This window comes from Patella vulgata, chromosome 3 (genome assembly GCF_932274485.2).
Source record: "Patella vulgata chromosome 3, xgPatVulg1.2, whole genome shotgun sequence".
Taxonomy (NCBI): domain Eukaryota; kingdom Metazoa; phylum Mollusca; class Gastropoda; family Patellidae; genus Patella; species Patella vulgata.
The window spans coordinates 12,443,478-12,515,566 of record NC_065881.2 but is presented as its reverse complement, the minus strand read 5'-3'; the positions used below and the strand labels follow the sequence as shown (position 1 = coordinate 12,515,566).

General features: G+C 37.4%; 3 protein-coding genes and 3 long non-coding RNA genes across 7 annotated transcripts; 2 read left to right on the top strand and 4 right to left on the bottom strand.

The window, feature by feature from the left end:
• Nucleotides 1-17,892: 17,892 nt before the first annotated feature.
• Nucleotides 17,893-26,172, bottom strand: LOC126816203 (uncharacterized). The gene is made up of 4 exons (XM_050542480.2): nt 26,024-26,172; nt 19,879-20,367; nt 18,903-18,984; nt 17,893-18,443 (listed from the first exon to the last, which is right to left on the bottom strand). Exons 1-4 carry the CDS (start codon nt 26,103-26,105, stop codon nt 18,083-18,085), a joined length of 1,014 nt encoding a protein of 337 aa, XP_050398437.1. The 5' UTR covers nt 26,106-26,172; the 3' UTR covers nt 17,893-18,082.
• Nucleotides 26,173-29,557: 3,385 nt separating this feature from the next.
• LOC126816168 (uncharacterized) lies at nt 29,558-36,935 on the top strand. The gene is made up of 4 exons (XM_050542418.2): nt 29,558-29,647; nt 32,062-32,349; nt 34,289-34,370; nt 34,855-36,935. Exons 1-4 carry the CDS (start codon nt 29,593-29,595, stop codon nt 36,188-36,190), a joined length of 1,761 nt encoding a protein of 586 aa, XP_050398375.1. The 5' UTR covers nt 29,558-29,592; the 3' UTR covers nt 36,191-36,935.
• Nucleotides 36,936-50,103: 13,168 nt separating this feature from the next.
• Nucleotides 50,104-61,354, top strand: LOC126816198 (uncharacterized). Its single transcript, XM_050542467.2, has 2 exons — nt 50,104-50,278; nt 58,547-61,354. The coding sequence occupies exons 1-2, from the start codon at nt 50,207-50,209 to the stop codon at nt 59,549-59,551; spliced, it is 1,077 nt and encodes a 358-aa protein (XP_050398424.1). The 5' UTR covers nt 50,104-50,206; the 3' UTR covers nt 59,552-61,354.
• Nucleotides 61,355-61,762: 408 nt separating this feature from the next.
• On the bottom strand, nt 61,763-69,500 carry LOC126816232 (uncharacterized). 2 transcript variants are annotated; one of them, XR_007678259.2, is made up of 5 exons: nt 69,272-69,500; nt 65,097-65,187; nt 63,695-63,819; nt 63,347-63,434; nt 61,763-62,202 (listed from the first exon to the last, which is right to left on the bottom strand). It is a non-coding gene; the product is annotated as an uncharacterized LOC126816232 (long non-coding RNA). The 2 variants fall into 2 exon arrangements; XR_008787422.1 differs by lacking the exon at nt 61,763-62,202 and having other exon boundaries at nt 63,293-63,434.
• A 15-nt stretch (nt 69,501-69,515) lies between these two features.
• LOC126816241 (uncharacterized) lies at nt 69,516-70,116 on the bottom strand. The gene is made up of 3 exons (XR_007678277.2): nt 70,057-70,116; nt 69,749-69,937; nt 69,516-69,624 (listed from the first exon to the last, which is right to left on the bottom strand). It is a non-coding gene; the product is annotated as an uncharacterized LOC126816241 (long non-coding RNA).
• A 66-nt stretch (nt 70,117-70,182) lies between these two features.
• Nucleotides 70,183-71,475, bottom strand: LOC130012131 (uncharacterized). The gene is made up of 4 exons (XR_008787423.1): nt 71,143-71,475; nt 70,834-70,879; nt 70,348-70,605; nt 70,183-70,218 (listed from the first exon to the last, which is right to left on the bottom strand). It is a non-coding gene; the product is annotated as an uncharacterized LOC130012131 (long non-coding RNA).
• Between the last annotated feature and the right edge of the window lie 614 nt (nt 71,476-72,089).

The window sequence follows — 72,089 nt, the reverse complement described above, 5'->3', positions numbered from 1 at the left end:
TAAAGTCTTTGACTATATTGCAAATAATTTTATCATTATTTATTTCAGAATACGAAGAGACAAAGCCAATGCCCAACAACAGGATCCTGATGTCCATGAGAACATTAACAATTCTACTCCACATTATTTCGTACTGGATGTTCCTGTCTTAAATACACAAGACCCAGATGATAAACAGGATATTAGTACCAATCCATCTCCCATGACAACCAGAGATATACCAGAATATGCTGTTGTTAATAAAAATGGAAAACGATTTAATGTGGCTGGTGGGAAACAGGGTGATATTAGTACCAATCCATCTCCCATGACAACCGGAGATATACCAGAATATGCTATTGTTAATAAAAATGGAAAAAGATTTAATATTGCGGGTGGGAATCCACCTAATCAAGTAACCAAGAGGGAGGACACGGATGTATCAGATATGGAAATACTAGAGAATGATCTGTACATTCCATATGAGTCATCCAACAATCCAGATCATCCTGGTGCTTCTTCAGCGAATGTGGCACCAACAGATCGGACATCTGGAGAAATGGAGATCATGGAAAATGATTTATATGTTCCTTTTGAGTCATCCAGCAATTTATACCATCCTGGTGCTGCTTCAACCAATATGACACCAACAGATCGGGCATCCGGAGAAATGGAAATCATGGAAAATGATTTATATATTCCTTTTGAGGACTCGGCTATTAACATTTCGACATCATTGAAAAATGAAATAAAATAAAAAGGGGTTTAACATCCTACTGTTCTTCTCCTACTGTGCTAATGAAAATGGACCTTTGAAAAGTACTGTGTATGATAGTGCATCTGAAATTGGGACTAATCAAGACTTTGCTACACCTGCAAATCCTAGAAAACTATTTATATTTTCCTTTAAAAGACACATATAACGGTGTATAAGACAAAGAATTTTCTGTGTTTTCGTTTATATCATTTTTTTTTATTTTATGCCATAGTTTTAAGATGTTGATTAATCAATCGTTAAAGATAAATTATGTAAGATTTAGATAAAGGCTCGCAATAATTCCTGCTTTAAATATGTATTATGTAAGATTTAGCTAAACAGTTGACAGTTCTTGCTATAATAGTTCCCAAAATAGATAATAAAAAAAATGATATTTTTTGTGCGAAGGAATGAGTGTTTGATGTTTTAACAAAATTTAGCATAGATTGTTTATTATCAGAGCCATCAGATGGCCCAGAGTAGATTATGGGATTATTATGTTAATGTTAATAATAATTTATATAAGATTTGAAGCTAGAAAAATACCTGCAATAGGCCGATTCAGCTCTTACATAATACATCTTTAATCAACAAACAAAAGTTTTGATCTACGAATCGTGTTATTATAACCAGTTTTGACTTTGTTCGCAAAATGTTTTTTTTTTTCCTATAGATTTATTGTATTGAATATGCGAAGAATTCTTTGTAAAAAGGACAGATAACATATATTCCCTGTATATTTAATCGCTATATTAATTGTATATTTTATCAATGTATATTATTGTATATAACATGTCAATTTAATAAGAAAACTCTGTAAAAAGGGGAGGTAATTGTTATAAGTTTCGGGCTAGCAGGGCTCTCACAGTACATTCATCATGTTCAATAGTATAGGTGTCGGGGGGGGGGGGGGGTATAAATATTATAATGATTAATTAGTACATTTAATAAGAAAACTCTGTAAAAAGGGGAGGTAATCTTTATAAGTTTCGGTCTAGCAGGGCTCTCACAGTAATTCAATGTCAATGTCAATTTCTTTGCCAATATTTTTTTTTTTTTTTTTTTTTTAAATTCCGGTGATCTTAATCTGTAGTCGTTATGCCCAAGTGCCATGGCTGAGTCGTCTGCAGTCGTTATGCCAAGTCGTCCAGCAGTAAAAGCTGTAAATGCTAATATTAGCATCGGGAGATCTGGAACTGCTATTGATAGGAAAACAGGATACACTTAGGGTATAAAATATTTTATTATCAGGAACCAAACTTTATAAAGAATAATATTATACAGACATTATATGGCAGATAACTCCCCTTCCCAGGCAGCTCTCACTCTCCAACAGCTCGCCCCCTCTCTCTCTCTCTCTCTCTCTCTCTCTCTGATGTTACCAGTCATCTAATAGTATGTCAATACTAACGATAGCACACTAACTTATAATATTTATCAATTATTAATTCGTATATGTTAACTATTATTTTATTAAAGCTTATTATAATTATCAATTAGTATACAAATTATATTATTTTTTATATTTATGATGTTCATGAGTGGGGGGGGGGGGGATTATAATATTTACCAATTATGAATTCGTATGTTTGTTAAGTATTATTTCCTTAAAGCTTATTATAATTATCAATTATTATACATATTATACTATTAATTATATTTATTATTATAATTATCAATTATTATACATACTATATTATTAATTATCAATTAGTACATTCATCATGTTCAGTAGTATAGGTGTCGGGGGTGTGGGGGGGGTATAAATATTATAATGATTAATTAGTACATTTAATTTGTTCATGAGTATAAGGAGAGGATGGTGAGGGGGGGGGGGGGGTATAATTATTAATTATATGTATGATGTTCATTAATAAAGGTGGGGGTGTTAGTGTTGAGTTTTTTTCAATATTGTTATGGTTAATTAGTATAGGGGGAGAGTGTTATAAATATCATAATGATTCAGCAATATAGGGGTGAGTGTTATAAATATTATGATGGTTCAGTAGTATAGGGATGCGTGTTATAAATATTATAACGATTCAGTAGTATAGGGGGAGAGTGTTATAAATATTATAATGATTCATTAGTATAGGGGGAGAGGGTTATAAATATTATAATGATTCAATAGTATAGAGGGTGAGTGTTATAAATATTATAATGATTCATTAGTATAGGGGGAGAGTGTTATCAATATTATAATGATTCACTAGTATAGGGAGAGGGTGTTATAAATATTATAATGATTCAATAGTATAGGGGGAGAGTGTTATAAATATTATAATGATTCATTAGTATAGGGGAGAGTGTTATCAATATTATAATGATTCACTAGTATAGGGAGAGAGTGTTATCAATATTATAATGATTCACTAGTTTATGGGGAGATGGTTATAAATATTATAAGTATTATAATGGTTAATTAGCATTTTATTATACTAATAAATTAGTATAGGAGGAGAGTGTTTTAAATATACTCTTGAACAAAATGAAACGCACAGCCCATTTTTCATCATTTTTTTTTTATTTGAACTTGATCGTTGTTTCTATAAATCTTAATGTCATTATGTAAGGATAAAAGAACTTCATTATTGGTTTTAAATGTTGGGTCACTAATTGTGACTGGTCATACTTTTTTCCGAAATTTGTTTTCGCTTGATTACACCAAGACACATGAGTTTAACAACTTCGCAAGCTTTTCGAATGAAACCCAAATCTAAGGCCTTTAAAATCCATGGGTTCTCAGTTTCAAAATCAGTTGCGCATGGAAACACTCAAAGAACCAAGTGATGCTACATCTGAATGAAAACCAACTCAACAACTCTATCGGTCGGTTACAAGCAGGTGAATACTAGACAGATGTAGCCAGGTTGCTGAATGTTTCCCAGAGTACGATTTCTCGCCTTTGGGATAGGTACCGACAGCGAAGTTCAACACGTGACCGCCCAAGCCCAGGCCAAACAAGAGTGACCCCACCCGCCCTGGATCGTCATATTCGGGTACGTTATTTGCGGAAACGGTTCGCAACAGCGACCACTTCTGCAGCAGCAATTCCTGGACGGCGTAGGATCTCAGACCAGACAGTCCATAGACACCTACGTGAAACCGTATTACGAGACAGACGTCCCGTTAGAGCTGTTGTTTTGAAATCCGACTTCAATGGGTTCAGACACACAGGGTATGGCTACAGCAACGCTGGAGAACAGTTTGGTTCAGCGACGAGTCGCGGTTCCTGTTGCAATGAGACGATGGTAGAGGGAGGGTATAACGACGACGAAATGGCACCATGCTTTTCTTTTTGGAAGAGTATATTAAAATGATAAATTAGTATATGTATTATGTTCACTAGCATAGGGGAGATTGCTATAAGGTGACGTGGGGGTTCTTGTTTGCAGTTCTTGGTAACCATGGTTATCTGTATCAAATTTAATTGTTACCATCAGATAGTTCTAGGTAATCATGATTATCTGTATCACGTCTGTTAACATCAGATGGACTGCTGTAGTTAGTACCTGTTTCCATCTCACTGCTACTGGAATTTGAGTTCCTGGTTTGTAATTCCATGTAAGTAGTATCTGTTATATTTCTGGTCACTCCAGACAGAATACTGTAATTAGTACCTGGTTCCACGTGAGTTATCGTTCTTGGATTCTCAGCAGCCGGATTATCAGGTTATTTCATACACTTTAGTTTGCCCTTTCTGTGATAAAAACAAAATAGAATACGACAAGCACATTAGAAAAGAGATACATGGAACAGAAAATCTGGAAGTTTTTAGACATAAATACTCAAATTAAAGGACAATATTGGTGTCAGTCATTATAAAATATGTGATAGAGCTCGTTAAATACAGCCCAAATATAATTTTAACACAGAGATCATTGCTACGATAGCTGAGTAACAAGCACGTGAAGAAACGGGAAGTGACGTCAAACATGACAAACACGAGTTGTCCTTCTATATAACAGACTGAAGTAACGAGCGGTAACAGACAAACGATCGAATTTCATTTCACTCATAATTCAGTTGAAGATGAAAAGTTGTTATATGAGACGATGAGAGGATATCTGACAATTCAAAAAATATATATCATATATCGAATTCCAACTGCCAGGGGATCTTTTACGTGCATTCCAATGTATACACGGAACCTCGGTTTTTCGTATCATCCGAGGGACTAGACAGCTGTCCTTGTCAGGCCCTCCGTTCTGCACCACTGACAAGGGGAAACCACGTCGGAAAATCGGGATGAACTTTCTCGGCCAATGCAGGGATCGATCACCCGACCTCCAGGCTAGCGAGCCAGCGTCTTAACCACCTAGCCACCGTGGCTCCCTCCGGAAATGGGCAGATTGGCGCCTTATATTTTTGACACTGTCATAAGGCTTTCTTACACACACTTTCATCTTCCTCTAGTCGTGAGTATGCGACATTTCAAGGGGCCCACAAGTGGAATAACCTATGGCCGCTCTTTTTCAAACAATCAGGTTACTAGGTAGTATATTCCAAGTTATATAAATATTCATTCAATGTGAAGAAAGTTGTCTTTTAAGGAGTGTCGTGGAAGGAATAAAGAACGGAAAGACACCATTCCCCTTCCCCATTACTCTGTATATTAACGTGTAAACAGTATCGTTAAGCCACAGGAGTCTGGCCTTCTATCCGTATATAATATGCATACACCATGTCGTACCAGATAATATATTTTTATTATATATTGTCTGGTACGACATGGTGTATGCATATTATATACGGATAGAAATGAAAATGAAATGAAATGGAGTTTAACGTCCTACTGTTCTGCTCCTAACCTGGGCTAATGAAGACGGGCATACGCCATACAGTGTGCTATGAGGGAAATTGTACCCGGACAGCGGCACTACGGCCTACTCTTATATCGAATTCCAACTGCCAAGGGATCTTTTACGTGCACGTCAATGTGTACACGGGACCTCGGTTTTTCGTCCCATCCGAACGACTATGCAGCTTTCCTTGTCAGCCCCTCCGTCCTGCATCACTAACAAGGGAAAACCACGCCGGAAAATATACGGATAGAAGGCCAGACTCCTGTGGTTAGGCATTTGCTCAGTTTCGATATGAATTCAAGAAATAAGAAAGAGAGAAATGGTGTTTAACGTCTACTCGACGTAAACTATGTCATTTTGGAACCAACACTTTATGGTTCAATTCAATTTCAATAATTCGCTTGTGCATAGGAGTCTTTAGCAGTGGGGGCGGGAACAAGCATGGAATCGAAGTCACTTGACCAAATGACAGATTGTATGATCCAAAGTGCACGCTGGGATGTTCGAAACTTTCTGTGATTATATATGACTTATAAATATTATATGAAATATAGGCTACATAATATATACCTTATTTTACATAGTATCGTGTAATCCTTATACTATATTATATATAAAGAGTATTTATCTGTGTTAGCACAAGCGTAAAGCTGCACTACTCTGTTTCACGGTATAAACGATGAAAAGATAAAAAGAATGCCGACACAAACTGATTTCAACACGGGTTTAATAACATTTTAAAGTACTTTTCGTGCGTCTTAGGACAATTCCTAAATAATGCCATTGTGTGGCGATGGACACCATACTATATTTATACATGTTTACATAGTAACAAGGTTGTTTTAATTGACTATGTATATACAGTGACTATTGTCTATGGTTACATACTGGAGTATATGGGGGGGGGGGATGGCTGAATGGTTAGCTTGCGCGCGCTGTATCATAAAGTCTGTCATTAAGTCGACTGGCGTGGTTTCGAATCCCCGGTTGTACGTGACAAGGAGTAGGGTCGCCTGTCCAACCTCGTGGGTTTTCTCCGGGTCCTCCGGTTTCCTCCCACTGCTAAAGACCCCTGTGCGCAAGCGAATTATTGAAATAAAATTAAACCATATGTTAGTCCCGAAATGACCTAGTTTGTGTCGAGTGGATGTTAAACCCCATTTCTCTCTCTCTCTCTCACACTGTAGTATAAAGTACACGTGTGTTAATCTGTTGTATATGGGTACAATTTAGGAACAATGAGTGGAAGATAATACTGGGAAAGATTTAATGGCCAATTGTTACTTATTGACTATTAAGTCGAGGAACGTATATTTTTTTAATAAAATGGTTTTCCATTAATTTTCTTTTCGTGAAATTTTACTTGTAGGTGTTGTGCATATCTAAAGATATGTCTTTTTAAAACTATTAATATTCAGAAATTAGAAATAAGGTTGTTTTAGGAAAGAAAACGAGCAAAAACCTATGGCTCGTTCAGACGCTTAAGTTGAACAGGTTTAAAAAGCCCGGGGATCGTTAAACCAGTTTAACTATGGCGACTGAACGCAAATGTGGGGCAAATAAACCAGTTAAAAACCCTCAGCTCTCGACCTGTCTTCGAGAAGGCTTTTCATTTTAAACTGGTTCATCTTAGTCGCCTGAACGGCTTGGCTTAAAAACCCCGGCTCCAGCTTGCTTTGAGCATGCGCAGTACGCAGCAAGTTACATTCCTGCGAAAATATCGGGGTCAGACGGTGCCAATGTTATGGAAAGCGTGCGAGAACCGAATAAAGAATATGAAGCTACCCAAGCGTAGTTAAATCTAACCTCCGACCGAAGAGGTCAGAATAGTTAAACTGGTTTGGCTTATAGTACGTGTGAACGCAACACGATGCTGTCTTAAAAACCCCAGCGATTATGAACTGGTTTAAAAATAAGCGTCTGAACGGGTTACTAGTTTTCTTTCCTAAAAAAAAACTTTATTTCTAATATCTAACACCTGAGAGTAGCTTTAACTAAAACCTTATATCCCAAATAATATTATCACAACCGTACAACTGCAATACTTTATATACACACCTGCTCCATATCCTACTATATACATCTGTATATACATATCCAGAAATATTAGCACAACCTTAAAGCTCCACTAAACGATGAAAAGATAAAATGTATACCGACACAAACTGATTTCAACACCGGTTTAATAACATTTTAACATTTAAAAGTACTTTTCGTCCGTCTTGGAACTATTCATAAATAATATCATTGCATATATACATATACCCCCAGAGAAATTTATAAAAAAAATTACGTTGAAAAAATTAAACAAAAACATACCTTTTGTATATCCTACTATAAATATATACTATTCAAAAAAAGTAGGGGATATTTGATTTTTAAGTGTTATTAAAGTCACCTAATGAAACTGACGAAGAAACAAATGACAAAATGAAATGAAGTTCACATTCATCGATTTATTCCAAATGATCGTTAGACTGAGTAAGGCACAGACTGACCATTATAAGGGTAAAATGATACCCGGGGTCAAACAGCAAAGTTACCACAGCATCACAACCAAGTCAGTAACGGGTAAATCCTCCTCTGTTTGCCAAACAAGCATTGATCCGACGTGGCATACTCCTAATGAGACGTCTAAGGTCATTTTGGTCCAGATTGTCCCATTCCTGTTGCAACGCAGCAGCAAGTTCTTGGACATTGGCAGGACGTTGTTGACGTTGACGTAACCTCTGTCCAAGCATGTCCCACACATGCTCGATGGGGGAGAGGTCGGGACTCAGTGCTGGCCAAGGTAATGTGGTGATGTTCTGTTGTTGCAGGTAACCTGTAACGATCCTGGCCCTGTGACATCTTGCGTTGTCATCCTGGAAGATGAAACGGCGGCCATGACGTCGTGCGAACGGCACAACGTGGACTGCCAAGATGTTGTCCCGGTAGTACTGGCCTGTAACACGCCCTGCAACAACATGTAAAGCCGTTCTTCCAGCAACAGTGATGCCTCCCCACACCATAACAGAACCACCCCCAAATCGATCATGTCTGATGACGTTAACGTCTTGGAAGCGCTCGTTTCGACGACGCCACACCCTCCTACGTCTGTCCAAAAAATCAACAGTGAACCTTGACTCATCTGAAAACATCACATTGCTCCAGCGTCGATTATCCCAGTGTTGACGATCCCTACACCAACGACGTCTTGCCTGAATGTGATGATCTCTCAAACAAGGGATCACGGGAGGACGTCGGGCGCGAAGGTGACCCCTATGCAGTCGATTCCGAATCGTCTGGCCACTCACTCTCACACCAGTGATGACACGATTTGCTGTGATGACACGATTTCTCAAGGCCAAGGTACGGATAAATCGATCCTGGGCTTGAGTTGTCGCCCTTGGTCGACCTGAGCGTGGTCTGTCCTGTACAGATTGTGTATCACGGTATCTGGACCATAGCCTGCTTATGACAGACTGAGAAACATTCATCGTCCGCGCCACAACCGTCTGTGTTGTGCCGATCTGTAGCATGCCAAGGGCACGTAACCTTTCATTTTGGGTAAGCCGACGCATATCAAAATTTGTTTTCTGGTCACTAAAACAATTAAACTGATGTTTCCACCCTGGAATTCAATGCCACAATGACTGTAACATTCAAAGTCAGAGTCGTGCAAATCTTGGGTTGGACCCCCATGATCATCCCAAGCATCACATGCATTCCATGCGGTAGCTATTGGTGCGTTTGGGCGTCACATGTAACTGGAAATGTTTCTTCTGTTAGGTTCTATAGTGACTTTTTTCGTAGTCATTTGCATATTTTAGTATTATGCCCCCAAAATCAAATATCCCCTACTTTTTTTGAATAGTATATATGCTAAATTAATATAAGCCATCTTGTGAATTTCAGACGTTGGTATGTTAAAAGATGTTCCTATCCACGTTTTATAACGAAGAACTTCAATGAAATAGGATATCGGACGTTAGCGTGACGTCAAAAGATGCTCCTATTTATCTTCTATATCATTATAACAGGAAGTTAAATCAAATAGAGTGTAACACACTGCTTATTATTTCATAGAAAACGGTACAAACCATAACCGTCAATTAAAAGCTGAATTACACAGAGAGAGGGCGATATCTGGGAGATTAAAGGGCGTATGGCTCTATTCCTCGGAATACTGAATGGACCTAAAAGCACAAATCAATGTAATATGAATGTATATACAGTGATATATATTATTCAATTTATCAAAAGTATTATTGTAAGTTCTAGTCAATTAGGTTCAGTGAAATATATGAACAGACCAATTTGAACGAAAGTCCTTTGCGCCTGTTTAGTCCATTCTACACGATTTTTTTTTAATTTATTATTTTGTTGTTTGTGAATCAGCCAACCGATTACTTCCGCATTGTTTTATACGATATGTTTTTCTTTGTTGATTTCAGGTTTCATGTACTGATATTAAAATGTTCATTGTGTTTTAATGCTAGGTTCCCACTGTCGTACGATGCGTTACGGTAGGACTGTCCCTACTGAGTCCTCGATCTGCTATACGTGCAGATACTTTCGGATACAATCAAAAGGATTGCTACGACTGACAATAAGTATTGTTTAATGGTCGAGAGCGAGACATTAAGTAATATATTGTAACAACAAGAGGACCGTCAGGTCCGAGTGTTTTTACAATATATTACGCAATGTCTCAGCTCGAGACCATTAAACATCTTAAAATACAGACACTCCGCACGTGCGTTTACAGTGAAATACGTCACTCGGGTCTAATATTTGACAAGGTACGATTGGCAAGTTGCCCGTACGATTATTTGAAATAATGGTACGCCAACATCAAAGGGTGACGTCACATCTGTATTTTAATATATGATAAGACCCGATAGGATCACAATGATTACTCCACGATTAAAACCACGATTTTAATCATAGCGCGAATCGTTATAGTGGGAACCTAGCATTAATAATTGATGTTAAGATCCCATATTTTCACGGCAAGATAACAACATCAATATGGATTGAAATAGACCAATATTGAACTCTTATTAGTATTTATAATTTCTAATATCATGGATAATTTATCTCTAACATTTTCTTCTGTAATGACAATAATAAAATGAATATAATTAGTATAACATATCATGGATAATTTATCTCTAACATTTTCTTCTGTAATGACAATAATATAATGAATATAATTAGTATAACATATCATGGATAATTTATCTCTAACATTTTCTTCTGTAATGACAATAATATAATGAATATAATTAGTATAACATTTGTTGTTTCGTGTTAATAAGTACAAATAATGAGAAAGTGAAGTTAATATTATAATACTAGAACACAGTATGGATACAATCACTTGGTTTATTACACCGCAACGTTTCAACAAGATTTCACAAGTTGTTTTCAATCAAAAACCTTATAGCTACGTCTACACTAGCAGCATTCACCGTCTACACTAGCCTTTTAAATCCCGGTTTTTTCCTAAAAGCCGGCTTTTTCAATTTCTCAATCGTAAAAGCCGGCTTTTTAAAATCCGGCAATTATTGAGGGATTTTTCAAAATCAAAAAGCCGGCTTTTTCAAAAAACCGGCAATTTTATGTGTGTAGACGGTAAATCCGGGATTTATCAAGTACCCGGATGTCATTCGTCCCGAGCTTCCGTACATTCATAACATTGGCATTGCTTCCGGTTCTAAGAAATTGCGGTAAATCTCAAATCCATCTATAGCCTAGCCTATTTAATTTCAACATGCCTAACCTAAAATGGGTTAACGAGGAGTGCTTATTGCTAATTGAGATTTGGGGGCGGGGGAACATTCAAGCTTTGTTTGATGGAACTGTCAAAGACAATAAAATTTACAGGGTTATATGCGCTGAATTAGCCGAAGCTGGCTTCTCTCGGTCCACCGAACAGGTCTAAAGCAAGTTAAAACGGCTCAAGAAGGAATACGTCGGTTTTCATCGTCTTTTTCCGTTCAGTCAGTGTAGACGCTACTCTTGAAAAAGCCGGGTTTTGAAAAAACCGGGTTTTTAAAAAGCCGGCTTTTTCAAGCCTAGTGTAAACTAAGCTTATGTACAAATGAGACACACTCAAATGTTAATAATTTGTGAACTCAAAGAAAGGGAAAATGAAGACAATATCTAAATGTAAAACCATTTTACTAAAAGAAATACGTTCTTCAACTTAATAGTCAATAAGTAACAATTGGCCATTAATTTCATTAATTTTCTTAAAACCTATCCAAGTATTATCTTCCTCTCATTGTTCATTAATTGAAACCCATATACTACAGATTAACACACATGTGTAAATGTTTTCTATTAGTTAACGATATACTATGTAACCATAGACAATGGTAACTATAGCCAATTAAAACCTCAGTGTTACTATGTAAATATGTTTACATCCCACTTCTACTCGTTGCCACTGGCAACCTTTGATAAAACTGTCCTGTTTAATTGCAATACATGCTTAAAAGTATCCGTGTATCAGAAATGTACAGAGAGAGTACTGATCATTTCTGATACACGGATACTTTTATACCGTTTTAGATATCTATCAAGCAACAAGTAGCGGACGTTTAGTCCGACCCAGATCGCAATAAAATTGATAACGAGGCTCTAACCAATGTACATGAAACAACTAGTCAAATTCATAGTAACAAAACAAAATGGGGGGAACTACATGGCAGTTCAAAAACATATACAATGACATTAAATTAACACAACAACATATTACAAAAATCAATTATTATACATACCAATTGGCATCTATTTCATAATTTGGTTTGATTTATATTAATATGCAAAATATATAAATTAGAATATTGAATAATTATTTTAATTAATTGTGATGATAGAAGGCGCAGTTCTCTTGCTGGACACTTCACAGGCATTGAAAATAAGCAGGATGAAAAAAAAGCCTAGAAAGTCATAAACTTTATTACAAATAAATTTAAACGGAAGAACCATCCGCCGATGCATACTTTCACCAGGAATGACCCACGTTTCGCATTTCCTTTACACTACATTTAATAATATCGCAGTCCTCTACGCCATAGACATTGTTTTGACGATCTGGTCTAAACAAACACGTGATTGTATCATAGCAAGGCGCACGTGTAAATACTACTCAGGTCGTCTCTCCACTGCGAAATCATTCTACCATGAAATGTAACGTGAGGCTCAGAAAGGAATAAATAATGAAAGAACAGAAAGTATTTGTCACTTTTCGGTTGAAACGACTCGATAATAAATACTATTTTTCACATTTTGCTTCACAATACTCTATAGAAATGTGATGTAAGTAACTTATTAGCACACTTTCCTCGGTGTATCGGTGAATATCAGGACAGTTTTGGTCGGGAGCCGCCTCGGCTCCGCCTCGGCTGGGCCCCTCGACCAAAACTGTCCTGATATTCACCGATACACCTCGGAAAGTGTGCTAATAACTACTACATAAATATACTATGGGGCCCATCTCTATGCAATCACATCATTTGTGAATAGTCCAAAAATATAGTGGCTGTTAGCGGCCATTTAAATGAATCAAAATCGTCGCCCTGTGAAGAAGGCGACAAGTCGACAAGTCGACGGAATTGACCCGACAAGTCGACGAAATGAAGGCGGATTATTTTGTCGTGTCGGCGGGTTGATTTTGTCGACTTGTCGCCTTCGACTTATTCACAACCCGACAAGGCGACGAAATACAATTATTTCGACTTGTCGTGCGGCGACTTGTCGCCTCGGAAGTCAAACTCGAGCTTGCGCATTTGTTGATTGGATAACTTGCATGCGCACAGGTTAACTTCCGAGGCGACAAGTCGCCGCACGACAAGTCGCCGCACGACAAGTCGAAATAATTGTCGGGTTGTGAATAAGTCCAAGGCGACAAGTTATCCAATCAGCAAATGCGCAAGCTCGAGTTTGACTTCCGAGGCGTCAAGTCGCCGCACGACAAGTCGAAATAATTGTATTTCGTCGACTTGTCGCCTTGTCGGGTTGTAAATAAGTCGAAGGCGACAAGTCGACAAATCGACAAAATCAACCCGCCGACACGACAAAATAACCCGACGATCGTCGCCTTCATTTCGTCGACTTGTCGCCTTCTTCACAAGGCGACGATTTAGATTCATTTGAATGGCCGCCAACAGCCACCATAAAAAAACGAACGAAAAGTAATTTAAAAATGTTAAAATGTTATTAACCCAGTGTTAAAATCAGTTTGTGTCGACATTACTTTTATATTTTAATCGTTTACCGTGAAACAAAGTAGCACAGCTTTACGGTTGTGCTAATATTTTGGATGTATATAACATATACATATATGCATACCTGTCGTATAATTATACTAAACATACAATATACATATATACCCTTTTTTACATACCTGTCGTGCAACCCTACTACATATATATATATATATATATAATATATACATACCTGCTGCATATACTACTATACAAAACATATACATATACGTTAGATTAATATAAGACATTTTGTGAATAACAGACGTTGGCATGTTAAAAGATGTTCTTATTTACGCCCTATCATTATAACATATGACACAATTATATGAAATACAAGTTACTTGAAAGATTTATTTATGGTGACGTCTTAATCAAGCAAAGAATGGCCTTATGTTTGCATCAGAGAGTTTAAAAAGAGTTAGCACGTTAAAAGATTATCCTGTTCACGTTCTATGATTATGTTTATATAGGTAAGTTTACAAACAGGAAGTTAAATTAAATAGAGTGAAACACGCTGCATATTATTTCATACAACTATGATATTGGTACAAATCATAAACCACGTATCAAAAAGCAGCGTGAGGGGATACGATATCCGGGAGTTTAACGCCATGCGAGGTTTAACGCGTGCCAGTTAGACCGTAAGGTCAGTCAGTGAGTCAAGTGGGGTGGTGTCGATTCCCCCACTTGTACCTGACTACGAGTAGGGTGGCCTAACCTCATGGGTTTTCTCCGGGTCTGTCGATTTCCTCGTAAAATTAAAAACTCCTAAGCGCAAGAGAATTATTGAAATAAATTGAACCATAGTTAGTTTTTGTCGAGTTGAAGTTCAATCCCCTCTCTCTCTCTCTCTCTCTCTCTCTCTCCTTATGTAATTAATATAATATCATATGGTTGAGTAAGTATACATATGGCGGTATATTAGATTCAAAATTCTAACGTACTATCGTCTATTCATGTAACTTTTAACTTAAGACAATGCATAATCCAATTTCATTATTTTTTCAGTGTAAATTTTAATTCTAGTTCATCTTATTTCTATTATTTAGACGAAAAAGTCTTCTTCATTGATGCTTTATACGTTTAGCATGAACGTCAACGAATTTAGAAGTTTTACATTTCTTTCTGCCTAGCAAACATCATGATGAAGTCGTTTGGTGTCGCCACTGCGTGCTCATTTGGTGATTGTGCACCTGGTCGGGACCATTATGTTGATACTAAACGACTCACTCTTCGTCTGGTTGATGGTTGGCCGGTGTGCTGGAATTTAGAGAGAGGGAGATATGGGATTTAACAACCACTCTACACAAACTAGATCATTTCGGGACTAACATATGGTTCAATTTTATTTCAATAATTCGTTTGCGCGTAGGGGTCTAGTAGGGAGACGAAACCGGAGGACCCGGAGAAACTCACGAGGTTGGCCAGGCTTGTCACGTACAACCGGGAGAATCGATGCAGAGATTGAAAATAACATCGAACGTGATATGGTTGGCAAATACTATTTCAAATATAAGCTAAACAACATTTTTCCATTTTTCCAAAGATTTAAAATTATTTAGAAATCCCATTTTGTGGGGATGAAACGGCCTTTAAAGGAGACCGGGTTAATCCTGTTCAAGTAGATAGCGATGAAGTTGTTATTTCTGATTCCTTCATTATACCGACCTGACTAACTTTATTCAAGTTGTATAAAGTGATACGAAATTTCATAGATAGCGGTGTTCTTGACGAAATTAAACCAAAATAAAATGGGGCTTATCGTTCAACTTTTCTACACCAAATGGACTAATGAAGACTGACTTAGAACATACAGTGTGCCATGGGTGCAATTTAGCCCGGACAACAGCGCCACGGTTTACTTTTATTACGAATTACAATAACGACAGCCTCCGCAAATCACAGGGACGGAACTAATATTGTCAACAAAGCTTAGTTTTGCCAGTGTGTATACTAGCTAACGATGTTATATAACCCATATACATATATATCTATGATATAACCGTTATTGATACAGGACGGTGGACTGGCACAGACAGTGGCTAGTCGTTTAGATGATATAAAGAGATATTTTTAGAGCAGTAAAAGAATATAGACCAATAGTATATAAATATTAACTGGCTTAACTGTAAAAAAAAACATCTCCAAAACCTGCACTTGTCTTTAAAAAAATTGAATGAACAACAGCACCTTATATTTGAAATAGTATTTACAAACCATATCACGTTCGATGTTGTTTTCACTCCGCCAAACCTGACGAAGAGCGAGTCGTTTGTATCAACAGAATGGTCCGGATCAGGCGCTCAATCGCCAAATTGAGCACACGGTGGCGACACCAAACGACGTCATAATGACGGTTGTAAGTAATCAAAATTCTAAATTTTACATGTAAGGCCCCAATGAAGTAGACATTTTTCGTCTTAATAATAAAAATAAAATGAAATAGATTTAAAATTTATACTGAACAAATAAAGAAGTTGGATTATAGATTGTCTTAATTTAGAAATTACCTGAATAGAAGTAACAAATTACATGGAGAGAAGTTAGAAATTAGAAGACAGCATGTTAGAATTTTGAATCTTCTATACCGCCATGATATACGACAGGTACAGGTTATCAAGATCGTGACAGTTTCATTATAAATCGTGGGGAAATATTAAAAATAGGCTAAAAACAGTAGTAGAATATACTTCCCTGTTCACTTTTAATCTACAGACCTTCCTAGTAGAAATGATATGAAATGAAATGGGGTTTAACGTCCTACTGTTCACCTTCCTAGTAACATATCATATATTTGTTACGTGATATATTCAGTGGATGTGTGTAAATATAATGAGGGTTTTAGTGACCATCCTTGCTTCCTTCCATTATATCATATGGTCTGTAGATGGTAAGTTAATGTGTTTAAACTGTACTATATAATATAGTAATCACCGTAATCTATAGTGGGCTATAAGGGCAATTTTGCCCGGACAGCGGCGCTACGGCCCACTCTTTGAATTTCAACTGCCCGGGATCTTTTTGGTACACGCGAATGTCGACCTATTACCTAAGAATAATACGGTTATTACTAATCTTATATTTCACTGTCGGAAATTTGACCGCCATCATCTTTATCACTGAACCTTGTTGCCAAAAAATATTTCCGACATACTAATCGACTCCTAAACCATTACTCCCTTGCCTGCAGTCGTTATCCCCAAGTCGCCTGTAGGCTGTACTCGTTATGACCAAGTCGCCTGCAGTCGTTATGCCCAAGTCGCCTGTAGTCGTTAAGCCCAAGTCACCCGGCAGTAAAAGTTATGAGCAACGAGTTAGAACTGGAACTTCTATTGACAGGAAAACAGGATACAATTCGGTATAATAGTTTTAATATCAGGAACCAAAATATACAGAATAATATTATACAGGCATAGTATGGTAGATAACTCCCCAAGCAGCTCGCGCTCTCTCTCTCGCTCCCCAAACCATATGTTAGTCCCGAAATGACCTAGTATGTGTCGAGTGGAGTTAAACCCCATCTCTCTCTCTCTCTCTATCTATCTCTCTCTCTCTCTGTCAATCAGCTCGCCCTCTCTCTCTTTTGTTACCGGATTATCTAATTTTGTGTCGATGATTATATTATTAATTATATCTATGATGTTCATGAGTATGAGGCGGGGGGGGGGGGGGTATTATAAATATTAATTAGTACATTCTTCATGTTCAATAATATTATTTTATTAAAGTGTTGAGTTTATTAAATATTATTATCATTAATTGATATAGGGGAAGATTGTTATGAAAATTATATTGACTAATTAGTATATAGAGAGACTGTTATAAGTATTATAATGATTATAATAATTAAAATTATATGCACGATGTTCATTAGTTTAGATGGAGATTGTGTTATAAATATTATAATGATTCATTAGCATAGGGGGAGATTGTTATAAATATTATAATGATTCATTAGTATAGAGGGTGAGTTTTATAAATATTATAATGATTAATTAGTATAGGGGGAGATTGTTATAAATATTATAATGATTCATTAGTATAGTGGGAGAGTGTTATAAATATTGTAATGATTCATTAGTATAGAGGGTGAGTTTTATAAATATTATAATGATTCAGTAGTATAGGGGGAGAGTGTTATAAATATTATAATGATTCAGCAGTAAGGGGGGGGGGGGGGGTATAACTATTATAATTATTCAATAGTATAGCGGGGAGAGTGTTATAAAAATTATAATGATTCAGCAGTATAGGGGGGGGGGGGGAGAGTGTTATAAAAATTACAATGATAAATTAGCATATGTATTATGTTCACTAGTATAGGGGAGATTGCTATAAGGTGACGTGGGGGTTCTTGTTTGTAGTTCTTGGTAACCATGGTTATCTGTATCAAGTTTGTTACCATCAGATAGGCTGCTGTAATTAGTTCCTGTTTCAATCTCACTGCTACTAGAATATGGAAGATTAGTATATGGAGAATTTGAGTTCCTGTTTTGTAATTCCTGGTAAGTATTATCTGTATTATTTCTGGATACATCAGACAGATTACTGTAATTAGTACCTGGTTCCACGTGAGTTATCGTTCTTGGATTCTCAGCACACGGATTATCAGGTTGTTTTATACACTTTAGTTTGCCCTTTCTGTAACAAAAACCCAAAAATAGGAAAAACATTTTTATCAAAACCCTAAAAAAGCTTAGAATTTGTAGGCATAACTACCCTTTAATCAAATGATCAGATTCTTATGGACGAAAATGAATAATATCACCTGTAAAAATATCAATTAACAATAATTTTACCTGTAAAAATATCAATTAACAATAATTTTACGGTAAAAATATAAATTGATAATAATTTTACCTGTAAAAATATCATTTAGCAATAAATTTACCTGTAAAACATCAAAATGTTACGTGTAAAAGTATCAATTGAAAATACTTTTACCTGTAAAGATATCAACAACATTTTACCTGTAAATTGATAATAAATTTACGTGTAAAATTATCAGTTAACATTATTTTACCTGTAAATTGATAATAATGTTACTTGTAAATTGATAATAATTTTACCTTTAACAATATCAATTTATAATGATTTTACCTGTAAAGGACCCCTAAAACTATGACCAGTACCAATGACAGAGATAAAATTAGAGCCAATACAATGATCACGGCATCTTTATCTGAAATAAATATTAATTTATAAACAAAAGTATAAAATCACTTTCAAGTACAATAAACTTAAAATATTAAAGCCGATTGTATTTTATGTATTGTTTAATGGTCGAGAGCGTGACATTAAGTAATATATTGTAACAACATGAGGGCCGTGAGGCCCGAATGTTTTTACAATATATTACGCAATGTCTTAAGCTCGAGACCATTAAACAACTTAAAATACAGACACTTGCACGTGCTTTGCAATGAAATACGTCACTCGAGTTCAATATTTTACCAAGTGACGCTTGGCACATTGCCCGTACGGTTATTTGAAATAATGGTACTCCAACATCAAAGGATGACGTCACATCTGTATTTTATACCGACATATCGCCCAGTCTATGACATTCCTGTTTGATAGGCGGCTACAAGTTTTAATCGGGGATATCACTAGAAGGCAATGCTATGGATATAAATTATACTTGTTGCCATTTATGACATTGCGTTTTGTGCCGTGTGAGTTAATATAGCACAAGCGAGTACAGCCGTACTATGCAACTTGGAATGGTGACGCCATATCTAAACTAGAAAATTCGTCAATCGATGTTCTGTTGTCCAACGAACAATATTACCAAATGAATTGAACTATTTCCTGTTTCAAAGACAAATGAAGGGATTCATAGAGTTGATCATTATGAAAATACAAGGCGAACTTAGCGAGATTTGTAAATATTAAGACATATGATGAGTACTAGAAAGACCATTTCCACAATGTCAATATTAGAACATTATTAATCAGAAAACTGATATTGGTAATAAGAACATAGGTGAATTTTCTATCACGTGTACCGACAATAAACCGACGATTATACTGCTACTTTCATTTATAATATTTTACTTCATTCAGTTAAATTTACCGTTAGCATCTTGTTGTATTCCATTGTCTGTTGGACTGGTTGATGGCTTTGATGTTGGACCAGATGATATTTCCGGTGACTGAGTCGGTGTTGGACTAGGTGATATTTCCGGTGTCTGGGATGATGTTGGACCAGGTGATATTTCTAGTGTCTGAGTTGCTGTTGCACCAAGGGATATTTCTGGTGTCTGAGTTGATGTTGAACCAGATGATATTTCCGGTGTCTGAGTCGGTGTTGTACCAGATGATATTTCCGGTGTCTGGGTTGAACTTGGACCAAATGATATTTCTTGTATCTGGGTTGTTGTTAGAAAAGATGACGTTTCCAGTGTCCGAGTTGATGTTAGACCAGATGATGATTCTGGACCATATGAAGAAATATTGTAAACTGTTGTAAAAATAGCAATTGTACTGGTAGAACGTAGATTTGTACTTGCATCTGGTCGTGAAGAGCTTGACGATGAATCAAATGGCGTCGTCAAACCTGTACCTGAAAACGTGGAAGAGGATAAACTAACTTCCTAACTACACTCGTCGTGAATCGTTTTTCAAGGGATCCTTGGTAAAAGGGATCGCCTTTCCGTGCTGCAGCACCGACAAGGGGAAACCTGATTAGAAAAGCCTGAAGAACTTCCGGGCCAACACCGAGATGGAGCCAGAGACCCCCTGTTCCAGTGCCTTACTTGCTGCCCCATCGTAGATTCTAGGACCTCCTGTTATAGTGCCTTGTTGGTTTCTGGGACGGGATAACGTTTCTCATCTGGTGACTTTGATATCTTTTTGAGGCTAGATCGATAAAGTTTCAAACCAAACTACGACTTATGATTTACTTATAGTAATTGAACACATCAAAATAAAACACAGCAGCAATTACTGAATTTTAATCAGATCTACGTTTCCAATATAGTTCTTTTAAAGTGTAATACTGATAGTCATACAGTGAGAAAGAACTAAAACTACTGAACACATGTAATCTTGGGGTTTCCAAGTTTTCGTCGAATCCAAATTACCTGACATGCATTTTTGTCAGACATTATATTCCATATATATTGTTATAGTATTAAATGTTTACCTTGCATTTCAACCCATAGTTTTAATATTTACCTTGTATTTCAATCCATACTTGTTGTGCCACATTGCGAGGTGCCCCATAAGTGGAATAACCTATGGCCGCTCTTTATCATTCAGATTGCTAGGTAGTGTAGTGTTATATCAATATTCATCCCATAAGAAGAAAGTTATTGCGTATGTAAGAGTGTGGTGAAAGGAATAAAGAACGGAAACCCCAATTTAATACCCTCAACCCCCCACCATTAATTTGTATGGTAAGGTGTAAACAGCATCATTAGATATTAGCTCACCTTCAATGTTAATTTCAAGAAATATGAAAATTGGAGATGGGTTTAGCGTCCACTCGACATAAACTGAGTCATTTTGGGACTAACATTTGGTTCAATTTTACTTAAATAATTCGCTTGCGCGTAGGGGCCTGTAGCAGTGGGGGGAGGGGGCGGAGGACCCCGAGAAACCAATGATGTTAGACAGGCGATCCAACTCCTTGTCACGTACAAGCGGGGAATCGAGCCCACTTGACCCAATAACAGATATTATGATCTAAAGCGCATGCTGGGATGTTCGGAACTTTCTACGATTATATATGAGAGAGAGAGAAATGGGGTGTATGTAGCACCATGAGTCTTCTGTCTGACGTGGAGAGCGTCTATGGGAAACCGGTCGCCACATCCTACGTATGACCCATGCATCTTTTCTTACTACATATTTCTGTAGCCTTGTGATCGTCTAGGATTTGTCTCTAGCTGTCTTTACTTCTGCTTCACGTTGTGTATTTACTTCTCACAGTTTCTTAAGACGTCTGTCTTACCAGGAATAATAATGCATAGTTCGCTTCTACATTTTATATAGCATATAACTGAATACAGGTATACAAGCATAGCACAAATTACAATACTATATAGCTAAAACCACTTCTCCACCCTATCCAGCCTCTCGGCTGTCTAGGAACTCAGATGTACCCTCGATCTCTGGAATCTAATGCAAGTCTGACTTACAGGGTTCCCCGGTTTCTTTTAAAGGTAAGTGAATATCATGCACAATAACGCGTGATCATGGCCCTGAACTTGTGTAATTAACAAAATGATTGGTTACTTTAAATCAAATGATGCAATTAGAATAATTCCACTAACGTGTAATTCTGGTGGTAAATGAGTGACATATGTTTTCGATAAATAGCTCTTTTTTATGTGTCAACTGTCAATTACAGACTAAGTTGATTTAAGTATTTTAAGTACATATCACATATTATGCGAATATGTTATTTCTCGAGCAAAAATTCTACTAAAAGTATTACATTCTTCCTATCCTTTAAGACTTTTTGCTCGGTATTGGGTAAAAGATCCCTTGAATCCTTTACAATAACCATACCAACATCTGTAGAATTATATAACTATTCATAAATGTAGCAGAAATCTAGAAAATCAACATATATCACCTCCCCCACTTGCAAGATTTATGCTAAATGAACAGGTAGGAGACTCTTAAAACTTCTTTGTGCTAAACCCTATAATTATTCATGCAACAGGCAAATATCAATGATACTATACTATATAACAAAACTGAAAACACAAACACACATATAATCAAAAATCAAAAATCAAGAGTTGCATGCAAAAGTTCTCCAAAAAGTTCATCACTGTAAAATCCTATGAAAATTCACTAAGCCCAAACACAGACAACACAAATTGTCTTTTTAAAATCTTCAAGTGTCCTAATTTCAAAACACTATAACACATCACGTAATGTTTATAAAGTTCAGGTTTCACTTCAAATTCTGTCTCAGGAAATGTCAATTTGGTAAACTGGTAAACCATTTCTTCTTCTTGGATTTGTATTGGTCTGTTTCAGCTACCATAGTATCAAGTTGAAACTTTCTATTTTTCTCTTCTAAGTATGGGTTGTACAATTTTATCCGTCAATCAAACATGTCATTGCCATCAGACCAAGAACTAACTATTACTATTTTTTTTTTAAACTTTATTTTCATATTAATCTAACATTATTATTTCGAAAATTATTTGTAAATCTTACTCGTAATTAAAAGTAACTTTATTTAAGTATTAATAAACTTTGATGTGTCCCTTTAATTATAAATCTTCAAACTTACTTTGACCTTATGACCTGAACTCGATCAGTAATTTTATAATTTCCGTTTCTGTTTTAGAATTCCTACATTGTTATTTTATATTTCACCGTCAGTAATGTGACCTTTTTGACCTAATCATTATAATCCACCATTTTGTATGTTAGTCAAAAACCAATACATGAAACACGCCCATGGTTACTTATTCCACATTAGTATCACCTAACACGTTATTTAGAATAGAACTGTCAATCAAATATGGCCAGTATATGAATGACATTCCATTTCATCCTACAGTTCCTATTCCATTATTAGTATTACATGTATATAAACATTATTTAGAATCATGTTCAAAGCAAGTGACGTGCACTTCACTCCCTCGGAACACCAGTCTATATTCTATAAACAAAACAATTAGAACATACCTAACTATATCCTATATATTATATTAATGCAATCCGTGACTTTTACACACGTCAAATTTAACACAGTGTTAGAACCTATTGTTTATAATAATTCGACCTCATGTCAAATTACACATTCTAATCCCTGCGTACATGTCGACAGCTTAAAGCAATTAGCAGTATATATTAAACGTTAATATTACGTTTCTAAAGCAAAAATTTAATTACATAAAATTATATACGGACAAAATTTACCGTATACTCCACTTTCCTAAAAAGTGTCATATTCTTAACTTAACCTCCTTTTAAACTCGTATTAATGACTTTGCGATAATCTCACAATTTAACGAGCCTATAATTTTAGGGTTTTTTTCCCAGGAAAACTATAACCAACATCCCTAGATTAACCATATGGGATTTTTTCTTTAACCTAACTTTTTAATCAAAAGTTAAATTACAACAACTCTAAGGCCTGGACTAAGGGCCTCAAAATTATATAGTTAATTAACCACACATACGAACGACACAAAAACACAAATTAACGAATCACAGCAGAAACCACGGCCAACTAGGAAACTAGAGTTAATCACTCACAAATTTCATCCTTAGCTCTGCCTTCTTTTCTACTGCAACCCGGAGACAACATTAGTTCCTTACTTTATTCCCTATTCCGTTTCCTTATTATTCCTTAGTTATATCAAAACAGTTTTTTTAAACCTACTCCCTAAACTTTCTCTTTAACTTTAATTTTACTCAAATTTACTACAGGTCATGTTAACCTGGCAATATACACACCTAACCAGTGATATTATATTGTTTAATATACCTATCAATCAAAACTTATGAATGACTGTAATTTATTCTCTATACAGTTAAATTTTAAATACTTAGTTTCTAAACAGATTTTAACTTTAAAGTAATATTATGTGGTCTTTAAACAAATTTAACACATTTAATTTTCCAAACAAAATGTATTTACGCAATTTTTCGAATATCTCCACCAGATTTTTTTTTCCACCAGACTTTTTCTGTTGCTGGATTGTACAGGTTTTCTTCTTCTTAACGTCTTCCAAATCAAATAATATGTATTCTTCTTCTAAAGTGACTTCTTACCCCAAAGGTCGAAACTGCGTTACGGTATCAAATTAGAATATGTAAGACTATGCAGTGACTGGTTAGATGTGGAAAATATTACGAGAGAACTCCCCACATCCAACGTGTGATGCATACTCTCTTTTCTTCTAATCTTCTTCCAAATTTTCTGCTTACCCTAAAGGTCGAAACTGTCACGGCAACCAAATAGAATATGTATTCTTCTTCCAGGTTACTTGATCTCGTAGTCACGTGCACCAAATAGAATATGTAGCACCATGAGTCTTCTGTCTGACGTGGAGAGCGTCTATGGGAAACCGGTCGCAACATCCTACGTATGACCCATGCATCTTTTCTTACTACATATTTCTGTAGCCTTGTGATCGTCTAGGATTTGTCTCTAGCTGCCTTACTTCTGCTTCACGTTGTGTATTTACTTCTCACAGTTTCTTAAGACGTCTGTCTTACCAGGAATAATAATGCATAGTTCGCTTCTACATTTTATATAGCATATAACTGAATACAGGTATACAGGCATAGCACAAATTACAATACTATATAGCTAAAACCACTTCTCCACCCTATCCAGCCTCTCGGCTGTCTAGGAACTCAGATGTACCCTCGATCTCTGGAATCTAATGCAAGTCTGCCTTACAGGGTTCCCCGGTTTCTTTTAAAGGTAAGTGAATATCATGCACAATAACGCGTGATCATAGCCCTGAACTTGTGTAATTAACAAAATGATTGGTTACTTTAAATCAAATGATGCAATTAGAATAATTCCACTCACGTGTAATTCGGTGGTAAATGAGTGACATATGTTTTCGATAAATCGCTCTTTTTTATGTGTCAACTATCAATTACAGACTAAGTTGATTTAAGTATTTTAAGTACATATCACATATTATGCGAATATGTTATTTCTCGAGCAAAAATTCTACTAAAAGTATTACATGTAACGCCCATTCGACACAAACTAGGCAATTTCGGGACTAACATATGGTTCAATATTATTTCATTAATTCGCGTGCACATATGAGTCTTTAGCAGTGCGAGGAAACCGGTGGACCCGGAGAAAATCCATGAGGTTAGGCAGTCGACCCTACTCCTTGTCACGTACAACCGGGAAATGGAAACCACGCCAGTTGGCTGAATGACAGACCTTATGATATAGCGAGCACACGCTAACCAATGGGCTATCCACAAACAAACACATGTTTTTGGCTAAAGTTTTCAGTTTTCTTGAAATATTTATATATTTTACATCACATTTTACTAATATGTCCCGAAGAGGCTCAAAAGAACTGAACATGTTAGCCAAAAACATGTGTGTTTTTTTTTCTTTTCTTTTTCAACGGAATTTTTTATAACATCCACATACACCTGTTGTATATCCTACTATATGTAGCGAAATTTAGATAAAGCATTTTACATACCTGTCGTGTAACCCTACTATATATATATAATATACACATACGACCGTATATACATACCTGTTGTGTGTCCATTTATAGATAACATAAACATATAGGCTAAATTAATATAAGCCATTTTGTGAATTTCAGACGTTGGCATGTTAAAAGATGTTCCTATCCACGTTTTATAAGTAGGTTTACAAAGAAGAACTTTAATGAAATAGAATATCGGGCGGTCGCGTGTGAAATGATGCTCCTATTTATCTTCTATATCATTGTTCACAAAGAGGAAGTTAAATTAAATAGAGTGTAATGCACTGCATATTATTTCAAACCATAACCGTAAATTAAAAGCTGAATTACACAGTGAGAGAGAGAGGGTGATATCTGAGATTAAAAGGCGTATGGCTCTATTCCTCGGAATCTTGAATGGACCTAAATGCGAGAGAGAGAGAGAGAGAGAGAGAGAGAGATGGGGTTTAACGTCCACTCAACACAAACTAGGTCATTTCGGGACTAACATATGGTTTAATTTTAGTTCAATAATTCGCTTGCGCTTAGGGGTCTTTAGCAGTGGGAGGAAACCGGAGGACCCGGGGAAAACCCACAAGGTTGGACAGGCGATCCTACTCCTTGCCACGTACAACCGGCGATTCGAAACCACGCCAGTTGACTCAATGACAGGCCTTATGATACAGCTAACCATTCGAACATCCCCCCCCCCCCCCGCCCTGGACCTAAAAGCACAAATCAATGTAATATGAATGTATATACAGTGATATATATTCAATTATAAAAATATTTATTGTAAGTTCTAGTCATTTAGGTTCAGTGAAATACATGAACAGATCAATTTGAACGAAAGTCCTTTACGCCTGTTTAGTCAATTCTACACGGTTTTTTTTTCAAATTTATTATTTTGTTGTTTGTGAATCAGCCAACCGATTACTTCCGCATTGTCTTATACGATATGTTTTTCTGTGTTGATTACAGGTTTCATGTACTGATATTAAAATGTCCATTGTGTCTTAATGCTAGCAGGGGGTGCTGGGGAGGGGGCTGAATGGTTAGCACGTGCATGGGCCGTCACACATGGGGGGGGGGGGATACGGGGGCGGGGGTGTGTGAATATACTTGGACCCCCCCAAAAAAATTTACATAGTAGGCCCAAAAACTCCTATTTATTTACAACAATTATTAGGATTAGTTAAGATTCTATCTGTATAAAACCTGTACATATCCCAATATTGGTTTATACGGCTAAAATAAAACACAGAGATAATCATCCTGGAAACATGTGTGAAGTGAAAAGTACCCGTGTTCCATAAAATTGTGTCTAGTTAGCCTGTCAGTAATATTTTGTTAATTTTTTTCTGCCACTTATCGGAGTGAATCGCATGTAGGTACCCAAAAACATAACCGCCTAAACCAAATATTTATCGCCCGCTCAGACAGAAACGTAACCATAATGAAAGACACCATGGCCACATGGTGTTTGTTTATATTTTTTAGAGGTTTTAAAAAATGGGTTAGGGTTAGGGGTTAGGGTTGCGCCCCCCCCCCCCCATATATATTTCACGGCTACGCCTCTGAGCACGTGCGCGCTGTATCATAAAGTCTGTCATTGAGTCAACTGGCGTGGTTTCGAATCCCCGGATGTAAGTGACAAGGAGTAGGGTCGCCTGTCTAACCTCGTGGGTTTTCTCCGGGTCCTCCGGTCTCCCCCCCCCCCCACTACTAAAGACCCCTACGCGAATTATGGAAAACAATTGAACCACATATTAGTCCCGAAATGACCCCTAGTTTGTGTCGAGTGGACGTTAAACCCCATCTCTCTCTCTCTCTCTCTCTCTCTCTCTCTCTCTTAATGCTAGGTTCCCACTGTCGTGCGACGCGTTACGTTGGATTGTCCCTACGGAGTCCTCGATCTGGTATACGTGCAGATACGTGCGGATACAATCAACATGGTTGCTACGACTGAAAATAATATATGATAAGACCTGATAGGATCATCACGATTACTCCACGATTAAAACCACGATTTCAATCATAGCGCGAATCGTTATAGTGGGAACCTAGCATTAATAATTGATGTTAAGATCCCATATTTTCACGGCAAGATAACAACATCAATATGGATTGAAATTGATCAATATTGAATTGTAATTAGTATTTACAATTTCTAATATCATGGACAATTTTGAGTTAGGGATTGACGTGTTATTTTACCTGACTGGACTTTGTTATTCCTTACTATTTCAGGTGTGACAATGACAAGAAAGAATGCAATTTGACAATATGTTGGTAATACATAACACACCTGCGCCAGGACAGTGTTCAGTAAAAATTACCGCGCGGTCTGCGTCTGAACAATGTTCAGTTTTAAATATTACGCTCACTGTGCATATGTCGACTATCTTATGCCACACCCCAACGACTTAAAGTTAATATTAAATTAAATATACTATTCATTATTTGTAATAATATCGTCACATATCGTTGTAAATGTGATATTAAACATGCATTATGCATGAGGTAAATCTGTCTATTACAGGCCTTTCTTTAGGTCTGAAATGTCATATAAACTATTAATTAGACATTTATTAACATGACAAAACCATAACAATCTCTCGATGCCATCTTATGGGTCCGATTTTCATTGGATTGGAATCTGATCTGCTGTTCAACGTCCGTTGATGATTAAATGCAAAATTGGATAATCTACGCAAAATCACCAAACGATCACAGTATCATGACATATTAAAGTTCCTTGTTGATTACAATACAGAAGGAGGAGGGGCGATTGGTTTAACACGTGTCAGATAGACCAAAATGTCGGTCATTAAGTCAAGTGACGTGGTTCTATTTCGTACAGTGGCTAAGTGGGTAAGACGCTGGCTCGCTAGCCTGGAACTCGTGTGTTCGATCCCTGCATTGGCCGAGTAATTTCATCTAGATTTTCCGACGTGGTTCCCCCCTTGTCAGTGATGCAGGATGGAGGGCTTGACAAGGACATCTGTCTAGTCATTCGGATGGGAGGAAAAACCGAGGTCCCGTGTACACATTGGCGTGCACGTAAAAGATCCCTTGAAAGTTGGAGTTCGGTTTAAGAGTAGACCGTAGTGCCGCTGTCCGGGCAAAATTTCCCTCATAGCACGTGCACTATATGACGTATGCCCGTCTTCATTAGCCCAGTTCAATCAGAGCAGTAGGACGTTAAACCCCATTTCATTTCTATTTCCTGCAAGTACGTGGGTTTTCTCCGGGTCTTACGATTTCATTCTAAATACCACTACGGGCAATTGATTTATTGAAATAAAATTGAACGATATGTAAGTCCCGAAATGATCTAGTTGTGTCGAAATGACGCTACACTCCATTTTTTGTTCGCCCCCTTTCTCTGTAATATACAAGCAAGTCTCTATTTAATGGTGTAATATAATATCGTATTGTTGAGTAAGTATACCTGTAATACACGACAGGTAAAGGTTATCAAGATCGTGACAGTTGCATGATAAATCGTGGGGAAATATTAAATCTAACAATAGGCTAAAAACAGTAGTAGTATATACTTCCCTGTTCACTTTTAGTCTTTAAAGCATCCTAGTAAAAGATCATATATTATATGTTTATTGCGTGTGAACATAATGAGGGTTTTAGTGACCATCCTTGCTTACTTCCATTATATATTGTATTTTTATGGTAAGTTAATGTGTTTATATTGTACTGTATAATAATCAATGTGTTAAAACTGTACTGTATAATAATCAATGTGTTATACTGTACTGTATAGTAATCTATCCACTGTTAGTGGCTCAGTGGGGTCGATCCCGGTGTTGATCATGCGTGGTTTTCCATAGGCACTGGGTTTAGTGTGGAGTGCTTGAAAGTGTCTAGGCGTTCGGTTGGGACGAAAACCCGGGGTGCAGTGTACAAGTTGGTGCGCATGTAATAGAACCCTTGTCGTTCATCCGAGACGAAAATCTCAACCTCCTTTACAAGTTTATAATCACAGACTACAAACAACTACACCACCCCCAACAACCGCTGAAATTATATTTACTCATAAACAAATAAATGGACAAAAACTATGGATTGAAATACAAGGTAAATATTCAAACTATGGATTGAAATACAAGGTAAATATTAAAACTATGGATTGAAATACAAGGTAAATATTGAACCTAAAAATATATCTGACGATAAACCAAACCCCTGGAAAACGTAAGGCTACAATTATTCTGATTAATTAAGCATTTTCACTAATGTAAACAGGCATATATTTATCTTTGGCAGATAACTGCATAAAGTAGCGACCTCTCCATGAGGACTATTACATGTATTTTCATAACGCCCATGAGATACTCGAAAAACAAAGATGGCGGTCATTTGCAAAATTGTCGAATTTCGGGAAACGAAACATCACTTTCTATGATAAAATAACACCAAAAACATATATTTTAATTTTCATCTGAATCGGACAAATATTGAGGGTACTAGAGGGTCCACAGACGTTGTACACGATTCACTTCTTGCATAAAAGGCAAGGGCCATAACACTTGTAGTTGCTGTCTGATACGAACAACAATCGATATGCTCCAAAATCCTTTGATCACAAACATTTATCGTAAGTTTCAACTGAATCGGACCGACAAATATGGCCGCTGGGGGAGTGCGGGGGGGGGGGGGCACAATCCACCTAGAATTATACATAAGAAACAGGGGCAAAATCCAAGGAGTTGCAGTTCGAAGCGCACCAAAATTGAATTTATCCGAGATATGTTCGACATAAGTATCATCAAAATTGTGACTGCTAGATTGTCCACAAATAGATATGAACGGATTTCATGACGTCCTGGCGTTCAGACATCCGGACTGGTAGACATTTGCGTCAACCTTATTCGTCTACAGGGAACATTGGCATATAAAATTTCTCTCAATCGGTCTAGTAGGTAGAATTTATATGAAAGAAAACAGAAAATGAAAGCCATCTTGGAAAATGATGGCCTTTTTGAAAATTTCTTAATATATTAAACAGCCCCCCTTCCATGCTTGTATCCAACTTTGAATGTTTTTTATTTACTACTTAGCTGCTCCATTATTATGTTTGAAAGGGACAAGAATTACATTGTGCAAATGAAATGGGGTTTAACGTCCAACTGTTAAGCTCCGACTGCGCTTATATAGACTGCCAAGGGTTCTTTTACCAAGGGTATTTCGTCCCATCCGAAAACTAGAAATTATGTAGAAACATAGCTCCACTTTCCATAAAACTATTGTGATTATAATAAATAAGAAATAAATTTTAAGTCGTTGTTTGGTTAAAAAAAAACAAAAAGAAAAACACTTTATACAAATAGAGATGTATCAAAGTGACATTTTTATTCGGGGTGTCTGAATGGAATTTGGGAACTGACCTAGCCTATATAAAGTAAAATCCTTCTCTATAAATAATATATGGTTCAATTTTGTTTTAATATTTCGCTTGCGCGTAGGAGTCTTTAGCAGTGGCAGGAAACCGGAAGACCAGGAGAAAACCCACGAAATTGGACAGGCGACAATCGGAGATTAGAAACCACAGCATGTGACTCATTGACAGACCTTATGATGCAACGCGCACGCCTTAACCATTCGATCACCCAACCCTCTAATGCAAAAGAACAAATGGGACATAGTTAAAATGGCAAACACATACACATTATATAGATATAATAAAATGGATGAAAATGTACAGTATATATTATAGGTTATATCTATACAAACATACATAAACATTATACTACTAAATAACATTGGAGAACAAGCCAGAGTTATACATAAATTGAAAATGAAATACTACTTGATCGAGATTAAAATCTGTTTGACATTGAGTGCATGTAAAAGAGGCCTTGGTGTTCGACGGACAAAATTTCTCTCATGGAACACTGTCCGTCTTCATATTCCAGGTTGGTACAGAAATGTAGAACGTTAAAGTAAAGGTAAACACACGATTCATGACTTGATAGGAAACGATATCCAATTTTTCTTTGTACTAGTTGAAGCAGGTAATGCCAAAAAGTAAAAGTAGACAAACGATTCATGACTTGTGTTAAGTTTATACCCTTCCTCTTAATTAGGTGCAGGTTTGACAGGTCTTTGCAACAGAACAACTACAACAAGTACGCCTTTATCTTCTACGAATAGTGACATTACTTCCAGTAAGGCGGCTGATTCCCCTACAGAAGAAAGGACAATTACCAGTTCTGCACCCAACCATACAAGTACAGCTGTATCTTCTACCAATGCAACTAATCATACAGAAAATACAACAGTTTCCAACACAGCCAACAGTCATATGATATTATCTGAAACATCCAAATCACCAACAAGCCCAACAGATAGTAAAGCACAACAAATTGATCACGGTAAATGTAACAGAATAAAACAAAATTAAAGTGAAAGTAGGAGCAGAACTGTTTGTCTGTCTGAGGTCCAAATGATATAAATCACACCTACGTCCTTTTTCCCATTTTCCCATTAACTGAAGAAAGTAAAATTATAAATGAAAGTAGCAGTATAATCGCCGGTTTATTGCAGGTACACGTGATAACAATACATCTAGGTTCTTATTACCAATATCAAAAACAGTCAGTTTTCTGACTAATAACGTTCTAATACTGGCATTGTGAAAGTGATTTACACACGTTGCGTTTTCTGATTAATATTTTCTAATACTGACAATGTGAAATTGTCTTTCGTGTAATAATTAACTAAACACACCTGCATTCTTATCACGATAAACAAAACATTAACCAGGCCAACAGAGATCGGAGCAGACCAAACTGATAACGGTAAATTAAACATAATATAGCCGGTTAATCTACGATCCGTGTGATAGGAAATAAACGCATATTAGTAATGACAATTAACAAAAGCATTGAACTAATAATTAATATATTCTAATATATTGACATTGTAAATATGATCTTCCTGATACTCGTGTAATGTCTCAAGATTTACAAACCTCGTCGTTCATAGTATTATCATTCTTGTTAGCATCGATCAAGGGTAACATGCCAACCAGTGTTATTCTTGCAGCCATGCTCTAGAACCTCACAAATCCTTAACCTGTCTCTGCTGTGTATTGAAATATTGTTATTCAACAATAGGTTGCTTTTGTTTAGAGGCTTCAAAAAAACGACAGCAATTTTACCAAATATATGCATCGCGCGCCGCTCCTCAAAACCGCCACTCAGCTTCGTGTAACATTTACTGCTGCCTTCTGTCTCCAAAAGCTGACCGACTGGTGCCACTAATGATTCACCAAGCTAAGTTGATTTTGTTAAAGATTTATGAGTAGTAACTTGTGTTAGACAGAACAAGAACCAGCATCTTGAGTCTATTTTTGTTTCCGTCAAATTTGAAATCAAGCCTATTCTTAATTATTTTATTTACCTTAAATTTGCCTTCTACAATGACATCTCTAGAACTCACCCCCCTCCGTCAATATGTAATACAGATACCGCTGTAGGTTTGAATATCCAATACGGTTTTCAGTCATTGGACGATCTATTTGCCCAGTCGGGTTTATATGGAAAATTGATAGACTTTTTAAAAGAGGCAGATTTTAATTTAACTTTTAATTTTCTGCGATATATTAAATAGTGATCTGTGATATGAATTTAGATATTTAATAGTGATCTGTGATCTGTGATATTATTTTAGATATTAAATAGTGATCTGTGATATGAATTTAGATATTTAATAGTGATCTGTGATCTGTGATATTATTTTAGATATTAAATAGTGATCTGTAATATGAATTTAAATATTTAATAGTGATCTGTGATCTGTGATATGATTTTAGATATTAAATAGTGATCTGTAATATGAATTTAAATATTTAATAGTGATCTGTGATCTGTGATATGATTTTATATGTTTAATAGTGATCTGTGATATGATTTTAAATATTTACTAATCTGTGATAATTGTTAACATTTTGGAATATTCATGTATTTTTGTTTTTCAAATTAGTCTGGAGCCACGGTGGCTAAGTGGGTAAGACGTTGGCTCTTTAACATGGAGGCCGGGTATTCGATCCCTGTATTGGTCGAGAAAGTTCATCGGAACTTCCCTACGTGGTTTCCCCATGTCATGTATGGCGAATGCCCGTCTTCATTAGACCAGTCGGAGCAGAACAGTAGGACGTTAAACCCCATTTCATTTCAAATTAGTCTGTCTAGAATAATTTACCACGTCTTGCGCAGTATACTCCGATTAGTGCTGACGTGCCATTAAACATATCATTTCAATTCTAAGAAATAAGAATAAATTTATTGTTTTCTTTTTTCTTTTCTTCAGAAATATTTATAATAATTGGCTGTTCTGTTGGTGGATTAGTGTTGATATTATTAATACTAATAACTGTGTGTGTTGTATTCAGGTGAGAATTCTTTTATTGTTTTAATCTATTGTATATATACTTGTATAATCTGTTAATCTATTGTATATATATATATATACTTGTATAATCTGTTAATCTATTGTATATATATTGTATCATCTGTTAATCTATTGTATATATACTTGTATCATCTGTTATAGTCGATAAAACAGTAGTCCGTAGCGCCACTGTGTGGGCAAATTGTCCCCATAGCCCATCTTCATGAGGCAAGTCGGAGTATTAGAACTTTAAACCCCATTTCATTTCATTGTTCACCTTAGTTTTAAATAATGGATCGTAACCTAGTTAGAAGTATTAAGGTTGCCTTATTGTGCCGGTATATGATCAGAATCATGAAACGTAAATGTTCATATATTTAATTTACTGGTATTAAAAAACATAGGACAGTCCGGTTCGAGTTTGGGCTAAAATGAGTTGAACCCATCGACTCTATTGCAAATAATTTTCTGATTTTATATTTTAGAATACGAAGAAACAAAGCCATTTACCATCATCAGAATCTTGATGTCCGTGTACACATTAACAATACTACTCCACCTTTTTTCGTACTGGATGGTCCTGTCTTAAATAAACAGGACCCGGATGATAAACAGGGTGATATCAGTCTCAATCCATCTCCCATGGCAGCCAGAAATATACCAGAATGTATGGTTGTTAATAAAAATGGAAAAAGATTTAATGTGGCTGGTGGGAATCCACCTAATCAAGTAACCAAGAGGGAGGACACTGATGTGTCAGATGTGGAAATCCTAGAAAATGATCTGTACATTCCATACGAGTTATGTAACAATCCAGATCATCCTGGTCCATCTCCAGCTAATGTTACATCCACAGATCGGGCATCTGGAGAAATGGAAATCCTAGAAAATGATCTGTATATTCCATATGAGTCATCCAACAATCCAGATCATCATGGCGCTTCTCCGGGTAATGTCAGTCTCAATCCATCTCCCATGGCAGCCAGAAATATACCAGAATATGCGGTTGTTAATAAAAATGGAAAAAGATTTAATGTGGCTGGTGGGAATCCACCTAATCAAGTAACCAAGAGGGAGGACACTGATGTGTCAGATGTGGAAATCCTAGAAAATGATCTGTACATTCCATACGAGTTATGTAACAATCCAGATCATCCTGGTCCTTCTCCAGCTAATGTTACATCCACAGATCGGGCATCTGGAGAAATTGAAATCCTAGAAAATGATCTGTATATTCCATATGATCCAGATCATCATGGCGCTTCTCCGGGTAATGTTACATCCACAGATCGGGCATCTGGAGAAATGGAAATCCTAGAAAATGAGCTGTACATTCCATATGAGTCACCCAACAATCCAGATCACCATGGCGCTTCTCCATCTAATGTTACATCATCAGATCGGCTATCTGGAGAAATGGAAATCCTAGAAAATGATCTGTACATTCCATATGAGTCACCCAACAATCCAGATCACCATGGCGCTTTTCCATCTAATGTTACATCCACAGATCGGCTATCTGGAGAAATGGAAATCCTAGAAAATGATCTGTACATTCCATATGAGTCACCCCACAATCCAGATCATCATGGCACTTCGTCAACCAATGTTAAACTAACAGATCGGGTATCTGGAGAAATGGAGATTATGGAAAATGATTTATATGTTCCTTTTGAGTTATCCAGCAATTCATATCATCGTGTTGCTTCACCAACAGATCGGGCAACCGGAGAAATGGAAATCATGGAAAATGATTTATATGTTCCTTTTGAGGACTCGGCTATTAAAATTTCGACACCTTTGAAAAATGAAATAAAATGAAATGGGGTTCAACATCCTACTGTTCTTGTCATACTGGGCTAATGAATATGGACCTTTGAACAGTACTGTGAATGATAGTAATTCTGAAATTGGGACTAATCAAGACTTTGCTACATCTGTAAATCCTAGAAAATGATTTATATGTTCCTCTTAAAAACTCTGATAACAGTATATAAAGGATTGTATGTCTTCTTTTATATCGACCATTACCGTGTACAAGGTGCTTGCTTTTTTTTTTGGTGTGGGGGGGGGGAGAGAGATTTCGACTCATATAGAATTACAAATTCTTTAGTAAACATTAGCGGCCACGGTGGCTAAGTGGGTAAGACTCTAGCTCGCTAGCCTGAAAGTCGCGTGTTCGATCCCTGCATTGGTCGAGAAAGTTCATCGGGATTTTCCGGTGTGGTTTCCAGGACGGACGTCAAAATACTATAACTGTGTTATCTCCCTTTAACAATATTGATCAACTCTAAAATTACTTACTATACCGAAATATAACATTATGCGAAGAATTCTTTGTAAAAAGGAGAGATAATATATTCTCCCTGTATATTTAATCGATATATTAATTGTATATTTTATCAATATATTGTACATAACATGCCAGTTTAATAAAAACAATAATTGTAAAAAGTGGGCTAGCTAGGACCCCGACTAGTAATTATCTCCCTTTGACTTCAATGTTAAAACTACAATTTCATATTTTTAAGTTATATTTTTAAAATTTATTGAAATAAAGCCTTAAAATAGATGGTATCCATAAACCGTCCTACCTTGTTAAAGAATAATCCTATTAATCCTATAATTCACTCTTGCCAGCTGAGAAATTGGCAAAAATATCATTTTCAACTTCAAATTCCAACGTTTGAAGGTAGCTAATGCATGGAGGCAATAGGAAAACAAGGGAGGTAATTGTGTTATTATTTCCTGTGTCAATGATTTTTAAGGGTGGGAAATAATGCCCATGGTCGTATAATAGTGAGTTGATAACCTATTGTTCAAAAGACATAGAAATAATTATGTTTTGACTTTCTTAGAAAATATGAAATTATCGCTTTAAATCCATGACATATCTTGGCTAAAATAACACCTTTTTTCATTTTTCGATGATCCTAACGGCAAAGAGCCCAACATGTCACATTGATCTGAATAAGGGGGAGAATGGGGGGGGGGGGCTATTTCGGTATTTTGCTAGGCCTGGTCAGGGGAATCTATAGGCAGTGGCGTCATTTTAGCAGGCGATCACCCTAATTCCTGATCCTTTCGCACCAAAATCATGAATATTCACCAAAAGCTGGCAGAAAATAAAGGAAATTCTTGCCATCCGTCCATAGGCTGGTGATTGGCTAGCATAAGTTGTTACCTGGGAACCATGTTTTCTAACGTTAAAAACTATAGGACTCCACCTATAAGAAATTAGGTTATTTCAGTTCAGAGAGAGAGAAATGGAGTTAAACGTCCACTCGACACAAACTAGGTCATTTCGGGACTAACATATGGTTTAATTTTATTTCTATAATTCGCTTGCGCATAGGGGTCTTTAGCAGTGCGAGGAAACCGGAGGACCTGGAGAAAACCCACGAGGTTGGACAGGCGACCCTACTCCTTGTCACGTACAACCGAGGATTCGAAACCACGCCAGTCGACTCAATGATAGACTTTATGATACAACGCGCGCACGCTAACCATTCAGCCATCCACCCCCCCCCCCCTTATTTCAGTTCAAGGCACTTGTTGACATACATTATGCAAGAGCTAAATCTGCCTATTGCAAGTCTTTATTGAGGCTTCAAATGTTATAGAAATTATTAATTAGACCTTTATTTACATGACAAGCTCAAAATCAACTTTGTGGGCCCTCGGGTGGCTTGGATAAAGCTAGAAATGGTTCCACTATTGATGTCTTCCGCCTGACTCCAGTAGTGGCTCGTCCTAACGGCGTTCCTTTGCGCAAGATTTTTAGTCAAATGACTACAAAAAGGTTACTGGCCTATAGCTCCCTTAATTTACGCATAAACTGACCCAAAACTGTACTGCACATAAATTAACATATAATAAACTAATTCCCATTGAAATAAAGGTGAACCCTTACCGCATAAGTATGTGATTTGATGAAACTCAACTGCTAGGCGAAATTTCTCGCCAACCGAACTTAAAATGTCTGTCCAGTCAGAAACAGCATGCGCACTTCATCTCACGTGATCATACGTCACTTTCCATATATGGTTTCATGACCATAATTATATGCTAATGACTTTAGCGTGGGAAAAATGCCCGAAACAATAATAGACCTCGTGTTGCGGAGGATGGGTATTAAGTTGATTATTGACTATGTTGTTCAAAAATCTGATGTAATGGGCGTTTGGATTTGGCAAATCTTTAACATTTATTATGATCCCATTAGGTTTAGATGAGGTAAGAATTTTTCGTCAAAAGTTGACAAAAATAAATGAATGAATGAATGAATGAATAAAATGGGGTTTAATGAATTCATTTTTGATAATTAATTTTATAACTAAATATTCCTCTTCCAATACCTTTTTAATGGTCTTGGCTATTTTAGCCTTACCCATAACCCTTGTAAATAAAGATTTTTTAGTAGCTGGCTTGCTGCTTGTGAAAGACTTCCCACAGTTGCAACATTCATCTATTTTGGACAAAGTCTAAGTTTAGTTTCGATTTCAAAGACCAAAGACACGTGATTCCTGTCATTGACAGCTCAGTTAGTTTCGATATTCTCTGATAGTACCTTGAAGAAGAAGAAGAAGAAGAAGAGGGTACCTCTTCGAAACGTTCGTGTAACAATATCTGACGATGAAAACAGTGTTAGTGTCTCTTTTATTTATCAACTTTAATAGTGGTCGAGCGTAGAATCACGGCCTTATATGGAAAGCGATGGCCGGGTTAACGCGTCGCGGTATTTGGCGAGATTTCAACCGGCCTGTGTCATGGCGGCTTTCACATTATAAGAATGCATCGCTTTGAAAATGTAGAACTCATTACCACAATTACTTATTTCAATACAAACTGTAATGATATGTGTTGACAATTGTGCGTGTGAACCTATTCGAACTTGCGTAAGGAGTCTTAGACTGTATCAATTGAAGCTTGAATTTAGACTGTCGTCCATTTAAATTTAAATCAATAAATGGCGGACCAAGCTAACGTTTACCGTTAGTCACTGACGTCACTACTGGAGACTGCCGATGAAGGGTCTTCCAAGCGAGGTTACCAGAGCCATTGAAAATGTTACTTGATAATCGAGAATATATGGGTGGAGTTATCGTCTGTCAATCAAACGATCGGCAATTCTCGTAGACGGTGCGGATACAGTTGATGTCTACTAGTATTTCTAGTCCAAACTCTTTGACTGAAATTTTCTTTTCTTATCATCTTTTTTTGAATTATGGCCAACGGTTTATCACACTCTTAACTAATGTATCATTGATTCACCACATATGTTTCAAATAATCGTGGAGGATCACGGTGGCTAAGTGGGTAAGGCGCTGGCTCGCTAGTCTGGAGGTCGGGTGTTCTATTCCTGCATTGGCCGAGAAAGTTCATCCAGATTTTCCGGCGTGGTTTCCCCTTGTAAGTGATGCAGGACGGAGGGCCTGACAAGGACAACTTTCTATTCCTTCGGATGATACGAAAAACCGAGGTCCCGTGTATACATTAGAATGCACGTAAAAGATCCCTTGGCAGTTGGAATTCGATATAAGAGTAGGCGATAGTGCCGCTGCCCTGGCAAAATTTCACTCATAGCACATTGTATAGCGTAAGCCCGTCTTCATTAGCCCAGTATAGGAGCAGAACAGTAGGACGTTAAACCCCATTTCATTTCATTTTCAAATAATCGCCGTGGTGGACTAATCCTGATTAAACAACACGAGTCGTCGATATACGTTCTAAACATAACATTCTCTTCATTTCTGAGGGGTTGGATGGCCGAATGGTTAGCACGTGTTTATTTAGGACCGAATAAAATTGTTTGTAATAGTTTAAATTGGTGCAATAAGATAAACAAAATTAAACAACTTCTAGGCTAATAGAGCAGACGACGTATTCCCCGCGCAGGTAAAGTTATTGTGATTACAGTCCCTCTTGTTATGAAGACTGTGGTATACAGCGAGCGAGTGTCTTACCGTTACCAGACGCTGTAGAGTGTGAAATCACATCACTTATCAATAAATGTCTTTGACGAGGCAAGTCGTCCTGTGTTAAGTACACATGTCTTGTTAAAATAAAAGCAGACGGTGTAGTCCGATCGTTAATGTAAATCCGTCGGCTTTTCGGGTAGAAATCGTGGAATAAGCTTTATTTTGTAGGTTTTGATGTTTGATTACCAAAAAACAATGTTGACATTTTTTTTGAGTAGGTCTTCACAGTATGGGAGGCCATTATTTGAGGGTAGTCATTTTGCGATAATATTCCAAATTATTTTTTATTTTCACCTTATTTATAATGTTATCGACATATTAACTGTATTTGGCAATGTATTAATATTGGCGGCATTCATGACTATTTCTCATATTGTTTTCCATCGTTTCATGATGATATTTCCAAGATGGCGCCCATTTTTAGCGGGAAAATCCGTCGATGTGCTGATTTCGATTAAGTAGTTGTCTTTGGTGACAATATATATGTTTTCGGGGAGGCAGATTCGATTTCTGTGATATACAACTACGTAAAATGGTCGTATGTTCACCAATTTAGCATATTTCCAAGATGGTGGAACGTTTTCTAAACACATTATTAGCATTTATTTATCATCGATTTTCCTGGGAAAGTAAAGCCTATTCCTGGCATGAAGGCAAAAAGAGCATAGCGGCAGCGTGGTGCTTACGCCACGTGCCCATCATGCGCCTGCAAGGACCACACCAAGCGCTTACTACAAGATCTTTCTACGCCCATTGCCAAGATCTGGCTGCGCGAAAAGTGTTCCCACCATGATCTCACGGTTACCAGTCCGACCGGGATACTTTCTCACCACACTCCAGTAACATGCCTACCAGGCGTAAGGCGTTCTCTCTTCATGCCTATAGAGACTGTGTCATGCTCACCCGTCCTCATTCACTTTCAAAGCAGAAAACAAACAATAGTCAAGCAATCAAGAACATTTCATACTTTTCTTGAGGTTTCCTCTTTGGGTGCTAGACTGGAGCTGATGGACGAGGCTCAGTATCTTCCCTATATATACATAAAGTTCGTAACAGCGTAGCAAGCATATGGCCAGGAGCTTCGTTCCAGCCTGGCAGCAACGTGGATGATAGTGGTGGGGACGTGGCTGTAAATGAAATACTTGCTAAGAAGCCCTCATAGCATAGATTATCTTATCAACTGACTTCCAAGATTAAAGTAGAACGAACATGTGGAATGCTATTGCGCTGGAGTTCAACTACTACATTGTTGGATAATATACCTAATGGGTAAACTCGGCACAGTCTTCCAGGAACATGCTACAAGCTTATACATAACAGAATTGGATTCAGAAACCTTTACAGTAATGTGTTTAGAAAACGTCCTGCCACAAACAAAAATATGCTGAATGTGTGAACATACCCCCATTTCACGCAGTTGTAAATCGAATCTGCGCCCCCGAAAAACAAATATTGACACAAAAACGCGACAACGTAATCAAAATCAGCACATCGTCCCATTTCCCCGCCCGACATGAAAGCCATATTGGAAATATGCTAAATATGTGAACATGTGATAATTGTACACAGTTGTAAACGGCAAAAATGGAATCTGCTCCCCCAAAAATATATCTTGGTGCCATAGACGACTACTTATTCAATATCCGCACATCGTTCCATCTTCCCGCCAAAAATGGCCGTCATATTGTAAATGTGCAAAATAATCATTTTACACAGTTGTTACTGACCGAAATGGATTCTGTGCCCTTGAAAACATATATATTGACACCAACGACGACTACTTAATCAATATCAGCACATCGTCCTATTTTCCAGCCAAAAAATGATCGCCATCTTGGAAATATGCTAAGTATATGAACATGTGATCATTTTACAAGGTTGTAAATGTCAGGAATGGAATCTGTGGCCCCGAAAACATATATTTTGACACCAAGCACTACTACTTAATCGAAATCAGCACATCGTCCGATTTTCCCGCCAAAAATGGTCGCCATCTTGGAAATATCATACTGAAATGATGGAAAACAATCTGAAGTATAGTCATGAACCCTGCCAATATTAATACATTGCCAAATCACAGTTGATATGTCGATAACATTATAAATAAGGTGAAAATAATAAAATAAGTTGGAATATTATCGCAAAATGGCTACCCTCAAATAATGGCGTCCCATACTATGAAGACCTACTCAGAAAAAATGTCAACATTGGTTTTTTGTAATCAAACTTCAAAACCTACAAAATAAAGCATATTCCATGATTTCTACCCGAAAAGCCGACGGATGGGAATTATGTAACAAACCGAATCCGACTGTGGCTTAAAGGACAATATTGGTGCCAGTCATTATCACATATGTGATAGAACTGGTTAAACACGTTCCAAATATTATTTTATCACAGAGATCATTGCTACGATAGATGCGTAATCAAGGAAGTGACGAACGAAAACACGAGTTATCCCTCTACATAACTGAGTGAAGTGACGAGTGATACATGGGCGAATTTCTTCTCACTAATAATTTTCCCATGTATCTGTTATCACCCGTCACTTCACTCAGTTATATAGAGGGATAACTCGTGTTTTCCTTTTGCGTTCGTCACTTCCGATTGTTGAAACATTGATTACGCATCTATCGTAGCAATGATCTCTGTGATAAAATAATATTTGGAACGTGTTTAAAGTTACAATTTCATATTTTCTAAGAAAGTCAAAACATAATTATTTCTATGTCTTTTGCTCAATGGGTTGTCAACTCACTATTATACGATCATAGGTGTCATTCTCACACTTAAAACTCAATTACACCGGAAATAATAACACAATTACCTCCCAATTACCTCCCTTGTTTTCTATTCTCCACCATGGAGTAGCTATCTTCAAATGTTTGAATTTGAAGAGGAAAATGATATTTTTTGCCAATTTCTCAACTGGCAATAGTGAATTGTAAGATTAATAGGATTATTCTTTAACAAGGTAGGACTGTTTAAAGATACCATCTATTTTAAGGCTTTATTTTAATAAATTTTAAAAATATAACGTAAAAATATGAAATTGCAACTTTAACCAGTTCTATCACATATGTGATAATGACTGACACTAATATTTTCCTTTAAATCCTTTTGCGTTTTATTCGCCTAATTTATTATCTAAAAAAACATCGTTAAAGAACAAATAAAAGCCAGTTTATATACTCTTCAAAAAAAGTAGGGGATATTCAGAAACAATACAAAACTGCGGAAATGCACTGCTGTTTTTATTAGAGGTAACCAGTGTATGTTAATAACAGGCCAATTGCCTACACATGAACATAAACGGTTCATATGGGCGGCTTATCTGACGGCCCTATTTCACTCGCAAAGAGATACACCGTCAAAAGTGAAAATGGACGTTTTTGATTTTTATCTTAATAATGAGTAATTGCTCCACCAATCCTCCAACATTCAGGAATTCGTCGTTGCATGCTCGTAATCCGTAATCAACCGTCCAATCACGATTTGGGGCAATCTGACCCACTCCTCTTGCAGTGCCACGGCCAATTCTTGCAGTGTTGTCCTTGACGTTGACGTTGACGAACACGTCTCTCGATCAAATTAAACGTAACACACTAAAGGAAAGATACGCTAAACAGTAAATCTTATGCAAGAACCGATAGGAAAGCAAACATGGATAGATAAACCAGCACGCGGCAGTTTTTAACAACCCTTCCTTGAAGTGTAAAATTTGACAATGAACCCCTCCGACGTGTATGGCGCTATTGCGTGTCGCATGTGCATCTCAGTGGTTCTGTTGGGGCGATACGATCTTCATCTGTGAATATACTCTCAAAGCATGTCAAGTGTCCATGACTATTTATCATATCACAACCTGCACAGGTATTCGCATTTCAATATCCCTACTTTGAAGAGTATAGATTATAAATACTTTAGCCAGTTGTACACCAATCTGATTAAAATTATTCGCTATATTTTGACGTTGTGGCGGCGTCCTTGATGTTCAACAAACTAAACTTGATCACCCAATCAACAACCTTAATCTCCTGACCACAAGGGGTTTATCAATTGGTGAGATTAACAGAAGTTATATGTCTTGACAAATCTAGTCCGAATTGAAAATAAAAAGAAATACTAATACAGGATCACTCTAAATTTAGTTTTTCTCCATTTTCTAAATAGTTGGTAAAAAAAAAATATGTTATTTTCTTAGTGATTGGATTGATCCGTGTTTTATAACAAAACATGTCACATCATATCTTACAGTGCTGGCTTTAAAATGTTTCATTTCATCGTATTCAACGCTCTAAAAAGAGTTTGTTGCATTCTTTGCTTCAGTTTCATATGTGCATACAATATTTTCGATAAATGAAATGAAATGAAAAGGGGTTTAACATCCTACTGTTCTGCTCCTATGCTTGGCTAATGAAGACGGGCATACGCCATACAGTGTGCTATGAGGGAAATTTTGCCCGGGCAGCGGCACTATCGCCTGCTCTTATATCGAATTCCAACTGTCGGTTTTTCGTCTCATCCGAAGGACTAGACAGCTGTCCTTGTCAGGCCCTCCGTCCTGCATCACTGACAAGGGGGAACCACGCCGGAAAATCTGGATGAACTTTCTCGGCCAATGCGGGGATCGAACACCCGACCCACTTAGCCACGTGATCCCCTATTTTCGATAAAGATATGTTAGAAGTTCTTTGACACTTGGTCAATTAAAATATACTTTTATATAATAGAGAGAGAGAGAGAGAGAAATGGGGTTTAACGTCCACTCAACACATGGTTCAATTTTATTTCAATAATTCGCTTGCACGTAGGGGTCTTTAGCAGTGGGACGAAACCGGAGGAGTCGGAGAAAACCCACAAAGTTGGACAGGCGACCCTACTCCTTGTCGCGTACAACCGGGGATTCGAAATCACGCAAGTTGACTCAGTCACAGGCCTAATGGTAAAGCACGCTAACTATTCGGCCATCCAACCCACCCGTTTTATAAAATAAAACCAAGTACGAACAATCCAAACCATAAGACAGAATTCGAAGTCCTAAAAAACGTTATAGGCAAAATAGTGTAGTCAAGCAAAATAGAGTAATCAGCACATGGACTGCTCCTCGTGTACAAAATACACGACAAACAATAAATAAAGGATATGTTTCAGATATACCTTACCAGGGTTGGTATTACGCGGCTTTGTTAAATCGAGGAAAACATATATAGTGAACTTTTTATAGTGTTTTTTCCCAAAAAAAACAGGCAATTTGTTGCAATGACAGTCGTGCAGAACGAACAAAATAAATTTCTTCTAGCTATTTGAAGCTTGGTAAAGCAAACACTTTTATTACGTTTTTATATATTAAAGATGCATTATGCAAGATTTAGATAAAGAGCTAGCCATTCTTGCTGTAATAGTTCGAAAAGAGAGAGAGAGAGAGAGAGGGGGAGAGGGGGGGTGTTAACGTCCACTCGACACAAACTTTATTTCAATAATTCACTTGCGCGTAGTGGTATTTAGCAGTGGGAGGAATCCGGAGGATCCGGAGAAAACCCACGAGGCTGAACAAGCGACCCTACTCCTTGTCACGTACAACTGGGGAATCGAAATCACGCCCGTTGACTCAATGACAGACATTATGGTACAGCGCACACGTGCTAACATTTCAGCCATCCAACCACCCGTTCGAGAATAGATAATGTAAATTGAATAATTTGAAAATATGGCTGAACTTTTCCAATCTGTTTAATATCTGATGCCATCGAGAGTTGATTATGGCCTGGATCAGTTAAACATACATTATGCAAGAGCTAAATCTGTCTATCGCGGGTTTTTATTTAGGCCTGAAATGTTATCTAAATTATTAATTAGACATTAATTAATTTATCCAGACCCTAATCAACTCTCGATGTCATCGCAAGCCTGCGATCTGTAGTGGATTATGATCCGATTTACTGCATAACTTTCCTTCACGATTTAATGATTAAATGGATAATCGAGACTCTGATTTTTGTCGTACCGACTTTAGTAATGATGATCGAGGCTAGGCGGAAATTTCAATCGCTTAATTCTTGGTTTATAGTGGATCAATTTGAATGAACTTTTCAGCAAATTGCCTTTACACTATATAGTTTTAACTATTATAGTGAGAACTGCCAACTCGTTATCTAATCTCCCATAATATATCTTTAATTGATGTCTAATTAATAATTTCAGGCCTTAAGAAAGACCAGCAATAGGCAGATTTAGCTCTTTCATAATGTATCTTTAATGGTTATTTATGTTAAATGTACCCCATGACAGTTTATATATACTATTCAAAAAAAGTAGGGGATATTTGATTTTTAAGTGTTATTAAAGTCACCTAATGAAACTGACGAAGAAACAAATGACAAAATGAAATGAAGTTCACATTCATCGATTTATTCCAAATGATCGTTAGACGAAGTAAGGCACAGACTGACCATTATAAGGGTAAAATGATACCCGGGGTCAAACAGCAAAGTTACCACAGCATCACAACCAAGTCAGTAACGGGTAAATCCTCCTCTGTTTGCCAAACAAGCATTGATCCGACGTGGCATACTCCTAATGAGACGTCTAAGGTCATTTTGGTCCAGATTGTCCCATTCCTGTTGCAACGCAGCAGCAAGTTCTTGGACATTGGCAGGACGTTGTTGACGTTGACGTAACCTCTGTCCAAGCATGTCCCAGACATGCTCGATGGGGGAGAGGTCGGGACTCAGTGCTGGCCAAGGTAATGTGGTGATGTTATGTTGTTGGAGGTAACCTGTAACGATCCTGGCCCTGTGACATCTTGCGTTGTTATCCTGGAAGATGAAACGGCGGCCATGACGTCGTGCGAACGGCACAACATGGACTGCCAAGATGTTGTCCCGGTAGTACTGGCCTGTAACACGCCCTGCAACAACATGTAAAGCCCTTCTTCTAGCAACAGTGATGCCTCCCCACACCATAACAGAACCACCCCCAAATCGATCATGTCTGATGACGTTAACGTCTTGAAAGCGCTCGTTTCGACGACGCCACACCCTCCTACGTCTGTCCAAAAAATCAACAGTGAACCTTGACTCATCTGAAAACATCACATTGCTCCAGCGTCGATTATCCCAGTGTTGACGATCCCTACACCAACGACGTCTTGCCTGAATGTGATGATCTCTCAAACAAGGGATCACGCGAGGACGTCGGGCGCGAAGGTGACCCCTATGCAGTCGATTCCGAATCGTCTGGCCACTCACTCTCACACCAGTGTCTGTTTGAAGACGAGCGCTGATCTGATTTGCTATGATGACACGATTTCTCAAGGCCAAGGTACGGATAAATCGATCCTGGGCTTGAGTTGTCGCCCTTGGTCGACCTGAGCGTGGTCTGTCCTGTACAGATTGTGTATCACGGTATCTGGACCATAGCCTGCTTATGACAGACTGAGAAACATTCATCGTCCGCGCCACAACCGCCTGTGTTGTGCCGATCTGTAGCATGCCAAGGGCACGTAACCTTTCATTTTGGGTAAGCCGACGCATATCAAAATTTGTTTTCTGGTCACTAAAACAATTAAACTGATGTTTCCACCCTGAAATTCAATGCCACAATGACTGTAACATTCAAAGTCAGAGTCGTGCAAATCTTTGGTTGGACCCCCATGATGATCCCAAGCATCACCTGCATTCCATGCGGTAGCTATTGGTGCGTTTGGGCGTCACATGTAACTGGAAATGTTTCTTCTGTTAGGTTCTATAGTGACTTTTTTCGTAGTCATTTGCATATTTTAGTATTATGCCCCCAAAATCAAATATCCCCTACTTTTTTTTAATAGTATAATTGACACTCAATTGTACAAAAATCGCACATCTATTATTTCTAAACAATGCTAGCTGGGCGAAGCGATGTGAAAAACATTTTTAAACATAAGTTACATTTTAATTTTTTTATACCTGGTCGGGTCACGCCTCGAGTTTTATTTAAAATCGTTGGAACGTGTATTATGAGAACCTTTAAAGCGGAAAGCTAACTAAACAATGGCAATATTGCAAGTTTATACAGCAATTCAAATAATATTTGAGAGACATCCTCACCCAAAAAAAGAAAAGAAATTGCCAGTAAGAAGGCAGGGACAGATCCCCTCTGTATCCACGTAGCGCGATTTGGTTTGTTCTATAAGTCCCATCTGTCGGCTTTTCGGGTAGAAATCGTGGAATAATCTTTATTTCGTTGGTTTGGGTGTTTAATGACAAAACATAATGTTGACATAAGTAAATCTTCATTATGGTGGCTGTTAGCAGCCATTTCATATTCTCTGCAAGAAGAGCCGCCTCATTTTCTCTACAAACACGCAGAAAGGCTTCTGTTGCGATCTGATCAATGTTCTCCAGATTAGTCATGGAGAATCCATCCAAGACCAGGAAATGTACCCCCTAAGCAAAATCCTTCAGAGATTCTAGCTCCTTTTGTCTATCCGATTGCAGTTCCCTCCTAGAGACAACAGGAGCTTCTGTTTTATTAAAACGATGGCGCAGCACCTTGATTAGTGATGAATACCGGAGACGGATACCTATTTTGGTGATGTACTCCAGGGCGCTACCGTGCATACCGTGCAGATAATAATTCATACGAGAAAATATCTTTCTCTCGCTCCGGTATTGTCGGTGCGCCAAACGTTCAAATTGGGAAAATGGGTATGAAATACCAACCAACTGAATGAATCATCCCCCGAAAACCTTACCATCTCTGGTAGGTCTGGGCTGTGACCCCTTCTCGGATTGAGATTATCCTCGTCATGGGAAGACACGTCATCATCCAAAATGCTCTTAGTTTTCACCTCAAGTGACAAAGAGGAAGATGTGGGGACATTTCGCAACGGGAACTCTTCAACCTGTCTATGAAGTGCGAACATGTGGCACTGATCGGGAATTGGTACAACGCCTCTCATCACAACCTGGCTTAGAACCAGGCATCGGAAGCCAGGGCAAAGGGAAGCCTTTCCTGTTGACAAGTAGAAGTCATTGGATTTTTATCCGAACCAGGAATCTTAGTCTGATAGCTCTCAGCAGGGACCGAAGACTGAACATTACTCCTAAAGTGATCGGATAAAGATTGTCCATACTTACTGCTTTTGGAATATGTTGTTGATCACAGGGTCTGCGGTTTCACTGGAATGTGGTTGTTTAACTGGGTCAGATTGTACAGGAATGAAAGTTGTCGGCATTGGTTCTGACATGGGCAACTGTAAACCAAGGCGTTCTAACACCGAAGTAACCTCACCAACAAGATTTTCCATTGCTTTACAATGTACAGCGAACTGTGCTGCTGTGCACCAGACCTCCTAGTAAACTGATCATAAAGCTTCCTCTGACTAGCTTCAAATTGGGCTAAAGTCAACGCCTGCGGTGCATCTACTGGTCTGCTATCAAAGACGATGCCAACGGTAACACGTCCCTCATCAACCCATTTGTGACAAACATTTGGTTGCAACCCGGTGACTTCAACAGCATCTGTCATTGTTATGATCCCTAATGCTCCTCTTTCTTCAATGATTTTTTCCGCCCCCACTTTCCCAATCTACCCTAGACACATTAAGGATAACCAATCAGCGATCTGCTGTCTATAGGAGCCATTCTTAAAGAAAATTGAGAGAATACAACAAGTTATCTTTATTTTAACTTGGCTAGTGTAAGTCTACATTCAGAAAAGAATTTTGTTAGAGATTATCTTCCATACACCAAAGTAAATTAACTATATGCACCTATTAGTCCGATAACAAGTGCAACAAGGACAGTAATCGTAATCCATTCATACTTGACAGAGCGAGTAAGCCGCTAGCCCCGTGAACAGCCGGTGACTGGATATGGGTTTAACGTGTGGTATTCTCATAAACAAATTCTACAAGGAAAATAGAAACAGAAATCGAATCACAAAGGTAACCATAAATTTATATATTTCTTTTCGGAATGCATACATACTTGCTATATTTCATTACTGACATATATATAGGGATTATTCTACAAAATTCCCGAAAACCTAGTTTAAGTTCAAATCTCTCCAACTATAGATGTATTTTTCACCACTAAATTATATAAATTAATCTACAGTATTTCCGAAAATCCAGGTTAGGTTTAAATCTCTCCAACTAGTTGTATCTCAACACTAAATAATATGGATTATTCTAAGTATTAGTTTTTATTTGTTCATTACAAAATAGCACACGATACCATACGGTACACGACTGATTAGTTACTATACTTGTAACGTTAAACTGTGTGTTTAACGTTACAATTGATACAGTCTAAGACTACTTACGCAAGTTCAAATAGGTCCAAACGCACAATTGTCAACACATATCATTACAGTTTGTATTGGAATAAGTGAAGCCAGGCTGACACTTGCACGACTTTTGGTCACGATTTTGTCGTGGCAAGTCGTGCCATTTTGGGGCACGAACTGGGAGGCTCCCGCACTGTTCACGACTAGTTCACGCATAGTTCACGACGAGTTCACGAATGCGTGCCCATGAGTGTCCACATTGACACGAACTGGCACGACGAGTTCACGCATAGTTTGCGCATTGTTTACGCACTTCCCGCATTGGCACGACGAGTTTGCGCAATTCGGAAGGTGTCGTGCCGACTTGGGCACGCCATATAAAAAGGGGACCTACCCAACCCCTGGTCATTTTTGGATTGGCTGTGGAAAAGACAACATGCTGAATGTCAGAGAAACAATCATTGCAGGGAGGAGAAGATGCCTATACCTGGCAGCTGCTATAGCCATTGTTCAAGAGCAGCAGTAAAGGCTGGAAGAGGCAGAAGAGCAAGAAAGGGCAACCCCACCTCGAAGAAAGACACAAAAAGGAAAGTGTGGGTCAGGGAATGGTTGACCAGAAGGCAAGAGTTTGGGCAGTATGACAGTTTACTGACTGAACTCCCTGCACTGGCACGCATCCTCCCGCATCGTCCTGACGAGTTCACGAACAGTTTGCGCATAGTTCACGACCCGGTCGCTAAATTTTGTAGTGACCAAAATGTTGAACATTTCAAAATTCTCGTCCCGACATGGCACGCAGTCACGACAGGTTTACGCACACTTCACGCCAGTTTACGACTAGTTTGCGCACTGGCACGACTCGAGTCGTGCCAATGCGTGCCACGGAATCGTGCAAGTGTCAGCCTTGCTTAATTATATTACAAATAGTGAAGACTGGGCCACTAAAATAGTTACCGAACAGTGTTTCTTTGTGGTTATGCGTTCTACAATTGCATAGCGATGTATGACGTATTACGCAAGCCGCCATGACAACGATCAGTTGAAATTTCGCGTAGGAGTTGGGTTTCATCAAATCATATAATTATGCGGTAATGCCTCACCTTTATTTCAATGGGAATTGATTTATTATATGTTAAGCTATGTACAGTACTGTTTTGGGTCAGTTTATGTGTAAATTAAGGGAGCTATAGGCCAGTAACCTTTTTGTAGTCATTTGACTAAAAAACTTGCGCAAAGGAACACTGTAGGACGAGCCACTACTGTGGCTGGAGTAAGGCGGAAGACATCAGTAGTGGAACCATTTCTACACGACTGATGTACTTATTATAAAATATTAACTGTGTCTTAAATATTCGATATTAGGATCCTATCGTGCCACGGCAATAAAACAACATCAATATTAATTGAAATGGACCCATATTCAATTCTAATTCGTGTTTTTAATTCAAATATTATGGGAAATGTTGAATTAGAGACTTAAAGATACATTATCGGAGATTAGATAACGAGTTGGCAGTTATCACTATAATAGTTAAAAACTACATAATGTAAAGGCAACTTGCTGAAAATTTCAGTCAAATTGATCCACTATGAACCGAGAACTAAGCGGATGAAAGTTCCGCTTAGCCTCGATCATCATTACTGAAGTCGATAAGACAAAACTAATAGTCTTGATTATCCATTTAATCGTTAATCACGAAGGAAAGTTTTGCAACAAATCGGACTGTAATCCATCAAATATCGCAGGCAAGCCTTGACATCGAGAGCTGATTATGGTCTGGATAAGTTAATTAATGTCTAATTAATAGTTTTTATAACATTTCAGGCCTAAAGAAAGACCTACAATAGGCCGATTTTGCTCTTGCATAATGTATGTTTAACTAGCTTCTTTAAGTTCAAATCTCTTCAACTAAATGTATTCCATTACTGTAACATATAGAGTATGAACCTTTGATATGACATGGAGTTTTAAGGAATGTCAGCTCCAATCGGGCGCAGATTTTCATTTGAATTCAGTACCATGTATTATTTTTTTTACTGTCAATAATTTTTTTTTTTTTTTTTTTTTTTGGTACATTTTTAAATACAAATAATTATATGATATTCTGTGCATAATTCTTTTACTGATATGCCTACCTAGCTATTTTTGAGGTAAAGTTTTCTTTATAAAGATTCTATAAAAACACCTAAATCAAGACCTTTCCAAGAGACCGGGTTTAACGTCCTACTGTTCTACTTGGACTAGGCTATTGAAGACGGCTGAAATACAACTAAAACATCCAACTAACAAACTGACACATAAATAAATCCTCGAATATTACATATTGTAATAGTCTCGGTCACCCAGAACATCCTAGTCTTCAACGTACGGGGGTCTGGGACGTAAAGTCCATTGCCCATGCGTTACCGGAAGTTTGGTTTTTAATGTTATTGATTATCCGGTATCTTTGGCCAAGTCAAGTAAGACTTGCGCAATCGCGACGACGAATTAGAATTAATTTTTAAAAAAAAAAACAACATAGATATGGCCCATGCCCATAAAGAGAGAAATTTTACAATACAATAGATTAAGAGTGTTGGATATTGAACTGCGCATGCAATCAAATGGATTATTTGAAATGTCATTCTAAAATTAATTTCATGTGCGTCATCATCTTGTTTTATGGCGAGTTACCTCCCTTAAACATGGTTTATGATAATGTAAAAGACCGGATAATCTAGCCAATGACCTATTATTCTCAAATGTTGACAACGCATCCCAATCTGTTTCACAGAGGATCACGAAAGTTTTCTAATATCTCTGTAAAAGATGACTACCTTCAACACGTAACATCTCATCACGTGGCGTCAATCATTGGCGCAATGGCTCGTGCATTGTTTACATAAGACTTTACTGGTTCAGGCGGAATGGAGTCTTTTACTCATTTTAATACCCATTTACACTAAGTTTCACCTACAAATACGTCAAAAGTCTTTATTTATTTTTCTAATAGTAATACATAAAAAAAATCTTTTAGAATTTAATTTGTCAGAGGAAAAAAGTTAATATTTGTGTCATCCTTATCAGTGATTGTCGCGGCCTAGCCAATATTAACTGCTGATCAGTGTGAACACATCCAGACTAATGTTCGTAGAATATTTTTCTGTGTGAGAGAGACTAATTATGTAAGCGACCGTGACTTCAGTTACGTTTAAATCAAATATCAAAATGTCAACTAAATAACATAGTTCAATTAACTTCTATGACGGGACAGGAAGGTTTTAAAGGACCTAAATCTCTATTCTTTGGAACCTAAATTGAAAAGCAAATATTAAAGATACATTAATGCAAAATGAATATATTGAAAATTTCTTTCAAATTCCTTTATTCTGAGTCAAGTTATCACTGTTTGTAGTTTTGGCAAGATGTGTGCATCTTTTGTTTATTATCCTAACCGCGGTACTGCTATAATCAGTTTGTGTCGGCATACCTTTTATCTTTTCGTCGTTTGCCATGAAACAATGAAAGTAAATGGGGTTTAACTTCCTACTGTTTTGCTCCGGCTGGGCTAATGCAGACGGGCATACGCCTTGCAGTGTGTTATGGGGTAAATTTTGCCCGGGCAGGGATCGAACACGCGACCTCCAGGCTAGGGAGCCAGCGTCTTACCCACTTAGCCACCGTAGTTCCGCCGTGAAACAACGTAGCACAGCTTTACGATTGTGCTGATATTTTCCGATATATACAGACAGCTAGTTTATATCATTTAAAGGAGCTAAATCGATAATATTTGGGACCTAGAAATTGACCCAAATGGGTCGCAATGCATATAATAATGTAATCTAATTGTATATAAACTGATTTGCATTCAATTGTTTCCGTTTTGACTCTAATTTCAAATCAGTTATGTCCAGCGAATAGCAATTTCTAGCGTCTGGTTATTCCAGTCTATTGCGCATGCTCTCCAAATAAGATATGACGTCACCGTTTGACATGTGGAAGATGTCTAGCCTCGTTCTCTCTGGTCACTTGTTACAAATGGCGATGAAACGCACAATGGTACACGATTCGTGTACCAATGGTAAGATGGGTTTTTTTTGTCTTAAATATTGGATATCAGCAGCCCATCTTTACCTGGTAAGATCACAACATCAATGTTGATTTGAATTGATAAATAACACTTTTTTTCAACGTGTAAGACGTTGCTTGATATTGAGTTAGAGACCTAGCTTCTTTAATATATGTCAGAATGAAACAGAGTGGTTAACTTTTTACCTGGACGTATTTTTTTATGTATCTACCGGGGGGAGGTAGGTGGGTGGCTGAATGGTTAGCAAGTGCGCGCTGTATCATAAAGTCTGTCATTGAGTCAACTGGCGTGGTTTCGATTTCCCGGTTGTACGTGACAGTAGGGTCGCCTGTCCAACCTCGTGGGTTTTGTCTCGAAATGGCCTAGTTTGTGTTGAGTGGACGTTAAATCATCTCTCTCTCTCTCTGTATCTACCGTAAACATAGAAAGAAGTACTTGTACTTTATCTACTTTAACGCACTGACGATTAACCCCACTGATCGCGCTCGAGAGTGTACAGTACACACTATAGTGTGAGTACTAGTTTTAAAATTGTTAACTTTATCTTAATTAATGGTAATCAGGAGGCGACATTTTCACGGTAAGATAATAACATCATCAATTAACCGTGTTTGTAATGTCTGATTAAACCTAAGATCCTATTTCATTTTGTTGGGGGGGGGGGTCCGAATGGTTAAAACGTGCGCGATGTATCATTGAACATGGATTATGTAATACCTAAATCTACATATTATAGTTCTGTTGTCTGGCTTCACATGTATTATAAATTATTATTTAAACATTTATTAACATGACAAGCCCATAAGTAACTCTCTAGTCCATCGATTGGGTCCGATTTAAATTGATTAGAACATTGTAGCCACTGTTCTTCTTAAATGTGTTTTTATATAAAGCTGGGCCCTGTTTCACAAAAACTTAAACTAAAATCACTAAAATAGATTTTAACTAAAATCAAACTGAAATTTTAAATTGTATGCGTTTCACGAAGATCGATTGTAACTTAAAATGCAATTTTAATAGATTTTAGTTAAAGTTGCTTGTGCTCGCGCAGTGCACAATTCCGGTAAGGGCACTTAGGGTGTAAGCATACACGCTTCGGAACTGAAAACTGTTGCCAGGTTGAACTACCCGTTACAATGCCAATGAGTAGGGTTTCATACGTTGGTACAATGTCTGCACATTGTCAGACAGTCGTAGAGAGATGAAATAAACAAGTGTATTGCGTGTTATTCGTTTTGAAATGTATCAGTTGGTTGACCTTGAACTTGCATGTCGCTTTCGCGACCTTGGCATTTGATTTACATGCAGGCTTCAATGGAAATAATGCGTATCGATAAACTAAATCGCTTGAATTTCGTAGTTTTATGGTATTTTGGATAACAGAAAATGTCACAAACATGTGATATTTCTGACTCAAACGATTAATCTGGACTAAAGTATTGTAGATTTTTAAAAGTATTTTTAATAACTTTTAAACTAATACACGAAATAACCAATGTTCCGATGCCTAGATTTAAAATGTCAGTCCCATGGACCCTTTCAATAATAATTTGAAAATACCAAAATGCCACACTCCTTATTGGATAATGCCTATCTATCTTACTAAATTAAAATGATTTTTTTCCCAATATAAAATACCCTTGGCTCCTATATAAATCATCATAACCCCAAAACCATAAATACTTTGCATATGGCGTATCTAGTATTATAGGACTGACGGGGTTTCGATTCCCTTGTTGTACATGACAGCAGTGGCGTCGTGCCCATTGGGCCCGGGGGGGGGGGGGCAAATTCTCAGGCAAATAAAAATATTTTTATTGATATTATTAAGACAGAAGACCTGTCCGTCTGTTTTAGTCATCACATGGTCTCCAGGAATTGTATAATTTGTCATTATCTGTGTTTAGTTTATTGCACTTTAGTTTAGATACCATTTGTTAAGGCCTCGCTTTGTACACTCTATCATTTAGCCTCGAACTAAAATATCCGGGAGTATGACGTCAACGTAACGGTTAATCTCCGCTCACGACGCCATTTAAAAATTTAATCAATCAATGAAATCCTGTTTAAATCCAAGCCGAATCCAAGCCATCCGTGGGTCTGCAGAGTTGATTTTGTGCTTGTTGTGTAAATCCCTATTTATTGTATGCTGTATTTGATAAAATATCCATATACGGGTGTCAAAAATAAAGATTATTAAATTACAAATACATCTAAATAGGCCTACGTATTTGACCATGCATGAAGTTGTTCGAAATGTCCATTCAATAATTAAATCGAAGTTGAGATGAATAAAATATAATTCAGTTTTCGAGTGATAAATTACAATTATCACTAAAAAAAACGACCATCTTTCAATCATAACTTTATTGTCTCTAATCCAACGAAATGGAGTTTCCCGGCTTCTAATTTTAAAAATTTTCAGGGGGAGGGCCCCCCGTACCCCCTTGCATGCTCATGCCTGCGCCATTCGATGTGGGCGGCGCTTCCGCCAACACTCTCCGCAGCCTAGTAAATTTAATTCACCCGTCCAAAATCGCGGGTTTTCTCCTGGTCTTCTGGTTTCCTCCTACGCGCAAGCGAAATATTCAAACAAAATTGAACCATGTGTTTAACCCATCTCTCTCTCTCTCTCTCTCTCTCTCATTTTAAACAATTGTAGGCCTACAAAGATATTTTTTAGACATTAGATATGAAGTGGGTTTAGATTTGTTTTTTAGGGGTCTATTAATTATTTGACAATAGTATAATTTATACTTGAATCATGGTAATATATAAAATTGTAACAAAGAGTTTTGTTTAATGTGGTTTTGAGGGGTTTTTTTTTTCTTGGATTTTTAATTTGGGGAGTCATCTAATTGCTTATATTGCCTTACAATAAAATAAACGGGTGGGCCGCAGCTATATTTCCCATGCAATGAAAAGATATTGAATGAAAATTGTTTTTGTGAATGATAGTATGCTTAAATTATATAACCCGGGCCATTGGCAATATTATCATTATTCCAAATATATCTATATGTCGACATGTCGTAATAGATCTCACAACGTAGCTCTAATCAATGTTTGATAATGTTGTGATTTTAAGTTAGGAGAGGGTGACGGCTATCCTAAGTTAAAATTGATTTTAGTTAAAATTGTCCCTAAAATAGTTTTGTGAAACGCCACTATTTTAAGTTAAGATACAATTTTAACTTACAATATTATTTTAGAGGATTTTATCTAAAATGCTTAAAATCATTTTGTGAAACGCATCTATCTTACGTTAGGATGGAATTTTAGTTTAAGACGATTTTATGGAGATTTAAGTTTTTGTGAAACAGGGCCCAGGATACGAAGTTTACAACATCTATATGCTAGTAATAAAGGAGTAGCATCCGAAACGGGTTGAGACCGGGGGGGTTGGATGGCTTAGTGGTTAGCACGTGCGCGCTGTATCATTAAGCCTGTCATTGAGTCAACTGGCGTGGTTTCGAATCCCCGGTTGTACGTGACAAAGAGTAAGGTCGCCTGTCCAACCTCGTGGGTTTTCTCTTGGTCCTCCGGTTTCCTCCCACTGCTAAAGACCCCTACGCGCAAGCGAATTATGGAAATAAAATTAAACCATATGTTAGTCTCGAAATGACCTAGTCTGTGTCGAGTGGACGTTAAACCCCATTTCTCTCTCTCTCTCTCAGCTCGAGACCATTAAACAACTTAAAATACAGACACTATCCCGCACGTGCTTTTCAATGAAATACGTCACGCGAGTCCAATAATTCATCTAGTATAGATAATGTACCATTGGCAAGTTGTCTGTACGTTATTAGGATGACGTCACATCTGTGTTTTAAAACAATATATTATTCTTACAGATGTCCCTGGTAAGCAGTCATAAGGTATGGTACTTAGTCCTGTTGGTGTGTGGCTGTCTTTTGTTTATTCAACAAGGATGGTTGGATACCCGATACTGGAAGATATCCAACAAACATCCTTTAAAAATATTGAGTGATCCAAAGGAGAACAGGTCTGCAGAGTTATTATTGGTTCTGTTCACCACGTGGAAAATGGACCCCGATAAAACAACGGTCCACACAAATACGTTTCTGAACTGGAAAAAATTTAAGCCGCACGTCCAGCCAGTTGTATTTAGTAATGAATCTGCTGTTATTGCACAAGCTATTGAATACGGTTGGAAATACCTGCCTCTTCTTCATATGTCACCTTATAATGTGCCCATACTGAAATATATGTACATACAAATTAAACACAAATACAGATCGAGATTCTATGCCTATGTTAATAGTGATATTTTATTTGACGATGGGTTGATAAAAACAATAACGGCTGTAAATTCTGCGCCATCTTTACCCAAAAATGAACCTCTGTTAATTATTGGACAAAGAACTAATGTTCTTAATGTGACCCTGGCTGAATCATCAACCTTTCAGAAACTTCATAGTATTTCAAAAAGGGGTCAACTTTTTGCAACAAACGCGGAGGATTATTTTATAACGGACCACAGTTTCCCTTGGGAGACGATTCCAGAGCTTGCTATTGGACTTCCGACTTACGATAATTGGCTGGTTCTGTTTGCACGGACTGGAAATATGACCGTGATTGACTGTACGGCTACCATGCTTGCTGTTCATCAAACGACTAAGAAAGGAAATAAGGAGAGTCACTCCCACGATCATAACAACTACAACTTGGAGGTGATAAATAAAGTTTATAAGACAGTAGATTACGGCGGTGGTTATACTGATTGTACCAACTGGATAACCAGATACAACGGCACATCAAAACTTGTAACATTTCTTCAAAGACCAACACCTGCTTGTCAACTTATATTAATACCTAAAACAAAACAAAATACCTAACACTTCTCCAAACACCAACTTTTTTCTAGTGATCGTACAAATTCATTAATACCTGAGGCTAGGGTTCAGCATGTCAGTGACCCGAAAACGCAATAAGATATTGATTATGTGATTATTTTAGCGATAATAAAATTCTAGGAAATGAAATTTGTTAATACTGGTTGAAAAAACCCAGTTCATTTCTGTAGCATAATAAATTTCATCTCCATCGTGTCTAAAACTAAATGGAATCAAATGGAATGGAGTTTAACATCCTACTGTTCTGCTCCGACTGGGCTAATGAAGACGGAGATACGCCATACAGTGTGCTATGGCGTCAGTACGATTTCAAAATCAGAGAGGAACTTTAATCAAATCATTCTAGAAAACGACTTACTAAATGGATCAAAGCAATTTTTTGTGAGCGGTATGTTGACACATTATTGATTAATTCATCACAATCCCAAGACATTACGAGAATGTTTAGAGTCTGTACACAGTCTATACATCAGTGTATGGTGTGTCAACCGCGAGTGTCGATAACAGCAGCTCAGCGTTTGTACATGGAGTGGACCAGACGATTGATGAACGCCACACCCCCAGAAAAGACTGGCACAATCCATCGGCCGTGTTTGGTCTCAGTACGACGTTATTTAGTCTCTTCTTAATTCCATCCCAAAGATGTCCAATCGGGTTTAAGTCCGGACTAAGGACTGGCCAGTGCATAACGTTGACACAGTTCTGCTGCAGAAAGTCCCGAGTAACTCTGGCGGTGTGAACACGGGCGTTGTCATGCTAAAACGTTGTTTGGATGACGTGCAAAATGTGGTATGACGTGGGGTCTGAGAGCTTGATCGATCTAACGACTGCTGTGATGCCGCCTCCTCTCCCTGGACCAAGAGTTTGGACCACCAAAGGACCCACTCTCTGGTTCAGGTCGATTCCACCCTAAACCATTTTGCTTGGACCCCCCCCCCCCCATGAGTCTCGTTCCATAACACATTGGTCAGAATAACGCTGGCCACGTCGACGCCATATTCTGGTCCTGCCATCTGCAGTTGATACGCAATACCGACTCTCATATGTGAACAGAACAGTTCTCCATTGCCCGTGTCGCCAGTTCTGGTGTTGTTGGGCAAAATGTAGACGTTCACGTCGATGGCGAGGAGTGAGGATCGGTCCACTATAAGATCTACGGCAATGGATGTTCTCTCTGGTGAGACGTCGGCGCACTGTATCGGAACTGATGGGTCTTCCGTATGTTCCCACTGTCTGAGGTGTTGTCTCAGATGCCTGTGTAAAGGGATTCTACACGTGCTGTCGCACAACATGGCGGTCTTGTGGTAATATAATTCAAATAATATCTAAATTTAATAACATCCAAGCCAAGCACTAAGATTAATTATGCACTAAATTGAAACAATTTCAAAAACTGAAAAGTGCTACAAAATCACACTACAAGTGAGACATATAGATATAACTAATATACACAGAAAACTAACAAAAGAAAAATGCACTATTTTGCAGGAATAATAAAATGATGTAAAACCTTTTCCTCATTAAAAAAAACCCAAACAAAATGAATATTTTGTAAATAACAGAAGCAAAGCATCAAGATTACAGGATTGAAATAAAGAAAATATCATATGTACAAAAAATTTATATACAATCACAAGTCATAAGCCACAGTGGTTCAGTGAGTATAAGGTGTTGGCCGAGAAATTTCAACTGGATTTTCCGGCATAGTTCCCACTTGTCAGTAGTCTTGGATATGGCAAGGGATAATTGGGTACAAGCCCGGAATCGAAAGAGAGAGAGAGAGAGAGAAATGGGGTTTAACATCCACTTGACACAAACTAGGTCATTTCGGGATTAACATATGGTTTAATTTTATTTCAATAATTCGTTGCGCATAGGGGTCTTTAGCAGTGGGAGGAAACCGGAGGTCCCGGAGAAAACCCACAAGATTGGACAGGCGACCCTACTCCTTGTCACGTACAACCGGGGATTCGAAACCACGCCAGTTGACTCAATGACAGGCCGTATGATACCGCACGCACGTGCTTACCATTCGGCCATCCACCACCCCCTCCCCCATTCCCGGAATCGAAACCATCCCCACTGCGTTCACTTAGAAGAACCCTTGACAATTGAATTATTTGACTCAATGACAGACTTCCTGATCAAATGTGTGCGTGTTAATCATTGCCCCCCCCCCCCGGATTCCCGTTAAAGAACCCTTGACAGTTGAAATATTTAATATAAGAGTAGGGTGTAGGGCAGAATCACTCTAAGAACACAGAAAAGTAGGATACTAAACCGTATTTCATTTCATAAGCAAGGGAAAGTCACCTTTATGTAGGTCAAGGTTTTTTGTAATTCTGGGTGTATTTGATCTACATTTGGTTTCTAGTAATGCCTATTAAATACTTTATGATTTCTGACCAAATTCTAAGTGATTTATATGTCACTTTACTTGCTATATTATACATACATTTCTGAAGAGAATTAAAATCTAATTGTGTTTTGGAAGAAAATTTAACATTAATAACAAAAAATAAATATTTAAAAATTGGGTCAAATGCATTCTTTCCCAGAGGTATAAAATAAATTGATGCTTGGGTTTTCTTGTTGTTATCATACAGCAAATACTCTTTCAATGGTGTTCCAGCCTAAAAAATAAAAAGTAGGCAATAGGAATACTTTCTATGGTTCACAACGTTTAAATAAACAATTTATTTTGCCACATCGAGACCGAGTCTCTATTTGGTTTCAACTTTGCGTAAAGCTTATTGTGTCTTGTCCAGTTACAGACCCAGGCAGATTATTATGCTCAAATCAAATGAGTTAGAAGTCAGAAAAAAGTCTTGAGATTTGGGACTGAAGTCTCATAATAGGTCAACTATTCACATTTTCATACATGTATTGTCTGCAAATCCAGATTCCCTACTACATCATGGCAGCACCTATTTACTTGGCAATGTCTAATTATTTTTGGACCCATTCTTATTTTATTTCCATTGACAACAAATTGGATATTACCCTTTAAAATCTATTGAAATCTATTTGAAAGTAAAATACTGTCCATCATTATTTTACTGCTATTTACTGTAAAAATACACATACATGTAGGGCCTATCGCAACTTGAAGGAAATCAATGGATGTGATTGGCAAAAATCAAGCATGCCAAGTACTTGAAACAGCAGAGTCCTAGGCATTGCCCCAAGAAGAATAACTAGATTACCAAGCAAGTGTATAGAAGTACTTCCTGATTAAAAATACAAATATATATGTTACGTACATTTTGCGTGTTTTCCCCTTGTCAGTGATACAGGACGGAGGACCTGACAAGGACAGCTGTCTAGTCGTTCGGATGGGACGAAAAACCGAGGTTCCGTGTACACATTGGCGTGCACGTAAAAGATTCCTTGGCAATTGGAATTCGATATAAGAGTAGGCTGTAGCGCCGCTGCCCGGGCAAAATTCCCTTCATAGCACACTGTATGGCGTATGCCCGTCTTCATTAGCCCAATTTATGAGCAAAACAGTAGGATGTTAAACCCCATTTCATTTCATTTTCAAAATTATAAAATAATTTGATGGCTTAATATTCAAAAGGTACAGTCCTTCATGTTTATAAAATTGTACGGGAGCCATAAAAAGCTCCTGATACCTTGAATATATGCAGTTTAAAAGTAAACAAAAATCTCAATATTTAGGAGAGAGAGAGAAATGGGGTTTAACGTCCATCCAATCCCCCACCAAGTGTATAGAACCAGTTCCTGATTTAAAAAGCAAATATGCATGGTACTTACATAGTCTTTGTCTGATAAGCAAGATCTGTGAGAAAACGTCTCCACAATATCAATAGCCCTTTCCAACTTGATCTTCCGAGGTGGGTAACTGAAAAAAAAAATGGCAATGTATTAGTTGGCTTAAATTGACTAGACAGTTTTGATTAATTAAAAAAATGTTAATTTAATTACATTTGTTTTGTTTCATGTGTTGGTTTGCTTTGCCACAGATGAGACAGTGATATCTACATATAACTAAGATTCTGTCTCTGGTCATACATGACGTGTACATTTTTACTATACTAAACTGAATTTTAGATTTCAAAATAGCATAACAATCTTTTCTATTAGAATTGAATAGTTACCCACCAAGAAAAAGCTGCTCTATCATCATTTTTTCCAGCCATTTCTTCTTCCATTTTTTTCTTTTATAATTTCTTTTGTTATTACATGTTCTTTTTCTGGGAGATTTGCATATACATCCAATATTGAAACTGAAAAAATAAATACATGATATGTAATTTACGATTAAAGCTACCTTACCATATATACAAACTGTGTGATATGAAATTGAAACTAATGTATCTATATGTATCAAAAGTTTTAATCCCAAGGAACTACCTAAGCCGTAAAAGTCTATCTTAATAATCCTTGTTTGTCACATGGTTTCACTGTCGTAGTAATTAGAAGACGGCCATGGTGACTGAGTAAATTAGGTGCTGGCACACTAGCATGGAGGCCACAGGTTATCTCTTGGGGTTGACCGAGAAAGCTCATCTTGATTTTGCAGAGTGGTTTCCCCTGAGATCCAATGTACACATTGGCGTACACATAAAAGTTCTCTTGGCAGTTTGAATTCGGTATGAGAGTAGGCCATAGTGTCGCTGCCCTGACAAACATTTTCACTTAGCACAATGCATTAGACCAGTCGGAGCTGACCAGTAGGACGTTGTCTTTAAACCCCATTTCATTTCAGGTAATCTAGTATTTTTCTATTAAGATTGAAGTCTCTCTACTTTCTTTATATGTAAATATCATATTTATATGTAAATATCATATTTGAAATAAGTCATACTTTTATTCGATATGGGGTGGGGCTGGGGGTAATGCATGCGCATGAAATCACAGGGTCTGTTATTGTGTTAAGTGGCATGGTTTCAATTTCAAGGAGTAGAGTCGCCTCTCCAATCTCTTGAGTTTTTTCGCTGGGTCATTCGGTTTCCTCAGTTTTCTAAATACATGTACCCCTACGCCAAGCGAATTATTCATATTAAATTGAAGCATACCTTCTCTAATCTCTGGGTCCTTTTGTTTCCTCCTTTTGCTAAATACCCATACCCGCAAGCGAATTATTCATATTAAATTTAACCGTACCTGTCCTTTTTCCCGAAACGACCTAGCGTCTGTAGGCTAAGTAGATATAAGTACCAATCTTGCAACAACTCTACATGTAGGTTCGTGCATAATTAATATTACAGTAACATACCAATTTTTAATACATGTAGAATGAGACAGTGTGCAGGGAAAGGGTGGAAACGGAAGTAGGCTAATCCTCGTCGTAGTTGATTACCGGTATGCATATAGGCACAGCATGGACTACTTGATTCTTCAAATACAAGTACATGTAAGGCCTTGTTTATGTCATTTCTCTCTCTCTCTCTGTTGCATGTTAGTGCCATATAAATACTTTATTTTGGATTGTATGTTCACATACACTAATCATTGTAGGACATTGGTAAAAGAAAATATAAAAATTAATTGAAATTTTTACCTCTTTTTCTTCGATTCAATGCCAATGGAGTCCTTGGTAAATTCTCAATAATTATTGCTGGAAGGTGGAAAGAGTCACATATCATCACTGACTGGAAAAAATAATAAAACTATAGAGAAACTTCCACAGGCTGATTCTAGTTCCATTATTTATTAACTGTGACTGAATCAGGCAAAAATGGGGCCTAATATTAAATATTACACAGACTCACAGAGGTTGAACAACGGATTACATGTCATTTGGGACTCGCGTCATTTGGGACTCAAAAAAATATGACCACATTTGGGACTCGGGTATACGACGTTTGGGACTTTGGTATACGTCGTTTGGGACTCGGGTTAACGACGTTTGGGACTCGGGATAATTTATTAGAAATAGGCCAATTCAAAACACGAAAGAAAATATTTATAAACATGAAACACGTGGTTAGTAAAAGGCTCAACCAAACGATAAAACATTAGTTGCACTTACGGTTCTTTGATAATCATCGTTTCTCATAAAAGTTTTATATTTATTTAAAACGAATAATATGCTGATGAATTTATTTGAAAATGACCTACACAAAAAACAAAATAAATATTTACACGACATGCAATCTTTTTTTACAAGCCCCTTGAAATTGTTAACGATAATCCGTGAGCTGCACGTTGACATGCTTGTCGTAGATGGCAATACCAATTGATAAATTAGTGCGTACAAGGCAAAGTTTTTTTGTGGAAAATATAAGAAATGGCAACGAACAAAGCGGGATAATTAAAGCTGATTAACTGATAATCCCAATGTTATTGCAGTATGTTCAAAGAAACCTAACGGTTCTTTGGTGGATGAGGAAAAACGTGAGTTGTCAATCATCGAGAATGGCGGCCGTGTGTTGATTGCAGTTATACCGTTTCACGAAAAAACATTAGCAGTGGTCGGTCAATCAAGCTCGTTTACTATTTATAACGCAAATTTTTCGTTTCGGTTAAAACAAAATATACGTCCATTTTAATTGGCCGAAGGATGTGTGACTAATAGAAATATGGCGGGCGGACAAACTGACCAAACAGTATATTTCGAGGTATTTGAGGTAAGCTAATTTAATATTATATCATAACTGCATGTGCATACTTGTGTTTCTGTGTGATTAAATATTCAAAAAAATCATTCTTAGGATACAGCCTCGACACCAGTCCGCCTTGAATTGCAATGTTTGTTTTGTGTTCTGGGCGCCATTTTGAAAAAACTGACATGACCTATATAATACAATCCAGCGATAGTGCAGTCAATTTCCTTTAAAAGGGAATCCGAATTTGTTAATTTTCTGCAATATCACTTCGGTGGTAGCGGACGTTAAATAAAGCTATTTCACGTACAAAGACCTACAATAAAATCCTGGTGAATTGGGAAAAAAATGTATTATCTTGATGAAGAGTAGCTATTTCAATTTGTAAATGCCCAGTCATCTTAGACAAATAATAATTCCAACTTCAAATCAGTTGTATTTATTCAAATCATACTATGAATAATTGTATTTTTCCACTTGCATAATAATAAAAACTTGACTTTTATTATTTTATTTCTTCAGGCCAAGAACATGGAAAATTGGTAATTGCCTTGTATCACTGCTAACTATAAGGCACAGGGAGCCTTGGGCAGAAATGATAATAATATGGTTCTCAGATATGTTACTGTGTACAGACTGAACAAAAAATATATATACACTTGCTATTACATGTACATTATATCATTGGCAATAATAAGATCCTATTTTAGTTTTTAGTTACACACTGTTAACCACCAATAGATGACAATAAATCATAAAATGTATTCAGCTCGACGTAAGACTTAAATAAATAGATACAGTTGGCTTAACTTGAATAGAAGTTTTAAATATCTATGCTGCATATATGCATATATCACCTTGCAGCTGAATCACATTACATATCTTTTTAGTTGATGTTCATATCGTCTTACGTATTTGTCAACATCAATGTGACCTTGTTCTATGTCACATTAGCCTTTTCAGACTTGTTACCACGAATTTACTCACCACACCCTCGCATAGTTATGAATTTATTGTTTCACTTGACTAAAGAAACATTTTGTAGGAATGTATGCTTTTATAGATTGGACACTTGTTTGCAATATCATTGTCGGTGGAAACTGGCACTATACCTAAAGAATGACTGAACAAATAGCGGAGACGGGGTTTCAGCCGGCTGATTTAAATTATTTCTTTAAATTCAGTAAAGCTTGAAATATGTCAGTTTTCACTCTTTAGAATGTTTTTGTAAATAAGTTTTTATTGTAGTTTCCGTGGCGTATTCCCAATAAGCGTTAGAAACAAAGATATACACCCTTAATCCCGGTGCCGATAAATGTTGGGTTGTGTGGAACATGCTAACAAATCTCGGGTACGATATATGTTTGATTCTGGTTGAGAACAGCATGAGAGCAACATGAATGTTTTCATTGGAGATGAGACGCAAATATTCAAAGGGGTCAGACAAACTCTAAACCAACCGCGTTCCCTTCACTGAGTCCCTTCAAAGGAGGCCCTGACTGTCTACCTGTGGAATAACATGCATTTGTATCTGTTAAATTTGTGTGGTAGACAGATTGATATTATTTATATACTATTCAAAAAAAGTAGGGGATATTTGATTTTTAAGTGTTATTAAAGTCACCTAATGAAACTGACGAAGAAACAAATGACAAAGTGAAATGAAGTTCACATTCATCGATTTATTCCAAATGATCGTTAGACTAAGTAAGGCACAGACTGACCATTATAAGGGTAAAATGATACCCGGGGTCAAACAGCAAAGTGGCCACAGCATCACAACCAAGTCAGTAACGGGTAAATCCTCCTCTGTTTGCCAAACAAGCATTGATCCGACGTGGCATACTCCTAATGAGACGTCTAAGGTCATTTTGGTCCAGATTGTCCCATTCCTGTTGCAACGCAGCAGCAAGTTCTTGGACATTGGCAGGACGTTGTTGACGCTGACGTAACCTCTGTCCAAGCATGTCCCAGACATGCTCGATGGGGGAGAGGTCGGGACTCAGTGCTGGCCAAGGTAATGTGGTGATGTTCTGTTGTTGGAGGTAACCTGTAACGATCCTGGCCCTGTGACATCTTGCGTTGTCATCCTGGAAGATGAAACGGCGGCCATGACGTCGTGCGAACGGCACAACATGGACTGCCAAGATGTTGTCCCGGTAGTACTGGCCTGTAACACTCTCTGCAACAACATGTAAAGCCGTTCTTCCAGCAACAGTGATGCCTCCCCACACAATAACAGAACCACCCCCAAATCGATCATGTCTGATGACGTTAACGTCTTGGAAGCGCTCGTTTCGACGAAGCCACACCCTCCTACGTCTGTCCAAAAAATCAACAGTGAACCTTGACTCATCTGAAAACATCACATTGCTCCAGCGTCGATTATCCCAGTGTTGACGATCCCTACACCAACGACGTCTTGCCTGAATGTGATGATCTCTCAAACAAGGGATCACGCGAGGACGTCGGGCGCGAAGGTCACCCCTATGCAGTCGATTCCGAATCATCTGGCCACTCACTCTCACAACAGTGTCTGTTTGAAGACGAGCGCTGATCTGATTTGCTGTGATGACACGATTTCTCAAGGCCAAGTATGGATAAATCGATCCTGGGCTTGAGTTGTCGCCCTTGGTCGACCTGAGCGTGGTCTGTCCTGTACAGATTGTGTATCACGGTATCTGGACCATAGCCTGCTTATGACAGACTGAGAAACATTCATCGTCCGCGCCACAACCGCCTGTGTTGTGCCGATCTGTAGCATGCCAAGGGCACGTAACCTTTCATTTTGGGTAAGCCGACGCATATCAAAATTTGTTTTCTGGTCACTAAAACAATTAAACTGATGTTTCCACCCTGGAATTCAATTTCACAATGATTGTAACATTCAAAGTCAGAGTCGTGCAAAGCTTGGGTTGGACCACCATGATGATCCCAAGCATCACCTGCATTCCATGCGGTAGCTATTGGTGCGTTTGGGCGTCACATGTAACTGGAACTGTTTCTTCTGTTAGGTTCTATAGTGACTTTTTTCGTAGTCATTTGCATATTTTAGTATTATGCCCCCAAAATCAAATATCCCCTACTTTTTTTGAATAGTATAGTAATTCAATCAGTAAGTGCTATTTACCTTATAATAGTCGTCTTGGCTTTTACCCGACATTACACAAAACACCAATGGTAACTGTCGGGTGGTCTCTCCAGTCTTAATGAAGGCGTGGATGGAAAACAGCTGAGACCATGGCTTGTTCACCACCCGAAAAGTTGCATCCATATACCAAGTTTTTGCGCGTGCGAGTAGTTGCATCTGTCTATCAGTACAAAAAATGTGATGGCGCCTTTCCCCAACTTTTACTCTTTTTTGAGTAAAATGTGTAGTTGCATCTGTCTATCAGTACAAAAAATGTGATGGCGCCTTTCCCCAACTTTTACTCTTTTTTGATAAAATCCCGGTGCACTATGATCGATGAAATCTTCGTCAAGCTAAAACAAAAAAAAAATAAAAAAGTACATTTAAGTACATGTTAATAAATAAATAAAATTGTACATTTAATTACATGTTAATAAATTCTTATATACATGGGTATTTAATTGCATGAGTACTTACGCTTGACGACACGTCAGTGGGATCTTTTGGTCGCAGAGTCTGTCGGGTTCTTTGTAGCGACCTTACAAGTGCTGCCATGGGTGGTCTGCTATGAATGGGTTCTTCTGCAGAACCGACACTGGGTAAAACTCTCTCCGCTATTGAGGAACATGACTTGGTAAAAACATTTCCTTTGGCTTCATGCTTTGCCTGTAATGATAAGATAAAACATATTAAACTACAAATATATTATTGGTTTATTTATATTTTATTTATTTACACACATATATAAATTTTTAATTTAATTGATATATAATTTTTAAACCTACTGTAACTTTTATCTTGGTAGCCGTGTGTATACCGGGTTCTCCTGGGCGAAGATGGTTCGTTAAGCCTGGTTGGTATGTATCACCATCTTGGATTACTGTTGCCGGACATCGTTTTGGTCCGCTTCGTTTGGAACACCTCCAAATCGTAGTTTTCTTCTCTGTCTAAAATATATTAAATTCATTTATTATTATAGAGTTAACTAGGTTAACTAGAGTTAATTATCTTTACATTTTGTAGCTGAAATACATTTCTATACAAGGTAGTTAACTAGGTAAAATAAATCACCCTACCTTAATTGTATAACTAAACCCTTGGTTGTCAAACAACTTGGACTTGCCACGGGAGGTACCAGCTTCTACCTGCGTATACACCACTACGGGTTCTTCGTCGCAGAAGACACTAACGTCGGCATCGTCTGAGATGGAGGACTCCATGACCGGAACTGGCACATCGTATCGGGTTTCGGCTGTAAACGATTCTTCTACTTCCATAGGTTCAGTTGTTGGGACCTCCATAACTTCTTCTTGTTGTTCGTCCATATCTTCCGTCTGCTTATTAGATTTAAGGTTGTTTTTTTAAACATAAATTAGATTACAATTCAACTAACACAAAAGTGTAAAAAGATTTTTTTCTAGTCTGTGCCCGCGTTTATGTCTACTCTTGGCAAAATCGTTATAATATAAAAAAAATCATGAAACAAGAATCAAAATGGCCGCCAATCGGGTCTCCAACGCCAATCCAACCTCCCAAGATATAATTTCAAAACAGATTCTTACCTGCTGGTTCAAGTCGAGCCGTTTCTGCTTTAATCATAATGTGATTCTGTAATGTATAAGTATTTGAACAACATCGTAGCGCCGAACAACTAATGTTAATTAAGCATGATTTCAAATAAAAATAAAACAGATTTGATAATAACATGCCGACATTTTTTTCCTGACCGCGCCATATTATAAACATGAACTTCCGGTTTAAATTGTTGGAGTTTTTTTTAAGGAAACGAAATACTAATATTATACAGAGAAACAATATCGATGCTAAATTACATACATGGTATTATTTTTTTTATATAAATATTCACAAACCTGCGGTCTTGTATTCTATGTGACCATTAGCTTACATTTGTCAAACATATCACTGCTCCAAAATCATTTCAGCACGTTGTTAAATGTTAAATTAATTGTGTGAAATCACTTCATTTAATGTCCGCTTCCACCGAGATGATATCGCAGACAAAATGTAGCCTATAGTACGTTGATTTTATCAACCAATCACATTCAATAACAGTTTTACTTATTTTCTTGTCAACGCATTTGGAGTCAATTGTTAAAATCACACCGGGCATGAGCGCTCAACAGGCCTTTGATCTACCAGTTTATTGGGCCCAACTTTATTTTAACTACTATCATCTTAACACCAATTAGCATTCAAGTCTGCCGGCTATATTGTCTGAGTAAAAAATACCTTTCTCTTACTTGTGGACCTCCGGATTAAGACTTTGTATGGAGTTCAAATTTAAAAAAAAAATATTTGTTGACGGTACACATTACTTGTGTTAATTATATGGAAAAAACACAAGATTTGTGTTAATGCATTAAAAAGAACACAAGTTTGTGTTAATGCACTGCAAAACAACACATAACTTGTGTAGAATAATTTTCACACAAGTACTTGTGTTGAGATGTATATATTTGCTAAATGCTATTTTGTCATTAAATTTTGCTTTAAATTGTTCACGGAGATGATTAGAATGTGTAATTTGACATTAGGTCGGATTATTATAAACAATAGGTTTATCACGTGATTTCAGTGATGAGTTGAATGATACTAGATTATATGTGTAATTAAAATCTAGAAATGTCATGTTTACAAACTATCGACTGGTGTTCCGAGGGAGTGAAGTGCACGTCACTTACTTTGGACATGCAGTTGTAGTTCTATTCTAAATAAATTATAGCCTGGTATTGTCATAAGTGTGAGCTCAGCTTGTGTCAGTGTCAGTCTGATAGGAAATGTTTATGTAATAGTGGTT

Bases quoted from the DNA above. Each gene is read 5' to 3' on its own strand.
- LOC126816203 (XM_050542480.2), bottom strand. From the start codon at position 26,105: ATGCCAACGTCTGAAATTCACAAAATGGCTTATATTAATTTAGCCTAT. The intron at 20,368-26,023 runs GTATGTATATAC...CCACGTTTTCAG, and splicing joins TATAAATGGACACACAACAG to GTACAGGTTTGACGACGCCA. The intron at 18,985-19,878 runs GTAAATTTAACT...TATTTATTTCAG, and splicing joins AATACAACAAGATGCTAACG to ATAAAGATGCCGTGATCATT.
- LOC126816168 (XM_050542418.2), top strand. From the start codon at position 29,593: ATGAGGGTTTTAGTGACCATCCTTGCTTACTTCCATTATATATTGTAT. The intron at 32,350-34,288 runs GTAAATGTAACA...TCTTTTCTTCAG, and splicing joins AGCACAACAAATTGATCACG to AAATATTTATAATAATTGGC. The intron at 34,371-34,854 runs GTGAGAATTCTT...TTTATATTTTAG, and splicing joins ACTGTGTGTGTTGTATTCAG to AATACGAAGAAACAAAGCCA.
- LOC126816198 (XM_050542467.2), top strand. From the start codon at position 50,207: ATGGGTTTAACGTGTGGTATTCTCATAAACAAATTCTACAAGGAAAAT. The intron at 50,279-58,546 runs GTAACCATAAAT...TTATTCTTACAG, and splicing joins ACAGAAATCGAATCACAAAG to ATGTCCCTGGTAAGCAGTCA.